General features: G+C 52.3%; 2 protein-coding genes across 3 annotated transcripts in view; one reads left to right on the forward strand and one right to left on the reverse strand.

The window, feature by feature from the left end:
* Window positions 1-6,133: 6,133 nt before the first annotated feature.
* On the reverse strand, window positions 6,134-25,858 carry CDX1 (caudal type homeobox 1). Its single transcript, XM_004384897.1, has 3 exons — window positions 25,336-25,858; window positions 7,521-7,666; window positions 6,134-6,397 (listed from the first exon to the last, which is right to left on the reverse strand). The coding sequence occupies exons 1-3, from the start codon at window positions 25,778-25,780 to the stop codon at window positions 6,191-6,193; spliced, it is 798 nt and encodes a 265-aa protein (XP_004384954.1). The 5' UTR covers window positions 25,781-25,858; the 3' UTR covers window positions 6,134-6,190.
* A 29,227-nt stretch (window positions 25,859-55,085) lies between these two features.
* Window positions 55,086-70,046, forward strand: part of PDGFRB (platelet derived growth factor receptor beta) — a 22,181-nt gene continuing 7,220 nt past the window's right edge. Inside the window, exons 1-15 of one of the 2 annotated variants that reach the window (XM_004384898.1) lie at window positions 55,086-55,125; window positions 56,356-56,679; window positions 57,129-57,395; window positions 58,064-58,191; window positions 58,309-58,483; window positions 59,069-59,261; window positions 59,908-60,023; window positions 61,519-61,642; window positions 62,277-62,488; window positions 65,431-65,525; window positions 66,382-66,514; window positions 67,087-67,191; window positions 67,531-67,641; window positions 68,733-68,892; window positions 69,975-70,046. The exon at window positions 69,975-70,046 is cut by the window's right edge and continues 89 nt beyond it. In XM_004384898.1, coding sequence (XP_004384955.1) covers window positions 55,086-55,125; window positions 56,356-56,679; window positions 57,129-57,395; window positions 58,064-58,191; window positions 58,309-58,483; window positions 59,069-59,261; window positions 59,908-60,023; window positions 61,519-61,642; window positions 62,277-62,488; window positions 65,431-65,525; window positions 66,382-66,514; window positions 67,087-67,191; window positions 67,531-67,641; window positions 68,733-68,892; window positions 69,975-70,046 — 2,255 coding nt within the window. Of the gene's footprint in view, window positions 55,126-56,355; window positions 56,680-57,128; window positions 57,436-58,063; window positions 58,192-58,308; window positions 58,484-59,068; window positions 59,262-59,907; window positions 60,024-61,518; window positions 61,643-62,276; window positions 62,489-65,430; window positions 65,526-66,381; window positions 66,515-67,086; window positions 67,192-67,530; window positions 67,642-68,732; window positions 68,893-69,974 lie in introns of those variants that run through there. The other variant, XM_012558000.1, reaches the window with a different exon arrangement.

Raw genomic sequence — 70,046 nt, forward strand, 5'->3', positions numbered from 1 at the left:
TTTCTCTCTATGTATATTTATACACTTTACTGGTTTTGCTTCTCTAGAGAACCCAGCCTAAGACAGTCCCAATCTAGAGATTAAATCATATGGTCACTGTGATGGTTAAGATTGTGTGTCAGCTTGGCTGGGTCATGATTCTCAGTGGTTTGGCAATTGTATGATGTTGTGATAATTTCCATGATGAGATTTGATATGTGATCACCTCCATGATGGGATCTGCCGTGAGTAGCCAATCAGTTGAAAGGGAGTTTCCTTGGGTGTGTGGCCTGCTTCAAATATAAGTAGACATTCAGCAAGTTCACGGGCTTTTGCTCATGCTGGATCCTACAGCTGGCTCCTGTTTGTCCAGGTTCTTGGGACTTGAGCCAGCAGCTTATCTGTGGTCTTGCTTGCTCATCTTGGGATTTGTTTTGATCTTTGCACCCTGTGAGCAAGAGCCCTGCTCTCTGACCTGCTGGTCTTGGGTTTGCCAGCCCCTGTGGCTATGTGAATCAGGAGAAGCCTCTATCCTGACCCATGTACTTGGGACGTTCCAGCCTCTACAACCGCGGGAGCCATTTCCTTGACATAAATCTCTCTATATATATATTTATACACTGTACTGGTTTTGCTTCTCTAGAGAACCCAGCCTAAGATAGCCACCATACCATCAGGGGACATGATGAGGCCTTTGGGAGGAGGTGAGGATGAGGGGCTGCTGCGTCTCAGTCCCTGGGTTCTCCTTGGAGCTTGCAAGGAGGTGGTGAGGGTTTAAATCAAAAGCTGGGGTAAAGGGCCTGGCTATGTTCCATGCTCATCTCTCCCCCCGAGGTTCCATACAGTTGCTCCTCCCTTTAAGCCTGGCCCCAGAGGGACTCCTCTGCCAAGGTTTGGGAGCTAGGAAGGGAAGGAGCTTTTACTGAGTCCTACTTTGTGCATTGTGATGGCCTTTTACATGCAATATGGAGTTTTTAGTTCTTTCCTGCAGCCCAGGAGGACAAGTATGAGCATCTCCATTTTACACATGAGGAAACTGGCTCAGGAGTGAAGTCATGTGCCCAAGGTCATATAGAGCACTGAATCTCTGTGCTGAAGCCAGGAGGGCTATGGGCCATGCCTGGGGAGACACAGAAGCTGGGGTTCCTAAATACCCATCCCACCCCTCCCCCAGGGCTGCCACAGGATCTGTCATCACATCGCTTACAGGAGGGGTGGCAGCCCTTCAAACCACTCCCCGCAACAACACTTGGGCTTTAATAAACTCTTTGGAAGGCATAGAGAACCACAGGAACGGGGGGGGGTAGGGTGAGGTAGTTGCCCCAGGAGCCAGAGCAACCTCTTTATGGTCCCGTCCCAGTAGCACCTGCTTTCTCTACCTCGAAGACCCAGTCCTGGGGGAGCCCAACCCTGGGGCTGGGGGAGCAGGGCTGGGCTTTCAGCCTTCCTTGAGTGAACACATCATGCAATGACCACTGAGCATAAGTGGCAGTCACTGGGGCTGTGAGGTGTAAATGGGTCCAGGCCTTTGTCTTTCAGATGGGGAAACCGAGGCCCAAAGGAGGAGGGTGGGACTTGCAAAATCACTCAGTGAAGAAGACCCAGGGTGATCAAAGATTCTATATAAGAATCCTGATCAAAAGGGGGAAAATGTAGAATGGATTCTCATATGCTCATGGAATCCAGACTTTCTGGAGCCATGGAGGCTGACTGAACCCCCAAAGTTACTGCCCAGAGAATCTTTAAACATTAAACCAAAAATATCCCCTGAAGTCTTCTTAAAACCAAACAATAGTTTAGCTTACCTGTTAAAGAATGTCTGCCTTGAGCATTGTGCTCCTTTAAGATCATCTATATGGGATGAAATTGACAACAGCAACTGGAAAGATTGACAGCAACCTTAGAGGACAGTAAGTTTATGTTAATAGAGGAGGAACAACTCAGAAAAAGAATGTGAGAATGGTTGTACAACTCAAAGAATGTAATTAATGTCACTGAATTGTACATGTAGAAATTGTTGAATTGGTGTGTGTTCTGCTGTGTATACTCTCAACAACAAAAAGTAAATTATTTAAAAAAAAAAAAAAAAAAAGAGGCAGGGTCTGGCCTGGAATCCAGGAGCCTGAGTCCACCCAGCTATGCTGTCTAGATCAGACCTTTCTGCGGCCCTCTCCCCCATCACCACAGCCCTCGTTGGTAAAATCTGCACTTCCATAAAACAAACGAAACTCCAAAATGTTCTAGAACCTACTCATCACAGCACATTGTCCACATAAATCAATCTACACATTGAAGCCCCAATTTTAGAATCCCACAACTGGCCATGAGTTCGGTCACCAAGCACGTTCGACAATCTCTGCCACATCGTCCCCTCTCCCCCATCCCAGAAGGAATTGGGGTACTACTTGGCAAAATAACCTCTTAGTAATCCAAACCGGTACACACTCAATCTCCCTTCCCCCCTTCTCTCTGTTTCTTCTGGTCTCACATCAGACCAGGAGTGAAATGGAGATGCATGCTAATTTAAAGGAAGTGTTAGATGAAAATGTACTTTGTTTAATTATACAGGGAGATATTTTTAAATGCATATAAATAAACATTTTTAATTTGCTTAAACGCTCAGATTTTATCACCGTGGAGCATGTGTTTTGCTACACCAGCAAGTGGTGACTGTGAAAAATGAGGTTCCAGACTGCTAGTCCCTCTGGTGTGATTCAGAAAAAGCGCTTCTGGAGCAACCTTGCTGGAATGGGATTACCCTCCAGAGCCGCCCTGTCCAAGGCCTCTCCCATCCAAGCTGTACTCCAGTTCTGCATCCCGCTCTCTGAGCAACTCAGCCACCCATGCCATGAATGCTGGTTTCCTCGAGCTCCACAGTCCTCCCATCCTCGTCCATCACAGCCCAGTCCACACCCACCTACACCCACACCCACACCCACACCCACACCCACCCACACACACACACACACACACTCTGTGAGACCGCTCCACTCTTGACCCTGAGCCCTTCCCCAGAGTTGGTATGTTGCCTGCTCTCCTTGGTCCATAGCAAACCCTTGGCACTGATGGGGTTGGATCTTCCATGGGTTCTCAAAGTGGAGTTTCAGCCATCTCTGGAACCTGAAATTATATGCAAAATATAGGGCTTACGTGCAGCTTCTGCTTTGCTAGGGCCATGGCCAGGCCAGATCTGATTTTTCTCTGCACCTCCCATCTCCAGCACCAGGGTGGGGCCTGCACCCAGCTGGTGCCCAGGGAATACTAGCTGTACTGTATTGGGACTCAAATAATGGAGGCCTCTCCTTTATCCTCACCTTTGTCTCCTATCTGGTTCTACCATGTTTATGGGCAAGAGGAGGGGAAAGAATAAAATTGCTATATGCAATGAATTGGCCATTCCTGATAGGAGGACTGGAACACCTCTTAGCACTCAGGTAGCTGCCGGGTCTGATGGGACCTGAGGGGTTCCTTTCCTGAGCCATCATAATACCCTAGCCTCTGGTACAACTCTCTGGGTGACTGGGAACTCACTGCCTCACAAGGCAGTCCATTACGCTGTTTGGAAGTTCTCTTAGGTAGTTTCCTTTTTCACAGAGCTCAAACTGCAATTGACTGGTGATCACCAAAGTAACCTGTAGCCCCACCCAGCCCCATGACCTCCCATGTGGGCAGCAGCTGCCACTCACTTCCAGGCCTGGCCACTGACCTGCCAGGTGAAGGTCTGCCTGTGGCTGGAGACAGGCTAGTCCTGCCTCAGATCTCCGCCGCCACCATCTGTCCTAGCCTTGGGGGTGGGGAGTAGTTAGAACATCAGTTGGGCCTGCCAGCATGTCACACTAAGATGCAATAGCCCCGTAAGCAGGTGGGTAAAACACAAACACTATGTGCCAGACCCTGTGCTGAACACAACTCAGATCTGAACACAACTCAGAGTATTTTATTTCCATTTTGCAAATGAGACTGAGGCTCAGAGGGGCTAAATAACTTGCCTAAAGTCTCACAGCTTGGAAGTAGAAACCCAAGCCATCTGACAACAAAACCTCCTACTAAACACTGAGTCATCCAAAGGTACAGTCCTCCAGCTCAGAGCATCTTGGAGTGGGTGGAGTTCAGTTGGATGCTAGTAGATATTAGTAGGCACTCCTGGATAGAGAAGTGTGGGGAGAGCTGGATTAAAGAAAATTCCAGGAGTTTCTTTGCAGAGAGACTTGTCAGTCTTTGATGTGTTAATGTAGCACTGTGACACTCCCAGTAGAGTTGAATCTGCAGGGCTTCCCAAACTTACTTGACCAGACCATTTCTTTTTGGCAGACAGACTCCCTAGCTTCACAGATGGGTAAATGGAGGCCCAGAGAGGGGAAGCAATTAACCCAGGGTCACACAGCAAATGTTTCTGAAGATTGAAAAACTATAGTCACTCAGTCAGACACCCTTCCACCAACCCTTCCCCCTCTGCTCTTGGCACCCCAGTCCCTTCCTCTGGTATCAACTGGTTCCCATGCCTTAGTGAAGGAGAAGCCATGGGTGCCTCATGGCCACCAGTAGGAGGAGAGAGAGAAGCACTGCGCTGGCTTGTGCCAGGACTGGATCCACCTCATGAGTTGTCATCACATATCCCAAGAGCAAAGGGCAATGGCAGGCAGGCTGCACACTTTTTATGGCCTGGCCACCTCCCAGAACAGTAAACAGAGGGGCAGGCAGCTGGCACAGGAGCCCTCTAGGGAGAGGAGGGCCCAGGGTGCAGACATCTCTGAAAAGGAGTTGAGGGCAGCAGTTTCCCCCAGGACTTTGAAAGAAATTATCGCTTAAGTTCATATTGCTCATATTTTTTAATCTTTCTTCCCCTCTTGGCCAGACCAGGGCTCATTAGTCCTCTAGGGCCTAGTTCAAGCATCACCTCCTCCAAGAAGCCTCCAGACCCCCAGGATAAGCTAGGAGCCCTCCCTGTCCTCCTCTGATGCTCTGCTTGGCCCTTATCCTATTACAGCAGAACCATCATCTATGTACAGGGCCATCTCCCAATCGGACTGGGAACTTCGGGGGGCCAAGGACTGTGTTTCCCAGGCCCAGCCATGCCTGGCACATGGGGGTGCCCAGTGGGTATTATCTGTTGAAAGAAAACCCTGAACTGAAGGTATTTGAAAAATTCAAAGGACTGATATACTGAGTTTGATGATTCCACTTACAAAATGAACTCAGAATTTTTCAGTCTCATAAACTTACTCTAACAATGTCCCGTTTTGATCTTAAAAATGCACTTTAAGACGACCTTGTTGTAGGCCTACCCAGACTGGAAGGGAATAAGCAGTTCTTAGGGAAGGGTGAGGAGGATTTATTCTTCTTTAAAATTTTTCTTTAATGCTATGTATAATGATTTTTATACATTTTTTTAAAAGAGGAAAAACAATTTATTCTTGGAGCTGCACCCGAGCGATTCCACTCTATGTACAACATTTGTCTGGCTGTGAGCTCTGCTTGGTCCAGAAAAAGTTCTCCGGGGTCCCTGAGCCTGGGCCCTGATGGCCAGCCTGGTGGGGTGGCAGACACCTGGCGGGGTGGACTCTGTCCCTTTCTCCCCCTCCAGGATCCTCCTTCCCTACCTGGAGGCCCCATTGAGAATGGGAGGGAGGGGAGATGGTTCTGCAGCCCAGAGGAGGGGCAATCAGGGCCTCCTCCTCAGGTCCATTCCTGCGGGCTTTGTGCTTAGCACCCACCTGGAAAGGGTTCAGGGCATGTCACCATGCGGGTGGGTGGAGGAAGAGGCATGTGCCAGCTGACCACACTTCTCCTCCCTCAGGTCAGGTCTGCAAGCATTTCATCTTCTCTCAGCCCCATCCCCCTTCTTCAGGGTCTGTTTGCTTCCTAGCATGGCCACCCACCCTACTCCTTGAACCAATGGAGCATGAAATGGGGTCTGGGGCCTTGAGACCAGCCCCTTGGGGCTTGAGCTGCTCCCCAGGAGACAGACTCCCTCCCTGGGCTCCCTTATCCCCCCGAGGCCTAGAACCCAGGGCCTAGAAGAGCTCCTTATCCACAGGCTCACTGCACAGATAGGCCAGGGGATGCAGAGGCTGGGTGGGTGACTGGTCCAAAATCACCCGAAAGATCAGTGGCTGGGCTGGGACTCAGACCAGACCTCTTGGGCCTGCAGCCAGAGTCACAGTTCCAGCAATGAGTGCCCAGGTCCCCAGGCCTGTGAGGCTGGGCAGGGCTATGGCAGATACTCCTCCTTGACAGGTATTGGGGACGAGGTACCCAGGAGGCTGGCAGAGCTGGAGCACAGGCCCCCTAGGGGCGGCCCGGCTGGGGTGGGGGTGACTTCGAGGGTGGGCGGTGGTGGCTGTGGGGGCTGCTGCTGCTGCTTCTTCTTGTTTACTTTGCGCTCCTTTGCCCTCCGGTTTTGGAACCAGATTTTCACCTGTGGGATCAGAGAGCAGGGAGGGGGAGATAGAGTGTCAGTGAAAGGGGAAAAGAGGGAAGATGGCTGAGACTCATATTTCTCCATGTGATATTTGAGGCCTCCCTCCAGTCACCCAGACCTCAGGGATGCTGAACACACTCTCCTCACTCTAGACTCTGCTTTCTCTGCTCCCCTACCCTCTACCCTTCTCTGTAACCTTCTTCCTCCCCATCTTCCAAGCCATGTTCTAACACCTCCTCCTCCAGGAAGCCTTCCCTGCTCTCCCTATGACTGCTACCTCCTCTAGATTTAATCAGCACTTACCTCTTATAGCACTGATTACAGCCTGCTGTAGCCTATAGCTTGAGCCCTGGTGGTGCAGTGGTTAAGAGCTCAGGCTACAAACCAAAAGGTCGGCAGTTTGAGTCCACCAGCCACTCCTTGGAAACCCCATGGGGCAGTTCTACTCTGTCCCATAGGGTCGCTATGAATCGGAATCCTCTCGACAGCAATGGGTTTGGTTTGATCTTGGTAGCCTATAGCTACTCAGATCCCCTTATTCCCCTGTTTGGGGGCAGGGGCAGATTATCCAATAAACAAGGTAAGCATGGGCTTACTTACTAATCTGTAGCGAACAATTTCACATGGGTTTCACCATGCCACATCAAAGTGAAACCCACGTGAGATTGTTCGCTACAGATTAGTAAGTAAGCACAAGTAAGCCCGTGCTTACCTTGTTTACTGAGTCATCCGTCCCTGTCAGGGATTGTAAATTTGAAAAGAGGCTTTGTTTTTGTAAGAAGGTGCTGTGGGGTTGGGAGAGAGACAGATGCCAGCCATACCTAGAAGCAGAATCTTTGATGTGGTGAAAAAAATGTGAAATTGTTCACTACAGATTAGTAAGTAAGCACAAGGAAGCCTGTGCTTACCTTGCTTACTGGATAATCTGCTCCTATTTGGGGGGCAGGGGCTGGGTTGAGTGGGGGGTGGCAGCAGCTAGGTTTCTGCTGTGCTGTATGACCATGGCCAGGAGGCTCAACCTCTCTGTCCTCCCCCTTGACTAAGCTCCCTGATCAGTCTGGCAGCCTGGAGAACAAACTCCCCCACTGCTCCTGTGGCTGCAATGGGAGGACCCACACACCTGCCGCTCAGTGAGTCCCAGATTGGCAGCTAGCTCTGATTTCCGCCGGATGGTGATGTAATGGCTGTAATGGAACTCCTTCTCCAGCTCCAGGCGCTGGTGGTCAGTGTAAACCACGCGGTACTTGTCCTTGGTCCGGGTCTTACCTGAGAAGAAGAGGGGGGCCAGGAGGGGAGATGAGCAGAAGGGGGACCCTGCAAAAGGCCCAGGCAGGACCCCCAGGAGGAAGAGCAATGCAGGCACCTCTGAAGGAGGACCCCAAGGTGGGGAGGGACGTACGCCCCAGCCCTCACAATCACTCCCCCAGGCTCAGGCTTGGAGACTCACAACCTGTGAGGTAAGTACTGCTCTCACACCCATTTATGGAAGGAGGCACTGAGGCTCAGAGGGGGAAGCAACTTGCTCAGGGTTACACAGCAATTTGCTTCACCCCACTGACCCAGAGCCCTACCCTACGCTGATAGCCAGCTCCATCAGCTTTAAACCAGCGCTTCCCAGAGGCAGCTGTGCCATGGACTTCCTCCAGGGCACCCCTGACTATTTTAAGGATACAGTCTGGAGATGGAGCCTGGAATCTGCATTTTAACAAGCTCCCCAACCAGCTGCCATCAAGTCGATTCTGACTCATGGCGCCCCATGCGTGTCAGAGCAGAACTGTGCTCCATAGGGTTTTCAATGGATGATTTTTTGGAAGCAGATCACTAGGCCTTTCCATGTTGTGGACTCGAACCTCCAACCCTTCAGTTAGCAGCTGAGCAAGTTAACTGTCTGCACCACCCAGGGACTCCAACAAGCTCCCTAGGTAGCTCTGATGCGGGAGTTCTCAGACCTGGGGATCGAATACCAGTGACATGGAGGAAACAGCAGGCAGGCAAGGGTGGAGTCAGACCAGTGAGATGACAGCTGTTCCTTCTGTGTGCATGAGAAGGAGAGCAGGGAAAAGCCACTGCAGGCACTGTCCTGGGGTGCAGCCTCCTTAGTTCCTGTGGAATGGCTGGCAGCTGCTGGCCCCAAAGCCAGACAGAAAGGACTGGGGTCGCTGGTAGGCCCCCAGGACCTGTCAGGAACTGCAAGAGGCCCTGGTCCCAAATACCAGGCCCTGAGCTGGGGCTGCACCCACTCCCTGCCATCCACACTCCCATCTGTGCCCCATGGGAACAAGGGAGGCACAGAGTGACTCAGCTCACTCCACAGATATTTACTGAGCCAGTCACTGCGGTACAGCAGGAGCAAAATAAACTCCTTGCCCTCTTGACGCTTAGGCTTTAGTGGAAGGGGACAGACAAAAACAAAGTAAATGTGGAAAACATTTGGTATGTTCACTGATGATACTGATGATAAATATTTCAGAGAAAAAGAAAGCGGGGAAGGAGCACTGGGAGTTTAGACTGGAGGGCTTGTGATTTCAAATAGTCAGTGACAGCCTTACTGGGAAGGGGACATTTGAGCAAAGATCTAAAGGGGGTGAGGGAAAGAGCCATAAAGAGACCTGGGAGGGAAAGAGAGCTCCAGGCAGCGAGAACAGCAAGTGCAAAGGTCCTGAGGACAGAGCATGTCTGCTTGTCTGAGGACCACTGAGGAGGCTGGGGGGTGTGAGCAAGGGGTAGGGAGGAGGAGACGAGGCCACAGGGCCTTGTTGGTTTTCAGTCTGACTGGGATGGGTGCTGTTGCAGAAGAAAGATGAGGTCTGACTTAGGTTTCCATATGAATGGCTGCAGCGTGGAGAACAGACTGAGGAAAGGAAGGGGAAGCAAAGGAAGACCTGCAACAACCCAGGAGAGAGGCGGAGGAACGGCTTCTAGGTGAGGCTCAGCCTGAGGCAAAAGCTGGGTTTGAGGACCATCTAGGGTTAATATCAGGGCTCTCTTTGGGGCTGGGATCAGAGGTCAGTCTGGAGAGAATATTAAGAGTCATGCTTGGCCTCGCTGGTGTGGGGGCCTGGCTAAACCCAGTTTCCTTTGTAAGATGCTGAGCATGTGGCTATAAATAGGAGGCATACGCAAGCACTTCCAGATCCACACGCATCCCAAGGCAGGGCGGGTCTCTGAATAACCACTGACCCCCCCTCCCACTCCATCAAAGTACCCTCACCACAGCCTGGCCGCCACCTCCCAGGGTCACAGCTCTGGCCCCTGTCCCTCAGCACCCCAGCACTAACTCCCCCATCCCATCTCCTGCCCCCTCTACCAAGCCCACGCAGTTTGGCAGAACCACCACTGGGCTCCCCATGAGCCAAATGGTTTTGTGGATAACAGGAGACAGCAGATGTTCCTGGGCTGCTTCTCCCTGGGTTTCCTGCCAGAGCGGCGGAACCAAACTGGACTCATCCACACCACTGACCTCAGTCCGGCTGCCCGATGCAGCACGGGACAGCTTTGGCCCTTGGCCAGGCTGAGCCCCAAGCATGAGCCAAGGGAGTGGCTGCAGAGGCCTTGACTACAGACAGGGTCCCTCCTTGGCCTAGAAAATTCAATGTCGGCTCGAAAACAGTTCTGCCTAATGCCACCATCAGTGGATCCCAGCAGAGCTCTGAATCCACAGCCCCACTGGGTTACTGGGCTGAGGCCATAAGGAATCATGGCAGTTTAGTCTCCTCCCAGTTTACAAGTGAAGAAACTGTAGTTCAGTAAGGTTATATGGTAGTCTGAGGTCCAAATAAAAGTTGGCTATTGAGTCCATTGGAGTCCCTGGGTAATGCAAACAGTTAACATATTCAGCTGCTAACTGAAAGGTTGGAGGTTCAAGTCCACCCAGAGATGACTCACAAGAAAGGCATGGCGATCTACTTCCAAAAAAATCAGCCATTGGAAACCCTATGGAGCGTAGTTCTACTCTGACACACATGGGGTTGCCATGAGTTGGAGTGACTCAGTGCTAACTGGCGGTGTGAGTCCATTTATTCCAACCTCCCTGTACAGTCTGGGTCACTGAAGCCCCAGGCAGTTCTGTCACCTGGTCTAAAGCTCTTACTCTCTCTTCCAGTGCACACGTCTTCCCCACATCAGGTATAGGGCCCACGGAGCCCACCATGGAGCCCTCACTAAGTGCTGGCGACAGAAGTTCAAATAGCAGGCCCCCCTCCCACTCCCTGCGAGACTTCTACTTCTGGGAAGGGAGGGGCCAGCCATGGGGAAGGCAGGCCCCTGAGGGCCAGGCTGGGGAAGGCAGGCCCCTGAGGGCCAGGCTGGGCGGGGGCAGGCAGGCGTCCTTTAAAATGCCCAGGAGACTCATAGCCACCCTATGGGCCTGAGGCAAGGGATGAGGCTCCCTGCCCACCAAAACCTCAGCCTGAGAGGTAATAACCAGTGATATGGGGACACCCTCTCCCTCAGGCACCCAGCTTTCACCCCATCCTTTCTGATGAGTGAGTGCAGGGCCCATTACAGCCATTTCATAGATAGGGAAGTAAGGCTCAGAAAGAGGCACTGGCTAAGGGCCATCTGCCTGATGATGGTACGAACTAGCACCCAGGTCTCCTGACCTCTGGCCTGGGTTCTTCCCACAGTGGACTGGGGGGGACTAGACGGGAGTAGGGCTTTAGCTACACAATTGTTACTCTCTGTCCTGCACGGCGGCCAGTTTAGAGGAGGCCCCATCACCCTCTCTGGGCCACTGGGAGGAGCTAGTGGTTTAGGACTTCACTGGCCAACTTCTTTCTAGGGGAGCTGCTTAAAGTACACAGTTTTATTGCTAAGAAAATGACTCTGCCAAAGAACATAATGCTTGATGTCACACTGTGTGGCCCTGGAACCAGGGAATCCCACATGCTGGCCAGGAGTGATGACTGGAGCATCCTCCATGGGGCCCACCTTGGTGCTCTCTAGCCTCATGTAAGATGCAATACCCTTTGACCCATTAATACCATTTCCAGGGCATTAAACCCACAGATAAATGCCCAAAGCTACAGCTGTTTGTAATAGCAGAAAACTAAAACCAATGTATTCTTTCACCATACTTACTCACTCTCTATGCTGAGCAAATAATCCAAGAAGCTGGACTATATGAAGGAGAACACAGCATTAGGATTGGAGGAAGACTCATTAACAACCTGTGATATGCAGATGACACACTCTTCCTTGCTGAAAGTGAAGAGGACTTGAGGCACTTATTGATGAAGATCAAAGACCACAGCCTTCAGTATGGATTACACCTCAACATAAAGAAAACAAAAATCCTCACAACTAGACCAAAAAGCAACATCATGATAAATAGAGAAAAGACTGAAGTTGTCAAGGATTTCGTTTTACTTGGATCCACAATCAACGCCCACGGAAGCAGCAGTCAAGAAATCAAACAATGCATTGCACTGGGCAAATCTGCTGCAAAAGACCTCTTTAAAGCGTTAAAAAGCAAAGATATCACTTTAAGGAATAAGGTATGCCTGACCCAAGCCATGGTGTTTTCAATCGCCTCATATGTATGTGAAAGTTCGACAATGAATAAGGAAGATAAAAGAAGAATTGGCGCCTTTGAATTATGGTGTTGGCAAAGAATATTGACTATACCATGGACTGCCAGAAGAACAAACAAATCTGTCTTGGAAGAAGTACAGCCAGAATGCTCCTCAGAAGCAAGGATGATGAGACTTCATCTCATGTACTTTGGACATGTTATCAGGCGGGATCAGTATCTGGAGAAGGATATCATCCTTGGTAAAGTAGAATGTCAGCGAAAAAGAGGAAGACTCTCAACGAGATGGACTGACACAGTGGCTGCAATAATGGGCTCAAACATAGCAACGATTGTGAGGATGGTTCTGGACGGGGCAGTGTTTCGTTCTGTACATAGCGTGGCTATGAGTTGGAACCAATGTGATGGCATCTAACAAGAACAAAAACAATTTAAGGGTCTACCAGCAGGGGAACTGGTTAAACGAGCTATGGTACATCCATGGAGAGAAGCATTATGCAGTCATTAAAAAGAAATGATAAAGTTCCATAGGTTCCATGAGGGAGCAATTTCTAAGATACATTGTTAAGTGAAGAAAAGGAAGATATCGAATGATGTTACTATTTTTTGTATAAAAATGGGGGGTGGGCTTATACCTGTACATGCACAGACACACACATTTGTGCACCCATAGAGTTCCTCTGAAAGGATACACAGGTCATTAATAGGCACTGCCCCTGGCTGAAGGGCCAGACGTAAGAGGGAAGATTTTGCAATGTTTAAATTTTTACCATGTGCAGACATGACTGTATTTTCTTTTTTTTCTCCTGTGCTTTAAGTGGAAGTTTACAGCTCAAGTTAGTCTCTCATACAAAAATTTAAACACACATTGTTATGTGACCCTAGTTGCTCTCCCTATATTGTGACAGCACACTCCTCCTTTCCACCCGACTTCCCACGTCCATTCAACCAGCTCCTGTCCCTTTCTGCCTTCTCATCTCGCCTCCGGACAGGAGCTGCCCATTTAGTCTCATGTATCTACTTGAGCTAAGAAGCACACTCTTCATGAGTATCATTTTATGTTTTATAGTCCAGCCTAATATTTGCATGACTGTATTTTCAATGACTGTCAGGTGCCCTGGGCTCCAATGCCAGCTCCAGGCCAGAACTGCACACCGACCACCCCAAGCAGTCCTCCCCTCCCCCGTCCTGTGAGGACCTGTACCTCGTTTAGAGCTAGGGAGGCAGGGGGCAGGGAGGTGTGTGAGAGCCAAGGGGCGGGGAGATGGCCTGGGATGAATGATTTACAGGCCCCTGGGACACTGAGATAAGGGGGAAGTCCAGGCTCCTGTAACAGTTGTCTGGTGAGGGGCTGGCTACTCCCAGCCACCTATTAAGTAACCCTCTGGGCCAGATGCCAGTATGATCAAGTGGGAGGGAGGGGGAGCCCCCCAGCTCTTCACAGGTGAGCACGGGTGGGGAAGCTCTGGATAACTCACCCAAATAAGAGGCTTTCTCTCTGCTCCAGCTTGGGGACATGACGGATGGCCCATCCCCCCGCGGCTCGGGCTGCATGGGAGATAGCAAAATCCCTATCCCCTAAAGGGTGCATGGTAGAGGCCCTGGAAGCCTCAGGCTGATGGCTCCATATGCCTGACCAGCAGCCTCAGAACTGCCTGGAGAACTTTTGAAAAGAACAGATTTCTGGCCCCAGAAACTCAGATTTGGTGGAGCAGGAATGGGCCTCAGGAATTTGACATTTGAATCGCTCTCCAGATAATCCTGACCTCTGGGGTTGTGCAATGCAGTTTCTCACTGGCTGGGCAACCTACAACAGCCATCTCACCTCTCTGAGCCTCATTTTCGCTATCTGTAAAATGGGGCTAATTGTTAGTATAAGAATGGCCAGTGTGTCCTGAGCACTTAGCACTCGCCAGGCACTTTGCTTACATCTCTCAACAACCCATGAGGTTGTGCAACTGTTTTCCCTATTTTACAGATGAGAGAACCGAGGCTCAGAAAGGCTCACACGTTTGGCAGACAGGATTCGAACACAGGTCTGCCCGACCTCAGAAACAGTACTAAAACCTATCACACTGTGCAAGGTCTAATTACCTCCAACCCTCAGGTGTACAGGGGATTACTTGAGATGGGGACCTGACACATAGTAGGTGTGCAGAGAAGGGCAACTGTTACTCATTCCCAATAGTAGCAGGATGGCCATCTGGCAGGAATGCGGAAAACCGATTTGTGCAATGGGCGGTGTGTTGGACGAGACCGTTTATTTATAAGGCCCCTTCCAACTTGGAAACCTAAAGCTCCCAATGTTTGTTGATCTCTGATTGTGTTTGTTATTGTTGCTGAAGAATTCTATGACTGATTTCCCCGTCTGAGCGTCTAGACTCTGCCTGCCCAGCTGGAGGATGGGGCCCAGGCCATGGTGGCCTGCAGTGGGCAGGGCTTCCCATGCAGCCAGGGCCAGGCAAGGACAGAATGTGGCCCCTGCCCCAGGGTGGGGCAGTGGCTCCAGGAAAAACAAATGGCCTCTGGGTCAGCACTTCCTTTGCCCTCTTCCTGCTGGCTTTGTGGCCCTGGGGGATGACAAGAGCCAGCTCTGGTCCTCAGTGCCTGGAACATAAATCCAGCCCCAAACTCTCCCTGACCTCTCCCTGGGTGGTCAGTCCCTACCGGCTGTGCATCAAAATCCTCTCCAACACACACAGACTCACACGTACACGCACATTCACACACAAGCAGAAGCTTGTTAAAAATACATATTCTCAGTCTGATCCCAGGGTCTACTGCATCCTAAACTCCTTCCAGGACATGCTGAACGCCCAGCTTGCACGAGCAGGTCCTAGTGCCAGCTCTGTAGCCTCGAATAGCTCCTCCCTTCTCTTGGCCTCAGTTTCCCCTTGTGCACCGGGAGAGGGTCGGGGTACCTGCTCCAAGGGCCCTCTGGACTTGATGTTCTGTGCAGTTCTGCACCCTCTCTAAGGACTACCCCTGGCAGCGCCCATGGGGAGGGTGTGCCCCAAACATCCTCCAGCCCAGTGCCCCAGAGACCTACGTCTGTGGGCTAGGAAGAGACGGGGTGCTCACCATGTCTGTGGTGCCAAAAGAAGAGCCAGCTATGGGCCTTTAGGGGCCCAGGTGGGAGGGGAATAGGATAGTCAGAAATTTCTACCTCTGAGTCCCTCTTTTCCCCGATGAAAAAACAGATGCAGAAAGGCTGTTAGTCACTTGTGGAGGGTAGCTGCAGGCTCAAAACAAGGGATGGGAAAGACAGAAGGGACTCGGGAGGCGCCAGAGGACGGGTTTCCCCTCCTGCACCCCTGAAGTCTGGGTATCTTCTGGCCAGTGCCTCTCTTTGGGGCCTGCTGAGACCGAGGGAGCGTCCCAGGGGAAAACATTGGGCTTTAGAGCCGGAAGTCTTGAATTCTTGTCCCAGCCTGCCCCCAACTCCTCGTGGGACCTTGGCCAGCCCGTTCCCTGCTGTGGGCCTCAGTGTCCCCATCTGTCCAACGGAGAGCACGACCTGTGTTCTGGCGTGCTGTGTGAGAGAGAAGAAAACACAGAAAATGGAGTGGGGAAGGGATGAGACATGTACTTAATTAAAAGGATAGCAGGCATTTTTAAAGTACATTTGATGATGAAGAAAGAATTGCAAAATATGTTAAGCATGCAAATAACTTTAATATAAAATCAGTAAGGTGTTATCCAGATGACATATGTCAGAGAGGTGCAAAGGTGGCAGGGAGTGGGGCAGCCTCGGCATGGCAATGCTCCTTGTGAGGGGCCTCATCCTAGCAGCTTTAAACTCTGCTGAGATTTGAGAAAGGCCCGGGGTACAGCGGCTGAGTTCCCAGACCTTGTCCAGAGGCAGAGGCCTGGGGTGTCCTCCAGCCTGGCCGTCCTCAGCTGGAGGATTACTGAGTGACTCAACTTCTCTGGGCTTCCCTTCCCCCTGAGGATCAGAATGGACGTAAAAGCAATTTGTAAAGGGCAAAGAGCTATAGAGATCAAAAGGAGAACTGAGCTATTTGCGGATGCAGATGTTGGAGGGATCCCATAGGACAGGAAGGAATGTAGCCTGACGGGGAGCCACAGGGAAAAGAACACACTGGCCTGGGAGTGGGGTGATTTGGTCCGGTCACCAGCTGGACATGTGATCCCAGTCTGGACACGTTCCTCAGCTAGACCACCAGGGGATGAGACCTCTGCTGTGGCAGTCCCCCCAGCTCCATGATGGGCGGATGCCGGAGCCCCTCCTGGGGCCATGAGGCTCTCTGCTGGGCCCACAACTGGGGCCTTGACCTGGCTGGTTTGGCGCTTTCCTAGGCCCTGCCCCTGGCTGCTCTATCCTGGTTCCTCACTCAAGCCCTGGAGCAGAGATGAGGCTGACAGGGGAGGGAGAGGAGTGGGGAATGGCTAGGCCAGCTACATGCAGGAGCCCTGCAGCCTTAGCCAAGCTTCTCCTCCCCACCGTCATCCTCCTTCCTAGTCACAGTCCTCAGTCAGCACTGCACCCTTCTCCTCCTGGGCCATCTTCCCTGCCCTGTCTTCTCCAACGAGGTCAACTGTCTGACCTTTGGGAATCAGCAAAGAGAATGGAGACTTGGGACAGATAGACCCGAGGGCTCCAACCCAGCCCAGCTACGGCTCATGCTAGCAGTGTGACCCCAGGCAGGTCACTGAACCTCTTTGAATCTCAGTCTATTCATCTATAAAATGAAGACATGAATGCTTCCTATGTACAGTTGTTATGAAGATTAAATAATTAAATAGATATGATAATCTATTTCACAAGGTGATTATTAATAAAAGCTAGCCGTGATACTAATGACCATGAATATCATGATGATCAAAATGACTGCAGAGACGAAGAAACCAAAAGAGCACATGGAAACTCTTCAGTGGAGAATAAGGAGCCCATCTGGAATGGGTTACAATTTTAGGAACTCTTGAGAGGGATTTTCCTGCACTGTCCAACATGACAGGCCCCAGCCACATGTAATAAAAGATGTTTACCTGTGTTTTATTGACTACGCAAAGGCATCCGACTCTGCACATCATAACAAATTATGGATAACATTGCAAAGAATAGGAATTCCAAAACACTTAATGGTGCTCATGAGGAACCTGGACATAGATCAAGAGGCAGTTGTTCAAACAGAACAAGGGGATATTTCGTGGTTTAAAGTCAGGAAGGGTATGTATCAGGGTTGTATCTTTTCACCATACTTACTCAATCTGTATGCTGAGCAAATAATCTAAGAAGCTGGGACTATATGAAGAAGAACAGAGCATCAGGATTGGAGGAAGACTCGTTATGCAGATGATACAATCTTGCTTGCTGAAAGTGAAGAGGACTTGAAGCACTTACTGATGAAGATCAAAGACTAGAGCCTTCAGTATGGATTACACCTCAACATAAAGAAAACAAAAATCCTCACAACTGGACCAATAAGCAACGTCATGATAAACAGAGAAAATATTGAAGTTGTCAAGGATTTAATTTTACCTCTCTCTATAATCAACGCCCATGGAAGCTGCAGTCAAGAAATCTAACAATGCATTGCATTGGGCAAATATGCTGCAAAAGACCTCCTTAAAATGTTAAAAAACAAAGATGCTACCTTGAAGACTAAGGTAGCAACTGACCCAGGCCACGGTGTTTTCAATTACCTCATATGCCTGTGAAAGCTGGGCAATGAACAAGGTAGACAGAAGAAGAATTGACGTCTTTGAATTATAGTGTTGGTGAAGAATACTGAACATACCATGAACTGCCAAAAGAACTAACAAATCTGTCTTGGAAGAAGTACAGCCCAGAATGCTCCTTAGAAGCAAGGATGGTGAGACTACGTCTCATATACTTTGGACATGTTATCAGGAGGATCAGTCCCTGGAGAAGGACCTCGTGCTTGGTAAAGTAGAATGTCAGTGAAAAAGAGGAAGACCCTCAACGAGATAGATTGACACAGTGGTTGCAACAATGGGCGCAAGCATAACAACAATTGTGAGGATGCCACAGGACCGGGCAGTGTTTCCTTCTGTTGTACATAAGGTCGCTATGAGTCGGAACACACTTGACGGCACCTAACCACAACAGCCGCATGTAACTATTTAAATTAATTAAAATGAAATAATATTAAAAATTCAGTTCCTCAGTCATATTAGTCATATTTCAAGTACTCAATAGCCACATGTAGATAGTGGCTTCCATAGTAGACAGCACAGATATGGAGTATTTCCACCATCACAGAAAGTTCTATTGGACAGAACTCCTACTGAGGGCCAGATGCCCACACCTGCATAGCATACCTAACCAGACTGTGCTTGCTTATCTCCAAAGCAGCCATTCTTGCATCTGCCACCCACTGATATTCCTGCTAGGTTTTCCCATAGGGGCACTCAAAATAAACCTGCTCCCTTGGCCCAGGACAATTCTTCCAAGACCTGCAGACAATGATCGCATCCCCTTCATTTTCTCCCATGCTGAACAACTTGAAGCTTCTTTGAGTTGTTTCCTGGTGGAGTGTCCAGGCCTCTGCCCCACGCTGGCCATCCTCTTCGAGTCTGGAAGTGAAGTCCCTGCTTAATCCTCTACAGGTGTGCGTCCTGAAGTCTCACATTTGTGACCTTGGCAAATACTCTCCCTCAGGCCTTGGCTCCTTAAGGGTAAGTACTGTGCCATTTTGCTCACCCATTGCCTACCACGGTGCCTGACACACAGCGAATACTTGGTGACTCTTTGCTGAATATATGACACATACCTGCTGCTTCCTCATCTTCCTCATCTTGGTAAGCAGCACCTTCCATATTCCAGCCATTCAGACCAACAGCCTAGGCAGCCCCTCTGAGGCATCTCTTTCTTATTTCCCACATCCGATCCATTGGTCTGGTCAGCTCAACTTCTAAAGGACATCCTCTGTCCTTCTCCACTGTGCCTACAGCCTTAGTCCCAGCTACCAATCAAATGGAGAAATGTGCTCTCCTGGGATCAGAAATACCTGCCTTTGAAAAAATGCAGTGCCCATGAGGAGTACTCAGTGGATGTTAGTTCATATTATTATTATTACCATGGTAGACACTCAGTACTTATTTGTTAAATAGTTCATTCCCCCTTTTACTTGGAGGGGGCAGATTAAAAATAAACCATCAAATGAGATCATTACAAATTGTCATTAGTTGTATAAAGGAAAGCAAACCAGGAGCTAGACTAAGTGGGGTAGTGGGGAGGAGAAACCATTCTTTACTTAACTTTGAAGAAGCCTCCTGGAAGAGGTGACATTTAAGCCAAGATCCAAAGGTTGAGGAGGTTTCCATATCAAGAATGGGGGAGAATATTCTGGAAGAAAGAACAGCATGTGCAAAGGCCCAAAGGCAGGGAGAACACCAGAGAGGGGCAGAGTCTCAGCTCCCTAAGGGTGGATCCCAACTGCCTTGTCCAGGCTGTATCTCCAGCATCTAGAAGAGCATTTGACACAGAAAAGACCCTCAGAGAATATTACTGCCTGAATGAATGAATGAACAAATGAGAGACGCACCAGATGAGGTGGGACAGGTCAGCAGGGCCTTGAGCGCTGGGGTGAGGGGTTTAGATTTGCCTCAAGAGCAACCAGGAAGTCATGGAGGGTGTTGAGCCAGGAGCAGCAACCTCACCTTTCACTACCGCCTGCTTCCTCTCTGTCGATGCTGGAGTGTCCCCTATAAGCTTAAGCGGTGAGCGTGGCGGGGGTGGGAAGAGTTTAGCGTGTTAACATGATAATGAACCTGACTCCAGATATAAATATGTTGTTTGCAAATCCCAGTAGTTCTAGGACATAAACTTGAGAAGCCAGCCCATTAAGATAACTTCCTACTGACAAGCCAGACTGAGCTGCTATCAAAGCCATTTTGGACCTTCAGAATTACTCCCCAAGCTCTAAGCAGCACTATCTGCCAAAGTTGGGGGGGGGGGACCCAACCAAAATAGCCTTCTACTACCTCCTAACTGGGTCATTCCTCTTCCCAGCTACATCTGAGAGACAAAGTGTCAAACATGGCTTCTGCCTGGAGAATCAGTTTTAAACAGCCCGGCCCCCACAACCCCCCACAGCCTCTCATAGCCCATCCCTGACTGGCCTCCTTTTTCACCACCTGGGCGGGAATGCTCATGAGGAGGGAGGTCTCAGGCTCCTGTTCCTGAGTGTGTTGCTGTATTTGACAGATGCCTGATCGGCTGTAGAGTTTGAACCCTGTGCTGCCACATCCTAGCTGTGTGAGCTTGGGCAAGCCACGTTACCCTCTCTGAGCCTCATTAACATTATCTGTAAAATGAGCCTAATAATAGATCCTTACACACCTCTTAGAGTTGTTATGAGGCTTAAGTGAGATCAAGCATGCAAAGCTCTTTGGCACAATGCCTGGCACATGGTAGGGACTCAGCAAACACCACAGTTGTTAGCCTTATCATGCACTCCTATTGTATGCAAGGCATAATGAGAAGGACAGAACGAAGACCCGTTCTTGAGGGAAAAACAGATGGTAGGTGGTGGCTGCAACAGTAGGTTGGGGCCAGATCTTGGGAAGGGTCCGAATGCCAGATTAATGAGGCTGGATTTTCTTTTATGGCAATTGGGAGCCATCGAATGCTCTTGAGCAGGAGATGTGCCTTGAGAAGGCAAATTTGGCAATGGTTTAGAAGACAGATGGAACAGCAGAGAGAAGCTGAAGGTGAGAGGTTGGTAGCTGTGGCAGTAGGCCAAGGGAGAGAGCTTGAAATGTGGCAGGGAGGGAAGAACTCATCCTCTTTGTAGGCCTCAGTTTACCCATCTGAAAGCTGAAGGATCTGGATGAAGATCTAAACCCTGTTGCAACAGTTTCATCACCTCAGTGAACATCTCCCTTGTGTGTGGGATCTCAGCCACCTCATAGGCCATTAACCAGTTAAGCACTGTTTATTCACAAGGAATTAGCGGCTGCCTCTGACAGAAACATGATTTATAACTCTCCTAATGAAAATGCTGATATTTATAGATGCAACGAGTGAAGATTAAAAAAAAAAAGAAATAGAACTGCTTGTAGTCATTTCTGATCCCAGCCACAGTCAAGTGATATTAATCATTGGGAATTGATTAATATTTTGTTTATAGATTGAAGCCCAACAGCCTGTTGCTCATCTTCCCCAATTTCACCACCCCCACCTTAGAATAAAGAGGGAGACTTAGTCACGGGCCTCAGCTACTCCAGCTCCCCAGGTGAGTCTGGAGTACCGTCCGAGCGGGGAGGGGGCAGGCAGGACAGTCACATGTTCCAATCCCATAGCCAGGACCTCAGAAACCTGTCAAAGCTGAGATCCCACCCCTCCCCTCTTCTCCCAGAGTTGTCTTACTGCCCCTCACACTTCCCCACTCACTCATTCAACAAAATTTTTTGAGCACTTACTAAGAGCCAGGCACGGAGCTGGGTGCTAGGGATGGTGGGTAAATAATCTCATGCGAGTTTACCTTGGTGGATGGGTGGGGAGCAGACAATGGACCAACACACATGTAAGTGAGTAAATTGAAACTGGTATTAATGCTCTGAAGGCAACAGGGCAAAGATCATGATGGGTTTCTGGGTGGCACAAACGGTTAAGCACTCCGTTACAGCTACTAACCAGAAGGTTGATGGTTCGAACCCACCCAGAGGAACCTTAGAAGAAAGGCCTGGCAATCTACTTCTGAAAAATTGGCCATTGAAAACCCTATGGAGCACAGTGTATAGAGCACAATTCTACCCTGAAACACTTGGGGTCACCATGAGTTGGTATCGACTTGATGACAACTTTTTTTTTTAAATAGAGTGAGCCTAATTAGAGAAATCATGGAGGGCCTCTCTGAGGAGATGACCGTTAAGCTAAAACCTGAAGGGAGAGAAGGAGCCAGGCTTGCAAAGAATCGGGGAGAAGAGCTTCCCAGAAAGAGGGACCAGATATGCACAACAGCTGAAGTAGGACTTGGCAAGTCTGAGGCAGTGAAAGAAGGTTGGAGCTTCATGGCCAAGGGGAGAGTGGCCCGAGGGAGGTCATGGAGGCAGGCAGGGGCCACATGCTGTACAGGAAGGAGTATGGGTTTTGTCTTGAGTATGATGGAAACTGTTGGAAAATTTTAAACCAACTCATCTGACATCTATCCTAGCTCAGCCTCCACTTGTGTGGAACTGGAACATTCCTTACAGTCTCTGGGCCTTGTTTTCCCCGTCTGTGTGATTTGTCTCTAGCTGTCCAGTTTAGAAATTCTAGAATGCTGGAGGCTCAGCAACAGGGGAAGAAGGGGCTGGCCAAGAAGGATAGCAGGCTGAAGACGTAAGACCTGGTAGTCAGTGATGGGGTGAGGGGCAGGCACTGACCTTTCCTCTGTTGTCCCAGACAACCCAGACAATAGAATTACAAGGGAAATGACTCGGAGACCTGTGCTTCATTGCCCAGGTGGGGAAACCTAGGCCAAGGAGGCGAGGGCCTTGGCCTCTTCTCCCAGGGAAGGTCTGCAACTCCATCCTAATTCTGCCCCCACCTCAGGAGCACTGGCTACAATCAGATGCCCGAAGCAGACAGGCAGAGCTACTGGCTTCAAGAAAGCCAAGGCTCCTACGTCCTCCGCAGAACTGATCTAATCCAGCTGCTCAGGCAATTCCTTTCCTGGAGCCTCCAGAGCCCCTAAACCTCCCATGACCCTTCCCTCTACTCTCTGGGAATAAAGGGGGAAATGCTTTTGCCTTTGTGTAGAGTCAGTCACAGGCCCCCTATCTGCCTGGGGACAACAGTTTACAAATGACTTTCAAGACCAGAGACTGAGCTAGCTCAGCAGCTCTTGCGCCCAGAGAGAGCAATCACACAACCTAGAAGCTTCCCTAGGGCTCATGCCAGCCCTCTAACTCCCACTGGCCCGTCCTTTCCCCCTCATGCGGTAATGGTCTCTCTCGAAGTCCTCATCCGTGGAGAACCTCCCCATCCATCTAAGAGCAGGAAGCAGCAACTGGAATCAAGGAGCAGGAAAAGCGAGCTTCCTTCTCCAGGGTCTCCCAGACACAGAACTGCAGGATCCTGAGGGTCAGTGCCGCCAGACACCTCCTCTCATGTAATCTAATGCAGTATTCTTAACCCAACGTTCATTGATACAGCTTCTGGGGGGTCTCCAAAAGCCCTGAAATTGTCCATCCGATTAAACAACATCTTTTTCCTAGGGAGATTCATATTTTCCATCAGATTTTGCAAAAGGATCATTTTGTAACCCCAAACCAAACCCACTAAACCAAACCCACTGCTGTCGAGTCGATTCTGACTCACAATAACCCTAGACAACAGAGCAGAACTGCCCCATAGGGTTTCTAAGACTGTAATCTTTACGGAGGAGCTCTGGTGGCACAGTGGTTAAGCGCTTGGCTGCTAACTAAAAGGTCACCAGTTTGAATGGGGCAGTTCTACTCTGTCCTGTATGGTTGCTATGAGTCAGAATCGACTCAATGGCAACGGGTTTGGAATCTTTAATCTTTAGGGAAGTAGAGCGACTGATGGGTTTGAACCTCTAACTTCTAACCTTTTGGTTAGCAGCCGAGTGCTAAACCACTGTGCCACCAGGGCTCCTTTCTTTATAACCCAAACAAGGGTACAAACCACGGCACAACTTCCCTTCCCTCTCATTTCACAGATGGTAAAACTGAAACCCAGAAAAGATGACTGATTTAAGAGAAGTCATTGTATACAGGATTATAGCACAGGCTCTGTGGTCTGTCTGCCTGGGTTCAAATTCCAGTCTACCATTTACCGGTTATATGGTTTTGGGCATTATCTAATATCTCCGTGCTATTGTTTCTTCATCTTAAAAATGGAGATGACAATAGTACCTACTAAGTGGGTTGTTACAAGAGCTAAACGAGTTAACACAAGCAAGATCTTAGGCCAGGGCCCGGTCCATTGGCAAGTGTTCCATAAACATTGTTACTGCTGTTGGTTGCCACCGACTTGATTCCAACTCATGGAGACCCCATGTGTGCAGAGTAGAACTACTCCCTAGGGTTTTCAAGGCTGTAGCCTTTCGGAAGCAGATCGCCAGGCCCATCTTCCAAGGTGCCTCTATGTGGGCTCAAACCGCCAACCTTTCAGCTGGTAGTCGAGTGCTTAACCCTTTGAGCCACCCAGGGACTCCTCCATAAACATTAGTTGGTATTATTTAGCCAAGGTCACAGAAGTGAATGGCAGAGCTAGAGCATAAACCCCAGTTCCCTGAGGCCTGCAGGAAATAGGAGGTTCTGTGTCCCCGTGACTTCCAAGAAGGGCAGGTAATTACAGCCAGAACTTGTAGCTACTGGTCAACCCCTCCCCAGCATCTCCCCCTGGGGTGGGCTGGGTGTGTATGGGGGAAATAGGGGGGATGAAGAGAGAGAAGAGGTGGAGCAAATCCCAGGCTCACTCCCAGTTGGGGGAAGGGGAGGAGGGGCTGGACATCAAAGGGTGGGCAGGCCAGCTTCCCACCCCTAAGGCCAGGTGGCCTTTGTCAGGACAGGCCGCACATGATTGGGACAATAGGGTATCATGTTCACTCTCCGGCCAACAGGAGTCACTAGTGAGCCAAAGCGCAGCCTGTTACATGACAAAGGGGGGGGTCCATAAAGAAGGTCAAGCCATCCCTCATTAAAGCTGGCTTTTGTCTTGCCCCCTCCTCTGCCTTTGAAGAGGGTGGATCAGAGGCCTGCCTGGGGGCAGGAGGTTCACAGGCTTAGGAGCCAAACAGTAGCCACCTTCCCAACTGCTCCTGCTTTCCCCTCCCCCAGGGTCAAGAGTTCAGGGAGGACCCTGGGGAGGTAAGGTAGGGCCCCCCAACCTAACCAGACTGCTCTTTTTGAGCCCACAGGATATGACCCATCAATCTCTTCACTGTACAGATGCGGAGACTGAGACCTGGAAAGGAAAGCGACCTGCCCATATTCACATAGTCAGTGGCTCATCCCTTCTGGGGCAGGTCTGCAGCCTTTGCTTGGGGCTGGGACAAGAAGTAGAAGAAAGGGATAAAGAAGACCAGAGCCAGTGTTGCTAAAAGAACTCTGGAATGAAAATCTGGGAGTTTGCATTCTAGTTACTGCTCTACCACGCAACCACAAAACGCATGTCTTCACTTCGCAGGCCTCAGTTTCTCTATCGATAAGAAAGAGGGTTGGATTGTGCTTACTAAGGTTCCCTCAAGCTGGGATTCTGAAAGGGGAGAGTCGGCCTGGGGAAGGAGGAAGGTGAGAGAACAGCCCCCTAGGTAAAGCGTGGTGGTGGTGGTGGTGGGGCACACTTCCCAGAACCGAAACAAGGCCAGGGCAGAGGTCAGACAACAGGAGGCCAGAGCCGCGCCCCAGCACCTGCCGGTGCCCAGAGGAACCGTCTGGAGGCGCAGGGCGAGAGAGGGGTCCTTACCGCTGCCACCGCCGCCTCCGGCCGCCACGCTGCGCCGCATCCATTCGTAGGGTGTCCGCCTTTGCGCTCCGGGCGAGGACGGTGCGCCCGGAACGCCGAGGGGCTGCGCCAGGAGGCCCGGGCCGGGCCCAGGCGGTGCGGGCACCGGGCTAAAGTCCGGAGGGGGCCCGAATGCCAGCGGGGCTGGGCTGGCGGAGGAGGCCGCTGGGCCCGGGCCATAGGCAGCGGCCCAGTCGTCCTTGGGTGCAGGGAAGGCTGCGCTCCAGGCCGTAGGGGGCCCGGGGCCCGGCTCCACGTGAGAGTAGCCAGTGAAGTCGGGGTACTGCGGGGGCGCAGAGGGCGGCGGCGGGGGCCCATAAGCTTGTGGGCCCAGGCCAAGAGTCGCGGGCCTGGCGGGGCCAGGGTACACGGGAGAATCCTTGTCCAGCACATAGCCCACGTACATGGTGGCTGCGGGGCCCCCCGCGCATGCTGGGCCTCAGAGCCGCCGCCGCCGGCCGCCCCGACGAGCAACCGCTCACCTGAACTCGCCGGCCCTGCCGCCGTGCCCGCCCCACCCAGACCTTTTATAGCTCCGGGCGGGCTGCGGCCCCAGCCGAGGCCGGTTTGCATTTCAAAGCGGGGTGAAGCCTCCAGGCCGCGAATCAAAGGGGGAAACCCGTCGGGGGCGTGGGGTTCAAAAGGAGACAAATTGCCGCCCTAAGCGGGAGGTGGATGCGCCGGGGCCTGGAGAGGGTGCGGGGCGCGAGGGTGCGTCCTGGGCCAGGGTCGAGGCTCTGCTAAGTGTGGGGATCTCCTGCGAGATGGGCGGCCTTGCGGCCCGAACGCCTCGTCCTTCCCGCGGCCGCGTGGATCGCCCCTCGACCCCATTTTACAGGTGGAGAAACGGTCTCCGAGAGGCTGGGGGACCCCGGGCCAGCGTCACATAGCCACACCGGGCCTGTGGGCTACTCCACAGTGACCAGCTTGAGGTGAGGGGGCAACGCAGACTTCAAACAGGGCCCTGTCATAAGGTAGCAGGGCCCTTAGTCTTTTTTTTTTTTTTTGGAAAGGAGGGCGGGTTAAGACCCAACCGAGTCTCTGATGAAAGCTGTAGATGCTTTTCCCCGGGAAAAATGCACATATGCACATACAGTAGTCGGCATACAATTGGAGGGCCCAGGGATTGCCTGAGGTGGCGCTAGAGGAAAAGTTCTGCAAGGGGCGGGGAAGGAGCATCTTCTGGGAATGTTCTGGGGGAACTTTTCACGAATTCTCATAATGACTCCCTTACCCCCTTTTTTTAAATGAGAAGTTTCAAACATACACAAAAGTAGAATTGAATAATAAATTTCCATATACTCATCATCCAGCTTCAACAATTACCAGGATTTTGTCACACTTGTTTCATCTACTCCCCCTTTTTTTGCTAAAGTATTTTTAAATATATTTCAGACATCATGCCATTTTATCTCTACATACTGCAGTATGCATCTCTAAATCACATGGACATTTTCTTACATAATATGCCATTATCACATCTAACTAACACAAATTCCTTAGTGTTATCTAATACACAGTTTGCATTAAAAGTACTCCAATTGACTGAAAAACGTCTTTTTAACAATTGGCTTGTTTGAATCAAAATCCATCCAAAAATCCTGATCCATTTGTTATAGCTGAGGCCCCCTTGATAGCTTAAATACACCATGTGCTTCCCCTCCTCCCCCCAGTTAGAGACTGACAAACATTTCACAGCTACGCAAGTGGGAGGGTAACCCAATAAGAGGGGAAATCAGTCACCTAGTTAGGGGGAGTAAGGTTGAGGGATTTGGGGGACACCTTCATGGAGGACAGGGCTCTTAGTTAAGAAGCCTGGGGGGATGATTCCCCTCCCCTCAGCGGGCTCAGTCTCAAAGAACTGTGCAGAAATCCCTGTGGAGTTTGATCTGCTTACATCACTAGGGACCCCCCTCAATATGCAAGGACACGTGATCTTTTCAGTTCCAGCCTCTCTCCCTCAGGTCATATTAGCAGGGGCAGGTCAGCTCCATCTCTGGTCTGGGGGCAGCTCTGTAGATGTATCAGGATCGGGACCAGCTATGTAATTTTCAGGTCCAGTCTAAAATGAAAATGCGAGGTGCTTTGTTCAAAAATTATTAAGAATTTCAAGACAGTAATAGCAGAGCAATGAACCAAGTATGGGGCTCTTCCCAGCACTGGACCCCGTGTGGCTGCACAGGTGACACATCTGTGAAGGTAGCCCTGATCAGAATCTTGCCCTTCTGGGGCTCTGATGAAGTCTTAACAGAGCAGGGAACTCAGTAAGCCCAGGGCTTCCCTACCAGCTCAAAGGAACCTTTTCCATTGTACAGGTGGAAGCACTGAGGGCCATAAAGGGAAGGGGCGGCACCCAAGTTTATACAGCAAAATGAAGGTCCTCCCTTATGGGAGAGCAGAAACAGGGCTGCCTGAGTCATCACTGACCCAGATGAGCACATGGCTGCCTTGAATGAACACACGGCTGCCTCAGCAGACAAGGCTGTTTCCTAGGTCAGGAAGTGGATGCGTTGGTGGAATTTTGCTAGAAGTCATCTGGAGCTCTGGGATCCACTCAGGACCCAACCTTTCAAGGGTCAGTGATAAAGTGGAAGTGTTACAGAGGAAGGAGAAGAGGCCCCAGACTGGACACACTCTCTGAGCTGAAGTAATTGGAACTACTTGGCCTGGAGGGAGAGAAGACCTGTGGTGGGGTCTGAAGGCCTGAGTTTGGGGAGTTAGGGACAAGGCAAACCTGGGACCTGCATGAGGAATCTGCAGACACAGACACAAAGTTCAACTCACCCATTTTAAAGTGCTCTCCATCCATCATAAAATAGACTGTCATGAGAGAAAGTGAGCTCCCCATCACAGATGTATGCAAGTGACTGCTGACAGTCCCTGGGCAGAGGACTCTAGGTCTGTCCTGGGAGTGGGAAGGTTGGTGCCTTCTAGCTCCTCTCTAATTCTGAGAATATATTAAATCAGACCTAGATGGTAGGCTTACAGGTTGGGAATAGGTATAGGAATTCATTTGTTCATTTATTCATTCATTTAACAAATATATATTAGCACATCTCTTTTGTGCTGAGACTGACTGTGTTAGGTGCTGGGTGAGCCCCTGCCCTCAGGGTGCTTTCAACCTGGGTGGGGGTGGGGGTGGGGAAAGTAGGCATGAATCAAATATTCACGAAAATAAAAGTAAGATTATATCTTGGTGAGAGCCAGGAATAAGATTTGACCCAGAGGGAGGAGTCAGGGAAGACTTGCAGGAAGAAGTGAGTCAGGAGCAGGCAGGAGAGGGGAGGGGCATTCTGGACAGAGGGACAGTGTGAACACAGGCCATGATGCCTTGGGGACACACACTGCTCCTGGAACTGAAAGATCAGTCTGGAGCTCAGTGATGTGGGTATAGTACAAGATGCGTCTGGTGATGGGACAGAGCAAAGCCTCATGGAACCGCTGGCCTGATGAGGGGTTTGGGAAGTTAGCAAGCGTTTAGAAAGATGGAAGGTGGAAAGATGACAGTGGCTGGTATGTGGAGAATGATCCAGGGAGGTGAGGAGCCCGAGGGCAGTGAGGAAGCTGGGCAGGGGTCCAGGAGTGGTGAAGACACTGGCCAGGACTTAGGTGGTGGCCTTGATATGGGGCCCAAGGTGGCAGGGGACTTTCTGGGCAAAACAGGGATGGTTTCCTTGATCAGAGAGAAGGTAGAACCAGGGAACCCTGAGGCCTAGGGGGAGCTATCCAGCTGCTAGGTGGTCCCAAGACTCCCATCCCCTGGCCCAGTGCCTCAGCACTGTGCTCTCCAGGGTAGAGGCTTGATATGCCTCGAGACACATCCCAGGAAGGCCCTCAACCATTCTTCTTACAGGATCCCCCCTTTGGACCCTTTCTTCTCTCAGCCCTGGGCATTGGGAAAGATCGGGCAGACTGGCCCTATTTGCTGGATGAAGAAAGGCAGCACAGAGAAGTCAAGGTTCCTGGCCAAGGTCACATAGGCACAGGGCTGAGCACAAAAGTTAGGTCTCTTGACTACGCTGGCCGTGCTCACTGCCCATAGAGAATGCTCAAGGGACTTTCAGCCCAGCCCCACTGACCCCCCAACAAACACCCTGGTCCACTGTCTTAGTTATCTAGGGCTGCTATAACAGAAATACCACAAGTGGATGGCTTTAACAAAGAGAAATTTATTTTCTCACAATCTAGTAGGCTAGAAATCCAAATTCAGGGCATCAGCTCCGGGGGAAGGGTTTCTCTCTCTGTCAGCTCTGGAGGAAGGTCCATGTCATCAATCTTCCCCTGGTGGAGAAGCTTCTCCGTGCAGGAACCCTGGGTCCAAAGGATGTGCTCTGCTCCTGGTACTGCTTTCTTGGTGGTATGATGTCCCTATGTCTCTCTGCTGGCTTCTTTCTCTCTTTTATATCTCAAAAGAGATTGGCTTCAGACACAATCCAATTGTGTAGATCTCATCAACATAACTGCCACTAATCCATCTCATTAACATCATAGTAATAAGATTTATGACACATAGGAAAATCAGACTAGATGACAAAATGGTGGACAATCACACAGTACTGGGAATCATGGCCTAGCCAAGCTGACAGACATTTTGGGGGGAAACAATTCAATCCATAACACCCACCCAGAGTAGGAGGGCAAGGGCGTCATAGATTTCATAGCATTCTGACCATGGAAGATCCTTAGAGAGCCAGTCCACTGATTTTACATATAGGGAAACTGAGGCCCAGAGGCTCAAGGAAAGAAAGGATTTTCCCAAGTTCCCACAGCATGTCAGTGGCAGCACTGGAAATAGACCAAGGTCTACCGACTCCCTTTCACTGCATCTCTCTGAGGTTGCAAGTTTTGGTCCTTTACTTTATTCTGGAGTAATAATAACAATAATTAGTTTAGTTAGTTGCTGTCAAGTCAGCTCCAGCTCATGGCAACCCCATGTGCAACAGAACGAAACGTTGCCTGGTCCTGGCTATCTCCACGATCACAGGTATGCTCAAATTCATTGTTGCGGCCACTGTGTATTTTGAATGCCTTCCAACGTAGGGGGCTCATCTTCCAGCACCATATCAGACAATATTCTATTGTGATTCATAGGGTTTTCATTGCTAATGATCAGAAGTAGATCACCAGGCCTTTCTTCCTAGTCTGTCTTAGTCCAGAAGCTCTGCTGAAACTTGTCTACCATGGGTGACCCTGCTGGTATTTGAAATACCGGTGGCATAGTTTCCAGCATCGTAGCAACACGTAAGCCACCACAGTATGTACAATAAACTGACTGACGGGTGGTAGAATAACCATAGCAACACTGATGTTTACTGAGCGTTTACTAAGTGCCAACCAAGCACATTGCATCAGGATTGGAAGAAGACTCGTTAACAACCTGTGTTATGCAAATGGCACAACCTTGCTTGCTGAAAGTGAAGAGGACTTGCACACTTACTGGTGAAGAGCAAAGAACACAGCCTCCAGTATGGATTACACCTTGACATAAAGAAAACAAAAATCCTCACAACTGGACCAGTAAGCAACATCATGCTAAACAGAGAAAATATTAAAGTTGTAAAGGATTTAATTTTACTTGAACCCACAATCAACATCCATGGAAGCAGCAGTCAAGAAATCAAAAGACACATTGCATTGGACAAATCTACTGCAAAAGACCTCTTTAGGGTGTTAAAAAGCAAAGATGTCACCTTGAAGACTAAGGTGCACCTGACCTAAGCCATGGTGTTTTCAATCACCTCATATGCATGCAAAAGATGGACAATGAATAAGAAAGACCGAAGAAGAATTGACGCTTTTGAATTGTGTTGGCGAAGAGAACAAACAAATCTGTCTCGGAAAAAGTACGACCAGAACGCTCCTCAGAAGCAAAGATGGCAAAACTATGTCTCACATACTTTGGACATGTTATCAGGAGGGATCAATCCCTGGAGAAGGACATCATGCTTGGTAAAGCAGAGGGTCAGCGAAAAAGAGGAAGACCTTCGACGAGATGGATTGACACAGTGGCTACAACAATGGGCTCAAGCATAACAATGGTTGTGAGGATGGCACACGACTGGGCAGTGTTTCATTCTGTTGTACATAGGGTCACTATGTACACAGCACCTAACAACAAGAAGAACATTGCATGTATTCTCAGTTCTTTCTCACAACAGCCCGGTGAGGTAGGGTCTATTGTGATCCCCACGTTGCAGAAGAGGCAGCTGGAGCTCTGAGAAGTGAAGTCACTGCCTGAGACCACAGAGCAAGTCAGTGGCCCATCTGGAAGGTTTTCTTTCCTCCACAGCTGAGCCTGCCTGCAGGGAAAGTGAGTCTGTGTGTGCTTCCCCCATTAGCTGGGGTTTTGCTTAAACAAATAGCTGGGTCCTCTTCCTCTTCTGACTTCTTCCTGCAAAACAGCCTCAGCTCTCCTCTCTGCCCTTACCCCTAGGTGGATCCCTAATCTGAGTCCTCAGTCAGTCATGATGTGACATCCGTAGCTTCCCCCTTCTGAGGAGGACACTGTGAAAACACACACACACACACACACACACACACACAAAACCCAGTTGCTGTCTAGTCAAATCTGACTCATGGTGACTCCATGTGTGTCAGAGTAGAACTGTGCTAAGATTTTCTTTTGGAAGTGGATCACCAGGTCTTTCTTCCAAGATGCCTCTGGGTCGACTCAACCTTTTGGTTAGCAGCCAAGTGCTTTACTGTTTGCACTACCCAGGGACACTGTAACCTCTTTTAAAAGTCCCAATCTGAAATTGCACGTCCTCCCCCACCTTGGCCTCTGACTTGCCATGTCACTTTCCTCCCTGAGCCTCAGTCTCCCCATCTGCCCATGGGGGACTGGTTGCCTCTGACAGTGGCCCAGCGTGGCATGTGACCATGTGTGCACAGAGAAGCACGGTCCACCACGTAGGCAGCCTCTTCCTCTCTCGAAAGCCCCTTTATCTCTGGGAGCGGTTGTTTATTGGACCTCTCCTTCTCCCTGGAAGCTCTCCCTCCCGGCTGCTCTCACACATCTGACCAGGGCCTCCTGGGGTGGGGTGCAGGGACACTGGCCTCATAAAGATCTTGATGATAACTTGGTTTTTAAATTGAGTTTATGGCCCTGGAAGAGAAAGAGTTCTGAGCTCAGCTTTCTGTTGGAAAGGGTTTGCTTAAGCAAAGCTAGTGGGCACCAGGGCCAGCACTAGGCCTACGATGTCACTACCTCCAGCCTCTTGAAATACTCCCTAAACTGCATTCCCTAGACAAGTACCCAGACTCTGACCTTGAGCAAGTAACTCCCCCTTTCTGAGCCCTCGCTCCCACTTCAGAAGCTGGGATGGTAATTCCAGGGGGCAGACTGAGGCCCGTGAGTGGGTGCTGGGGCGCCTGTGAGGCATCTGTGCCTTCCAGACTGCTCTTCCCTCCTCTCTTCCTGGTTTCCTGCCTCTTCTCCTGCAGTCCCCTTCAGAGGCTGGGGTCGCCACCTGCTGGCACTCAAGGGTACTGGAAGACTCCCTGACCTCCGGTGTTGCCTAAAAAGCAAAAAACCAAACCTGTTGCTGGCAAGTCATTTCTGACTCATGGGGATCCCATGTGTGTCAGAGCAGAACAGAGAGTAGAGTCTGTGGTAAAGCATGGACAAGGACCTGGACATTCCAACTCCAGGTGGGGATGCCGACCTTGCAGCCTCTTAGGTGGATAGGGAGTCTGGGGCATAGTCGACTCCAGCAACCTCCACACTAGCCCTCTGCCTCACCTCCCACCTCTTTACCCCACGCTCCACACAGCAACACAGTGACCTGATCTCGTTAGCCCCCTGCTTAAAATTCTACAGTGGTACTCCTTTTCGGGGCCTACAAACCAAGGGTTTTCTTGGTTATAATCTTTATGGAAGCTGATCACCAGGCCTTTCTTCCATGGTGGGTTCAAACCACCAACCTTTAGGTTAGAAGTTGAAAGCAACCACTATTTGCACCACCCAGGGACCTTTCGATGTTGCCTAGTCTCTGTAATGATGGAATGCCATTCATTCCCCTCCCCGTGGGGGAACAGAGGCCTAGGGGAGGGAAGCAGTCTTCAGGTACACAGCCCACTTAGGAAGCAAAGGGGACAATGTGTCCTCATCAGAAGGAGGACTGCATGTGACTCATTGTGCCCAGGAGACACAGAGGCCGGGGAAAGAAAGAATAAAGGCCACACCGTGAGTCTGTGGTAAAGCATGGACGAGGCCCTGGAAGTTCCAACTCCAGGTGGGGATGCCGATCCTGCAGCCTCTTAGGTGGGCAGGAAGTCTGGGGCATAGTCGACTCCAACAACCTTCACACTAGCCCCCTGCCTTGCCTCACACCCCCTTAGCCCATCCTCCACACAGCGCCACAGTGACCTGATCTCATTAGCCACCTGCTGAAAATTCTACAGTGGTCCCTCCATCCCTCAGGTTAAAAGCCGGACTCCACTCCGGGGACTACAAGGCCTTAACGCCTAGCCTGACTTCTCACCAGCCTTATACTCAGCCATAACCCCTCTCTGTGCTCCAGCCATTCTTTTGTTTCTGTTCAAACACACCAACCTCCTTCCAGCCTCCCAGCTTTGGCACATTCTGTTCCCTCTGCCTCGAACACTGTTCCCACCACCACCACCACCACCACCACATTGTATGTGGCCTCTCAGGCCTCAGTTGAAATGTGTCTTCCCCAGAGAAGCCTGACTCTATCTAAACAAGGACCCCCATCCACTTAGCCTGTTATTCCCTATATTTCTTTGGTTGCAATTCTCACAATTTGATATTATGATTTTGTTTGTGGTTTACTTAGTGTTTGCTACTGAGCTCTGAGGGCAGGGTTTATAGTAGGTGCTCAACTAATTTCTGTTGTATGGATAAACAGTTGGAGGAACAGGACTGTCTGGGAGTCAGAGGTCTCATCCCAAACTTGCTGTGTGTCCTCAAGCAAGTTCTGGTCCTCTCTGGGCCTTAGGACCCAGTGTGTCCAGTGGGTTCTGTTCTTATAATCCTTGAGCCATCTGTGTGCACCAAAAGGACACACTGTAGTTCCCTATGGTCCTGGGGCACTGAGAGAAGACCAGAGGTGGGCGAGAGGCAGGAAAGCATTGCCTTCCCTGTGCCTCTTCTGGCTCCCTGACTGTAGGCACAAGCATCTACCTGGACGGGGAGTGAATTGGTGGAAAGATAGTGAGCTGGGGGTCAGAAGTCCTGCATTCCAGGCCTCTGTGTCTCCACTAACCTCAGACAAGTCCCCTCCACTCTTGGGGCCTCAGTTTCTATGCCTGTACAGTGGATACATTCTTAGGGCCCCTCTGGCCCTGACATCCAAGATGATTGTGCCAATTGCCTGGGACATGTGTGCTGCTTCCTCACCTCCTGACAGGGGAGCCTGGGGAGGGGCCAGAAGCTGAGAGCGTGGGAGAGCCAGATGTGGTGGCCGCTGGCCCTGCCTGAGTGAGTGCTGAGCCAGCCTACTGGGAATTCTCCCACTCAGGCTCCCTTTCCGGACCCCCTCTCCTCCTCCCTCCACCCCACTGTGCACTGTGGCTTCTGGTTCCAACAAGCGTGGGTGAGGGTCTTAGGAGGGGGGTCAGTTGAGCCTGGTTCCCTCCTTCAGGGAAGAGCACGGGGCTGAGAGTTTAGACAAAAGCCTTGGTTCCAGTCCCAGTTCTGTCATGGACACACCGAAAGGCCTTGCACAAGTAGCTTTCCATCCTTGGGCCTCAGTCGTCTTGGCTGTAAAATGAGCAGGTTGGAGAGCTTCCTCCAGCCCTGACGGTGGACTTGTGTGACAGCAGCCTCTGGTGTCCCCTGGCAAACAGTCATCTCGTATGGAGTTTTCTCACTCTGCTCTAGTTCCTGCACAAAACACCTTATGTGAACTGTTTTCTTCAGGCCTGTCACCCACCCTGTGAAGTGGTCACATTTGTCCCTGTTTTACAGTTGAAGAAACTGAGGCTCAGACAGCTCAGATAATATACTTTCTCCAGGTTCCCACAGCTAGGCAGCAGCAGAGCTGGGGTTGAAACTGCCAACCCCAGAGCCCACGCTCTTAATCCCTGAGCAGCAATACCACTGTTCTGTGGGAAGGGAGGTACTGAACCCCAAGGCCCAGAGCTTCTCTCTCCCTCTGCACCCCCTGCTAGTCCACCTCAGGCAGGGCTCCCCCCACTCCATACTCTGCCCACCCACTCTCAGCTCAACTTTCCCCGAGACAGGATTGTCTGAGGCCAAGAGCAGGGGGGGACTGGGCACCCAGCATTTGGGCAGGTGAGAGAACACTCATGACATGCCCTGTTCACAGTGGACACCCCAGCGTGTCAGTGCTGCATTGCCCATGTGGCATCCAGCCGGCCCCTCAGAGTGCACAAGGAGAAACTGAGGCCCAGAGGAGGAAGGGCTCTGCCCGGGGCACACAGTGACGGGACGCAGCTTGAGGGATAGTCACTATTTCAGTAGCATTCTATGCACTGTACCAAGCCCTTTACCTACGTTACAGATTCACAACACTTCTATGAGTCAGCCCTCTTATTATCCCCATTCTCCAAAGGAGGAAAGTAATGTTCAGGAGTTAAGTGACTTGTCCAAGGTCATGCAACTTGGAAGTGGAGAAGCTGGGATTTGAACTCAGCTCTGCCTCTGGCTCCAGAACTTCCCCTTTTGAGCCCCACTCTTCTGCCTCAACTGTCCAGCCCTCGGCAAGTGCCCTGTGGGGCTCAGTGAGGCTCAGCACCCACCCCATGTCAGCTGAGAGGAGCCATGACAGCCTGGTGCCCACCAAGGGTTAATGGTGGTAGGGGCTAAGTGATTCCAGATGGGCCAGCTGGATGGCTGGGCTGGCCGGAAACTGGCGGCCGCCAGCTTCCCTGGGGAGCCACCACCAGCCGCCCCCCTCCCCTCTGCACTGCATCTCTGGACCCCAGCTGTCCCCCTGTCCTGGGGCCCCCCAGCCTCCTCTCCTTAGCCAGGGTCCAGCTGTAAGGGAAATTACAGACAGAGCATCCCAAGGGCCTTCCAGCACAGTGAGTCCGCCCCTGTTATGTACAGATGGGGAAACTGAGGCTCAGGGAGGCCAAGGGACCTACCCAAGGTCACTCAATAAGTCCGTGACTAGATATCCTGATTCCAGACCCACTTTTTTGGGAACAAGGGGATTGAAAAGCTCCCTTGCTCTCTCCAAGCTCTCCTGGCACTAGCAGTTGGGCCAAGGTTTCAGAAACGAATGGCCAGCAAATGCTAGGAGGGGAGCTGCAAATTCCTGATGAAGTCTTTGGGCACAAGAAGTCCCTGTGAGGCCTGACTCTGTGGTCCCTGGGGTTCTCTCACGTTCTGTGAACCTGCTGCCACCAAGCCCTGGACCAGGCCTCCTCTCTTGGGACATTCTCACAGCCCTCGCCCTGTGCCTGGGCAAGTCTGTGGATGCTTCTTCCTCTCTGCAGCCCAGCCCAGATGCCCAACTAGGCAATCCCTTTTGCAACAAGACCAAGAAATTGTTTCAAGATAGATGACTGTAGTTTGCCTGGAATCCCAGCTCAAGCAACCTCCCTGCCCATGATCTGGGGTGGGGTGGGGAGGAGAAGGGGGTAGACAGAAGTGCAGAGGGCACAGAGGAAGGAGCCCTAGGCAGAGTCAGGCTCTACCTGTGGACCGGGAACGCGTTTCTTCCTCTCTGTGGTCCTCAGTTCCCCCATGTGTATAGTAGTGGAGGCAAAGGTTGGCTTAGCTCAACTCTAAGCCCTTTTAAAATAATGCCCTTTGGCATCGAAGAGCTAGGAGTCTGCCTTCTTCTGAGCTGAGGAGGTAAGTATGGAAGATTAGTGTGCGGGACAAAAAGCCCAACCTGGAGACCAGGAGCAGACCCTGGTGAGGAAGGAGGGCGGGAGAATGGAACAGATCAGGTACTCAAAAATAGCTGTTGAGTGACTGAATGAAGAGACACAAGGAAAGGGGTGTAACCTAGGAAGAAGGCAGGGCAGGAGGGCTGGTCTATGCAGGAATATGGGTGTTGGGTCAGGGTCAGATGACCTGTGAAACTTTGATCACGTAACTCATGAGACCCAGTTCTGCTCCAGCTCTGCCATTGCTGTGTGAGCTTGGGCAGCTAATTTCCCTCCTCTGGGCCTCGGTTTCCTCATCTTCAAAACAGGGCAAATAATCCTTCCCTGGTACCCCAGGGGGTCTGAGATGATAGAAAGAAACATATCTGGAAATCTGAAGTGTGCTGGATGACCTTGGGCAAATTGCCTTCTCTCTCTGTGCCAAGTCACTCCTGGGCCTTAGTTTCTCCTTCTGAAAAGTGACAGATAATCTTAGAGAGTCTTTCCATCTCTTCTCCAATTTCCTTAAGCCTCAGTTAGGTGCCCTCTAAAATGCACTCCTAGCTCCCTGTCCTCCTATATGGTACCAGTTTGCACATTGCCTATCTCTCCCACTAGTCTGAGCTTCCCTGATGTCAGGGACTGTGTCTACCACCACGCCCCTGGAGCCTAGCACATTACCTGGCACGTAGTTGGTGCTTAGTAATGCTTGTTCAATGAAGGAATGTTGACTGAATCAATCATAGGGATTATCAAGCTCCCTTTACAGACGGGGAAACTGAGGCACAGAGGAGCCCCCCCCCCAGGTGCCATGGCAAGGGGAGGCTGCCACCAGTGACAGGCATCAAGTGGGGACTGGCCCCTCTTTAACAAAAGTGACTCAGCGGCTGGCTGGCGTGGGCTGCGGAATTTCTAAACATCCCCTCACATCCTGAGAGAGCGGGAGACGGGAGGGAGCAAAAAGAAGGAAACGAGGAAGAAAAACAAGAAATTTGAGGGAAAAGAAAGAGGGGGAAAAAAAGAGAAATTGAAAACAGACGCACGCTTCCACCCTCCCAGCTCTGCTGCCCCCCTTCTCCCAGCTGGGCCAATCAGAGGCCGTCCTGCGGCCTTTCCCCCAAAGTTGCAGGGAGGGGGCGCAGGGAAGCCCAGAGTGGTGTGAGCTCCTGGGGCTGCCAGACGCCCAGCAGTCCCTGCCCTCCCTGTCTGGGACCCAGGATCGCTCCATGAGAAACTCGGAGAGGAGGAGAACACCAAGGAAAAGGGAGCCTGGCCCCTCAGAGGAGCCGCCGAACAGAAGCCTGTGCCCTGCGACCCAGCCAGCCAGACCCAGGGCGGCCCCTCCTGGCAGCTCGGCTCCTCCCGAAGGATGCTTTGGGAGTGAGAGCGAAGCTGGGCTGCAGTACCCCCACTCCCTCATTCCCTGAGGCTCTGGTCTTCTGTGACGACCCTTCCTGCCCTCCTGCCCAGCCGCTGGCAGTCTCCAGTCCAGCAAAGTCTCCAGAGAACGAGGACAGGGCAGTGAGGAGGACTTCCTGGAGCGGGCGGCAGCCCAGAGGCTGGGACTGTGCTTACATCAGAAGGCATCGCAGCAAGGTAAGTGCTGGGAGAGGGAGGACCCTAGCCCTTTGACCTGTCCCCTTGTCCCAGCCTGCGCCTCAAAAAAATGGAAAATATTTTTAACGAAACCAGATGGGAGGAGGCCCGGAGGCGGAAGACGTTGTCAGGGCTGGAGGAGCTGTTTCTCTCCCCTCCTCTGCTCAGGCCACTTCTGGGGGGAGTGGTCCCTGCCTCCCCACTGGGCTGCCCCTCCCTCATTAAACAAACCCCAGAGGTTTCTTGGTGCCAGTTGGGGGCCTTCAAAGCATAGCACTGTCTACAAGAGGTAGGGAGAGCTGGAAGGTGGGGGGAGAGTGGAATTGGGGGATGGCATGTCGGGTACATGGAAAGGAGACCTAGCAGGGGACTAGGGACCTCAGGGCCACAGCCCCTGCCCCCAGGCAAAGCCTTGGCTCTAGGCCAGTCAGCCACCAGGCAACCTCTGGGGATTTAAATGGATTTGCAAATTTTCCAGATTCCTAACATGTCCTTCCAAACCCCCAGCGACTGGGAAAGTTCGAGAGTGAAGGGGGCCTGCGGCAGGCCTAGCCTAGCACTCTAGCACCTGGGGCTGGGGGTCTGGGACCAGGCTGTCAGATCTGGGAGCCTCTTGTAAAGAGGGGGCCAGCCAGCCGGGCCCTTTCCTTGGGTCCCAAGGAACTGCTCAGGCCTCCTCGCTGTCTCCACGCTTCCGGGCTTGGCTTCTTTTCCATTCCATTCTAAAATATAAATCTGGTGACGCCACCTCCCTGCTCAAAATCCTTCTGTGGCTCCCCAGTGCCTGTAGAAAACCCCAGCTTCTAACAATGGCTGCCACTGATTTACACTTACTGCAGCCCCAGAGGCAGACACTGCTTTTCCCTCCCGTTTACCCACCAGGAAACTGAGGCTCATGGTAGCCACCTAACTATAGCTACACAGCTAGTAAGTGGCAGAGCTTGGAAAGTTACTAGCCCCTCACCCCCATTGCTGCAAACTTGGGCCTTTTGTTCCTCCAGTTCGATCCCAGGATTCCCAGGAGTTTGCAAGATCCTGCCTGTGGGCCTTTGCCTTCTCCATTATCCTGCCTGGAATGTCTTTCCTCATCACCTTCACTTTTCCTTCAAGGATCCTCCCTACTCCTACCTCCTCCAGACAGCCTTCCTGGGCTCTTCCAGTCCTCAGAGCTTGCTCTCTCCTCTGAGCTCCCAGGCCACAGCCCTGCACTACACGCTGGGGCCTTGTTGCTTGGCCTTCTCTTCCTGTTTGTGTTGTGTCTGTCCACACGACAGAGACCGTTCAGGCCCCAGGCCTTCTCATCTGTTTTCTGCCCCCACTTCCCGGTCCTTCGCGGGCAGTAGGGCAGAGAAAATGTGCTGGTGAAAAGGAGGAGAGACTGGCCAGAACCCAAGCCTCCTGCCTTCCCTCATGTGCACTTCCAGGACATCAAGGGCTCCTCCAGACCACATTTCCCCCATTTCAAATGGGAGGGGGTCCCTACCTGCCTCTGTGATCCCTGAGCACATAGAGGCCTCCAGTGAGAACTGCGGCGGTCAGGCAGGCCTCCTCTGCCTTTAAGCAGGAGCGCCCTGAATCCACAGCACTCATGGACATGACTGCTGGTCACTGTCACAGAGCCCTTGGCCCATGCCAGGCACAGAGCCTGGTACCTCACACACTTTGTAATACTCACAGCAGCTCTCTGACATTGGTGTTGGGACTACTCCTATTTTACAAATGAGGAAACTGAGGCTCTGAGGGGCTAAAGTGACTTGCCCAGGGTCATACAGCTAGTAGAGTTGATATTTGAGCCACTTTCTGCCTGAATACAAAGTCTTAACCCCTCGTTACCAGGGAGCCCCTGGTCAGAGGGGAGAGAGTCCCCATCCTCCTGTCCCAGGGCTGGCCCCTGGCTTCAGCGTCATCTCCCACGGAGACTTTAGCCTCAGGTCTGACCGCTTCAAGGTCCGCCCAGGCCCTGGCTTGGTCCTGAATGGGGGAGGGAACCATCTGGTTGGCATCCTTCTTTCAGAACAGTGGTTCCTGCTTGAACATGGTTATCAGGCGGCCTCCCTCCTCTGGAGGTGGCAGCCGTTTGTGTGGGAAGAAGAACTGGAACTTGTAATTGCCCACAGATGTGGGGCAGCGGAAAGCACCGTGGATTCAGCATCACGAGATCCGGCACTGGCCCTGGCTCCACTCACATCTCCTGTGTGGCGAACCTCAGCCCCTGTGCCCTCTCTGGGCTGCTCCCTCATCTGAGAGGCAGGGGACACTGTGAATAAACAACACCAGGCTTGGGCATTAGACCGACCAAGCTTTAGCCCTGATTCTGTCACTTTGCCTCTCTGGGCCTCAGTCTCCTCATCTGTGAGCAGCAGAGCCAGTATGCAGGCTCCATGAGGTAAGCTTAGCCCAGTTCTGTACCTAATGCCATTTGCTAAAAGAGGGCTGCTGCTCTCTCCATCTCCCGCACAAGACCACTTGGCTGCAAAACTGGTCTGTACCCTGTAAAGCGTTGTGCCCAGGAAAGGGAACTTGACTACTATGTGCATTATAAGGGTCCACTTCTGTCCTCCATGCACAGTCCATAGTCTGGGTCTGAGGCCAGCTGCCTTCTGGGCTGAAGGAGGGAACTCTGGGAGTTTTGCTCAGGACAGGTTGTGGTGGGGAGGGAAGAAGGAATGAGCAGGTCCCTGGACACCCCGAAACACCAAGCACCTCCCCACCTCATTTCTTTCACATGGTTCAGAACCTGTGGGCAGTGGGCCCTTGGAATAGGAAGAGATCTTCTCCTATTCTTTTCCACAGCACCCCTGTCCCAGGAGGGAGAAGGGATAGAAGAAGTATCAGGTGCCTCCCCAGGGTCAGCGCGAGGCAACAGCATGGACAGGATAACAGTGCCAGTAACTAACAATTTCTGAGCACTTTCTATGTATTTTCAGTGTACTTCACATATGTTACTCTGAAGTTCACTGCTGTATTCCTCAGTACTTAGAACCTGTCTGGCATTCAGTAACTGCTTAATAAATACTTGCTGAATAAATCTAATCATCGTAACAGCCTCAGAGAGTAGGTATAAATTCTCCCCATTTTACAGATGAAGAAATGCTCAGAGAGATTAAGTCAGTTGCCTAAAGTCCCACAGCTAGGAAGTGGTGGGGCTGGGATTTGAACCCAGCATTTCTGACTCCAGAGCACTGAGAAGAGGCTGGATAGGACCTGGACCACCCCCAGGTTAAACTCCATATAAACCTCTCAGCTGTGGGGGCCTCTCAGAGTTATAGAGTTGGTCACCAGATCCTGGGACACATCCTGTGTGACTGTGGGCAAGTCAGTCCCTCTCCTAGCCTCAGTTTTCCCAAAAAGGAGGTTGAACCAGATGATCTCTAAGTCCCTTCCAGCTCTAGAAGAATTCCAGGATTCCAAGCCACACCAGGCCGGATTGGCAGTTGCACAAGCCCAGCTGTGTACTCGGGATCACGCATATTTAACTGCACAATGAAAGGGTTTTCTCCTACCCTTGCCCTACACATTACATAAAAGAGGCCAGGATCGATGAACACTAATGGAAAACTTTAACCTGCAATAATGAGAAGGAACTTTCAAACAATAAGTACAGCCTGCTAATGGATCGGCTTCTAGGGAAGCTTGAGGGTCCGGTACCTGTGCAGTTTCCACAGAGCCCATGTGCCCATTTTTTTGGGAGACAGAGGAAGGAGGGCCAGAGAGCTGCGCCTATGGGAAGTGTTTTTTTTGGGGGGTGACCTTCTGAGTCCCCTCCAATGTTAAGTTTTTGAACCACATGTGTCTGATTTCAAGATGAATGAGACTAAGGGTGTAGGTGGAAATTGGTATAAGGGGAAGCAAGGTTAATGAATGGTAGACAAATGAGAGGGTCCAGAGACAGGGAGGAGTGGACACACTCTGGGGGGATGGGGTGTGGAATCCACACACTTGGAGTGTCCAGCATAGGAGCCCACCTCACGCCCCCTCAAGCCTCAGGGTCATAGTCCTCAGGCAAAAGAGCTTCCTGAACCCCCAGTCCCTGGCCCCAAGCCCTCCCTTCCCAGATGTATTTTGGGGCACCTTACCCCTCAGAGAGTGCAGGAGATTAAAATCAAAGTCTATTGCTTTAGCTGCATTAGTACGCTCTCTTCTCCTCACTTCAGTTAAGAACTATTTGATGTCTCAGGTGCCCAAAACCTTTCATCTGCCAGAGATACCGGCTTCTCCGCCCTGTGATAGAAAGGGCTGTCCCTTGGGAGCAGGGCCAAGGGTTCAGAAATTTCTAGAAGGTCAGAGATTTAAAGGTCTTCTGGGATCACCTGGTTAGACCCCCTTATTGTATGGATGGGAAGCTGAGGTCCAGAGAGGTCCAGCTCGTTCAGATCCTCCCCAAAAGCACCAGACTGGGACCTGGCCTGCAAGCCTGGGCTCTTGTGTGTGCCACCACATGTGCTATGGCTTCATCATCTTGTTACAGGACTGGGAGGCCCACCTCTACCTCTGCCCTCCAGGGCTCAGCCTCCAGGTCTCTGGGGAAGTTGTGGGTGCTGGGGTGAGGCCAGAGGAAAGAGTCGAGCTGAAGTGCAGTGGGTGCCATCCTGACAAAAGTGAGAACCCTTTGGGTAATTCTTGTACCATGGAGCCTTTGATCAAGTCACTTCTCTTCTCTGGCCACAGTATCCTCTTATGTAAAAGTGACCCAGAGGTTCCATCCAGCCGCACCCTTAGGCCCTGAAAGCCCCCTGCCAGGCTGCTCGTGGCTGTTCTACACATCTTTGTTGCTGCTCTGGAAGTGAGATCCCAAGGGCTATGACCCCCACCAACTTCTCCACACCTGAGGCTGAGGTTAAGGAAGGGCAGGTGATTTCCAGGGTCAGCCACAGTGGGGCAGAGCTCAGCTTTATAAACATGTCACAGAAGCCCTGGCCCCTCCTAACCCAGAGCCACTGGGCTTGAGGGTAAAGGCCCAGGTGTGACCCAGTGGATTGTGGGAGACTCCCGTCTTACCTGTGTTTGGTCCTTATCAGCTCCCAGGCACAGTCTGCTGAATGGCTAGTTAAATAGCGAATAGATAAATAAGTGGATGGATAAATGGATTGGTGGATGGATACATAAACAGATGGTCTCCCCTTTAGTCACAGAGGACCCCATGACTAGGGGCCTTGGGCTTGGTTTAACGCTCTGCAGTCACCATCTTGAAATTCTTAATAATTTTTTGAACAAGGGGCCTTGCATTTTCATTTTGCATTGGGCCCCGCAAATTATGTGCCTGGTCCAGTCGGGCAGTTCAGGCTGGATTTGGAAGGGTTTCAACCCTGAAACTGGCCTCACTGCCTCTCTGTCCCTATCCTAATCCACATCCTCTCACAAAATGCAAACATGCTCATTCACGTCACTCTCCTATGGGAGGTCCCCCTCCTGCCATAGCACTTGAAGATACACCATTATCGCCACCCACCTAGCAGGTGGCCACCCAATATCACTGTCAATGCCTTGAAGAGTTGGCTTCCCAGGGCCTCCGGGGCAAAGCCCAAATCCTCATCCAGCACCCCAAGCCTTTCTCAGAGTGACCTCTGCCCTCCTTCCCTGCCCACCACCTACCTCTTTGCTGAAGAGCCCCAATTTCTAGGCAAACAGATCTCCCTGCCATTTCTCCAAAATGCAATTGCCCATGTCTCTAACTTGGCTCATACAGAGCCTCTCCCGAATACCCTTCTCCAGCATCACCCACCACGGAAACCAACTAGACCCTGGAGGCCTAACTCAAGGCCACCTCCCTCAAAAAGCCTGATTCCCTCTCCCCACTGGAATAATCATAAAATCCTAATAGTGTTTGCTGAGCATCTATTATGTGTCAGGTGCTTTTCATTACCATCTCTAATACTCAGAGCAATGGAAAAGAACGTCTCTTATGTCTTTTCCAGGAAACTGGGGCTCAGAGAAGTTAAGCTCAGAGAGGTCACACAGTTCTACAACTGGGACTTGGACTCTGGGGTTAAGTTGCTTTGAGCCGGAAATGATGCTCCTGGCCTGGCTAGGTTCCCATGCTCTTTCCCTGTCCTGGGTGGGTCAGGCGCAGTCTGTTGACATCAGAGTCCCATATGTCTGTTCTGCCCCCTCAGCAGCCCATCTTCATCACCTCCCTGGAAGGAAAGGCTCACCATCACCTGTCATCCCAATCCCCCAGCCTAGTGAATCGTGTGTTAGGGGTCAGCCAAGGCCCCAGGCCTGAGGACCAGAAGAGCTGACCTTACCCAGCCATTTGATCTCATGCTGCATAAGCATCAGTTGAACACCTACTGTGGAAATCCCAGATAATTGTTAGATGGGTTTCCCGATCCTGTGGGAAATCAAATTGCGGGACTAAGATGAGCATACAGGAAAGAATTAGAGGACTGGGAGTCATTAGGCTTGTACTCTGGTCCTACTGTGACCACTAAATCCGAGTATTCTAGGACGAGACCGTGCCCCTGTCTGATTCTCACCGCTCTCCTCTGGCAAATGACTAGGAAGGGCTGCTGCTGACAGTACAATAAAAGCAGCGACTCCCTCCTTCCCAGGGAGCCCTTCTGGGGAGAGGCTTTTCTGCACTGTCTTGTTTATCATATTCAGCTCTTTGCTGACGCAGGGCCTAGCCTAGCATGGGCTCCAGAGGTGCATTCAGGGCTAAGGGAGTGAGCAAGTGAGTGACTTGTTGTCTTGTGAGTGACTTTGCAGAAGGCAGTGTGCCAGGCCCTGTTGTGAGTGTTTTACTTGTATTAAGTCATATGATAGCCTTGGCAACTCGACGACCAGCCCCAGTTTCCAGATGAGGAAAGTGAGGCACAGAAAGCCAAGTGACAGTAAATGGAAGAATATGAGGGTGAAAGACAAAAGAAAGGGTGAGAGGACAGAGGCTGAGAGAGTGAGAGGGTCAGTGAGACATGGGAGTTTTCCTCCCTCCTGCTCTGCTGCCCAGGAGGGCTCTGAGGGGAATCTCAATGCTCCATAATTGGCACCAATTAATGGCGGGTTTTCTCGTAAGCTAACTGCGCCTGCCCGGCCTGCCGGCTCTGGCCTGGCAGGGGAAGGCCGCATGCTGGTGGGTCACTGAAAACGGGCCCTCAGGCCTGCCTGCCCCCTGCCCACTTGGCTGTGAGGCCCCATTCTATTGCGGCCCCCACCCTGGCCCAGGGCTGATCCTGGGCGGCAGCAGCCAGGGGAACAGAAGGTTTGCTTGTCTGCGCCTGCTGCACTCCCCTCCCCTGCCTCAGCCTGGGACCCCTCTCAGGGGCTCCTTTGGCTGCCAGGGCCTGGCGCTCTCCGTTGCCATGGCACCGGCCTGAGATGAGGCCTTAGGGGTTGGGGGACAGGGAGGGCAGCCTCAGGATGGTGGAGGCCTGGAACCCTGTACTGCAGAAACCCTGGGCCTCTCTGAATGGCGGCAGACCTGCACCCTGGACTCAGCAGGCCTAGGGCAGAACTGGCCATGCACCTAGCCTGACTGCTGGACACCTCACCTCAGAGGCCCTTGGGAAAGGCCTGATCTGTGGGTAATCAAATTAAGGGACTAAGACAAAGGTACAGGAAAGAACTAACTGACTGGAGAGTAGACTGAGTGTCATTAGACTTGCTTTCTGGTCCTAGGTTGGCCACTAAATCCCTGAGCCCCACTGCAGTCCTGAGCCCCTGCTCAAGCACTGTGCCTGCCAGATCCAGGGTTTCCTCAGAAGGACCCTCTCCCCGACCTTGAGCTGACCTTCAGCCTCTGCAGTGAAGTTGCAGAAGGGTTCTGAGTTCTACCTTGAGCTTCACTTTCAAATTACTGGGAGACCTGGGGCAGGCCCCTTGCACACTAAGCCCCTCAGCAAGGGGAAGGGGAGGACTCTTTGACCTCTGAGGATCCTCCTTCCTGAGAGTCGAGATTCTGTACGGACAGCATTAGGGTGTGCCCCATGTAGGAGAGTTTCTCAGTGGACAGACCTGTTTCTGGGCAGGAGACAGGCAGCCTGGTGTGGCGGTTAAGAGCACAGGCTTTGGATTCAGACAGGCCTGAGTTTGTATCCCAATCCTTTTGCTTATTAGCTGTGTGACCTTGAGCAAGTTACCAAACCTCTCTGAGGCTCAGTCTCTTCACCTGTGAAATGGGAATAATGACCGTATCCCCTTTACCTGGTTGCTGTGAGGATGAAACGAAATCCCCATGTCATCTCATTTTTAAGAGTCCCTGGCTTATAGCAAGTGTTTCAAATCACTAGGGGCTTTTGTTTGTTTTCAGGTTAGGGGGCATCAGAACAAGGAGTGGGAAGAAGGATGTTGTTCTGGGTTGCGGGGGTGTGGTGGGTAGAAGCAGTACCAGTGGGTAGAGGACACAATGAGACAGATTATGCTCAGTGTAGTAAAATTTGTTTCTGTGGTCTGACCTCTGAGGAACCTGAGCTGTCCGAGAATGGAATGGCCTGCCAGGTGAGGTGATGAGATCCCTGTCAAGGGAGGTGTGCAAAATTGTAGGCTGGGCAGCCCCTTTGTTTAGAGAAAGGGTGAGAGAGATGTGGATAGTGGGTATTTATGATCCTTCCCAGCCCTAACATTGCCAGGCTCTGTGAAAGATGATGTGACTCTCTGAGTCCTCAAGCTGTCAGCTTCAGGTTCACCCAGTTGGGAGGAAAAAAAAAAAAAAAAAAAACGCACACACACAGTAATGAAGAAAGACAAAAAGGGAAAAAGAGGGAAAAGAAAACAAAACAAATTAAGGGAAAAAAAAAAAAAAAAAAAAGCACGCACACACACAAAAAATTACAATAATAAATAAAAGGATAAAAAAACCCCACAAAGTTGAAGAAAAAAAACCCAAAGTTAAAAAAAAAAAAAATCATGAAATAATGAAAGAAGAAGTCAGGAAGCAGAGGGCAAAAGAAACCCCTGGTGACTGGTTAGCGTATGTGAGCTGGCATTGTGCCAGGCACTGGGCTATCCTCGTGCAGGCCATCATTGTCTCCTGCCTTAGAGAAGACATTGCATGGGTGTTGAGCCTACGTGCTCCGGGGCCAGTCTTCCCAGGATTGAACCCTGGCTTCACCACTGAAAAGCTTTGTGACCTTGGGCAAATGATCTAACTTTTCTGTGCCTCAGTTTCCTTATCTGTAAAATGGGGAAATGGCACTGACAGCATGTAGTTTTTCTGAGACTTCAGTGAGATCATTCACATAAAAGTCATAGCCAGAAGGTGGGTAACCAAACCTATTGCCGTCGAGTTGATTCCGACTCATAATGACCCTATAGGACAGAGTAGAACTGGCCCATAGGGTTTCCAAGGAGTGGCTAGTGGATTCGAACTAAGAGTAAATCACAGGTAGCTATTATTTTTTATGTTGTTGTTCTCAAGGCCTTCAGAGCCCTCCTCCTTGCTAAAGGGACTGTTGGGGGCCCAGATGGGATCCAGAGAATCTAGGGATCCACTGGGCCCGGGCAGAGCTAGGCCATATGGCCAGGAGGTGGCTGTGGGGGCTGAGAGGGGAGGCCAGGGGGGCGCCGCAGGAGGCAGGAAGTGCTTGTTCGGCAGGCAGGCTGGCTGCAGGGGATGCAGTGGCCCCCCTCCCTTCTCAGGCCAGTTCCCAGCCTGTGTGGGGACCCAGGCCACCTCCCCTGGGCCCCCAGCAGCCGTGAGGCACACACTGAGTGCTTTCCCACGAACTGTTCCAAGTAGCTGGGCCCACCCCCACCCCCAAGCACACATGCTCTGACAGTTGAGGGGGTGTGTGCTGCAAGAGGGGGGCTCAGGCTGGGGGGTTCAGACCGTTCTTTATCTGCCTGGCTCCAATCCAGACAACTGTTTCGCTTTAATATGAACTTGCAGAAAATAGGTCATTTCTTTCCATTGTGTCCCTGGGGAGGCTGCCTGGGGAGGAGAGCACACAGTGAGTGACGAGTGTGGGGGCCTGACTCAGGCCCTCGGCAGCTGGGAGGACAGCAGCCTTCCTACCTCAGTCATGATGAAGCTGCCGGCAGGGCTAGGGTGTGAGGGTTCCTAAAGGCTGGGCTAAGAAACCAGCCTTTACCTAAGGGCAATGGGGAGCCATGGAGGGGTGGATGGAGTGGTCAGATATTTCAGAAAGGTTCCTCTGGTTAGGATATGAGAACAGGTTGGAGGGGGCAGACTGGAGGCAAGCAGACTGGGGAGGAAGTGTGAGTACAGGGGAGTGAGCCAGGGGCAACGAGCTTGTGTGGAGGGCAGGGGTAGGGGGATCGGAATGACAGTACATGTTCTTCCATCCACTTGGACTTCCAAAGCAACCAGAGCCCATGCCATTTCTGCTGCTTTTGTCGGGAGTATTGTGTAAGGTACCTGCAAACATGAAGGTCCTCTGGGTGAAGAGGCAGCATGGCATAGAGAGTTGGGCCTGGGTGATCAGGTTCCATCACTGTGTGACTTGGGCTAGGTTACTTGCCTCTCTGGTCCTCAATGTGATCCTCAGGCTTGTGGGGAGAACTGTTGTGAAAGGGTGGAGGGCTGAGCCTTCACCAACAGATGGAAGTGGGACATAGGATTGAGGGTGCAGGTGAAAGCCCCACAGCCTCAGTTCCCTCCCAGGCCTCCCCACTACAACTTCTGTCTTCCCACCCTATGGATGGGCTTCCACCATTCATACTACAAGATCACACTCAGCTCTTGTCCCCTCAGCCCACTTGGGGTAAGGCCACATCAGCCAGACTCTGGGCCAGGTCACTCTCATACTCTAGCTGCTGGCCGGAGGACTCCGTCCCTGGCTCCAGATGCCTCTTGCCCCCACGCACTCCCAGGCCTGGAGCTGGCTGCCATCTCTGAGCTGAGTCATGACATCCCGGCTGGGCCCCTCCCCTGCACCCCCACTCCAGCATTCCAACTCAGTATAGCTGCCTTCACAGCAGGGTCACAAGTCAGCCCTGTAAGTGTACCCATGACAGCCTTGCCCACCTCATTGTGCAGATGGGGAAACTGAGGCCCAGAGAGGGGCAGGATCATACTACAAGAAGGTAGCAGAGCTGGGACTAGAACCCAGGTCCCCTGAGGTTTGTCCCAGGGGCCGTGAAGAGCCCATGGTGTGGAGGCAAGAACACTAGACTGTAAGTCAGGAGGCTGGAGTCTGGGTCCCAGCTCGGCCAGCAACTTAGCAAGTCACCGCTCCTGAGTCTCAGTTGCCAGTCCTTGTCTGGCCGTGTGCAGGGAAAGTGAGTTTAATATAAAAGTCTGTATGTGGCAGAGAAGGGGGTGTCCTGTAGGGAGCAACGGGGTAGCAGCTGTAGTCTGAAGCCCTAGAGCCTTGAGCCACCAGCCTCATGACCCCTACCACCAGGCCCTTGCCCAGGAGCCGGGCCTGGAGGCAGAGGGCTGTCTAATCAGGTGAGCTTCAGCTCACAGTTCCCCACTGGTCACCTAAGCCCCTCTTGCCTAGGCTGAAACAGTGGGACCTATCCCTTTCCTTCTCTGGGCCTTAGTTTCCTCATCCATGCAATGGGACACAGGAAGGGGGGGGTGGATTAGATAGAAAGTCCCTGAGGGCCATGGAGCTCTGACATTCCAAGACTGACCCATGACCCCATGGCCCAACCTCCCTCCTCCTCCCTGGGGCATCTTGTTTATTCAGAGCATCCCTGGCCTGAGATTGCCTGCCCCACCGCACCCCTCCTCCCTGCAGCACGCCTTCCTCCATCTCCATCTGGCTGCTATTTCTGCTCAGCCTCTTCCCCACTTCCAGACTGAGCATCCCACTGTCCTCTCAGGGGTCCACAGATCTCTCCACATCCTAACCCAGCTCCGTGGCTGCTGCCAGTCCTGCTCCTCTGCCTCATAGTCATCTCAGAAAATGGCATTCCCCCAACACACACACTCCTGTCCCCAGCACCCCAAACCAGAGACAGGAGTGGGGGATCATCTATGATACTTCCCTCTCCAGCCCCCAACATCTAATCACCATGTTCTGCTGATGCTCAGCAAAGTAAAGCTCAAATCCATCTGTCTCTGTCAGCCCCCACTGCCCTCTTCTGTCCCATCCAAGTATGCACGTAGCTCAGAAATGTGGTGAAACGGGGTGGGAAAGAACACAGGTGCTGAAGTCATGCTACTTCTGTTCAAATTTCTGCTCTGCCCATACTAGCTCTGCACTCCGTAGCGAGTTTGTTTAGCACTCTCTGCCTCAGTTTTCCCACCTATAAAATGGGCATGATCATTGTATCTACCTTATGGAGTTGACTGAGGATCAATGCGTTAATACACTGACACGCACATAGGAGTGCCTGGCGTACAGTGAATGCACAGTCCATGTTGGCTTTGTGGCTTGCCTGTGTACATGCATATGCATGTGTGTTCAAGGAGTCTGAGGTCTTGTGTGTACATGCTCTGTGTATGTTGCATGTGCACACCCATGATTGGGGCTGGGTGCAATTTGTTCACACGTGTACCTCTCGAATGGGCATGTGGGCAGGCACATGGGCAGCAGTTTGTGCTGTGTGTGTGCTGGGCATTGATGCATGCTTTGTGTGGGTGTGCACATGTTTCGTGCCTGCAAGAGGGTTGGGTACACACGTGGGCTGTGGCACACACATGTTTCAGAGGAGCGTGTGAGCGAGAGCGTAGGCAGGACTCGGTGCTGTGTGCACGTGCATGCCGTGTGCGGGCCACACTACTGGCAGCAGTGCAGACCCCCCTCCCAGGGCTGCCTGTGTCGTGGGAGCCTCAGGACCCCGAGGGAGGGAAGCTGCTGCTGGCGGATGTGGCCAAGATGGAATGGATTTATTTAGATTAAGACGGTGGGAAAGGAGTGGGGATGTGTATGTGCTGGAAGGAGGGGAGGTTGGGCTCTGAGAATGACGTCCCTGCATGCCTGCCCCCCTGGACTTGAGGTCCTCACTCTGCCCCTCTGGACTTGGGATTCTTGCTCTGCCCTCCAGACTTGGGGTCCTTGCTCTACTCACTGGACTTGGGGTCCTCATTCTGCCCCCTGGACTTAGGGTCCTCGCTCTGCTCCTTGGACTTGGAGTCCTCACTTTTCCCCCTGGACTTGGGGTCCTTGCTCTGCTTCCTGGACTTGGGGTCCTCACTCTTCCCCCCGGACTTGGGGTCCTCACTCTATCTCCTAGACTTGGGGTCCTCACCCTGCCCCTGGACTTGGGGTCCTCACTCTGCCCCCCTGGACGTGGGGTCTTCACTCTGCCCTTCTGGACTTGGGGTCTTCACTCTGTCCCCCTGGACTTGAGACCCTCATTCTTCCCCCCTGAACTTGGGGTCCTCACCCTGCTCCCCAGGGGGTCCCTCTGATTCACTGAGAGAGCCGGGCAATTCCTCAGTCTTTGGACTTCTGTCCCACCCAACCTGGCCAAAATGAAAGACTGATCTTGAGGGCTTCCTGGCTCATAGCACTCTCCTTACGGACAAAGGAGGGGCCCTGAGGCTCCCCTCCCTCTCTCTGCTCCCAGGCTTCCCAGGGCAGGAGAGTGTGTGTGTGTGTGTGTGTGTGTGTGTGTGTGTGTGTGTGTGTGTGTGTTGGGGTGGGGGGTGCCTGATCTCTGACTGTGACATGCACCTTGCCCCAGGTTGCTCCTTCCCAGAGCTCAGCCCTCCCTCTGAAGAAGGTAAAGTGTCCCAGGCAAGCCTACCACTCCCAAGTCAGCCCCTGCCTAGGCTTCTCTGGAGTTGGCTGGAAACACAGCAGGCTCTAGAAGGCACAAAGAGGGCCATTAGGCACTGAGGGGACACCTGTGGGTGTCAGGAGTCATCAGAGATGGCCTGGTTCTTCTTGACGCCTGTTGCCTATGCCACCCTTCTTCCTGCCACATCCTGGGGCTCCATGTCACCAGTTCATTTGACTGGAAGTCACCTGAAGGACTGTTTGTCTAACTCCTAATTGCACCAATGGGGAAACAGAGGCCCAAAGAGAAAAACAACTTGTCAAAGTCTGGACAGCAAGTATGTGACCAAGATGAGGGAAATTCCATCCACGGAATGAGATGGGTTTATGGATTCACATGTGACTCCAGACTCAGGAATGTACCCACCCCCCACCCCTTTCCAGCCCCCATCTCCTGTAACCAACCCAGAGAGAATATGACTAGAACCTTTTTTCTAGCCAGTCAAAAAGGCAAGAGTTTTAGAACAGGGATGCTCCTTGAGATAACCCATCCAAACCTCTCCGCGTATGGATGGGGAAACAGAGTCCCAGAGAGGGCTGGGGACTTGCTGGGCTCACAGTGAGTCAGAGGTGTCTGGGTAGGGGAGCCAAAATGCTCATTTCATAAAGAGGGAAGCCAGTCTATACCCTCCCTAAGGTCTACACTCTCCTAGAGCTCCTTTACCCAGTCTATCTCTCCCCCCCATCCTGAACCTGTCTTTCACTGTGTGCCTGGGGCATGATTCTGTCTGCCTCTGGGTCCCTGCTGCCCATTCAAGAAGGGTCCCTCTCAGCTCAAAGTCTCAAGGACTCTAAGATGCCTCTTGCCCCAGGACTAGCAGAAGAGGGCCTGAAGGAGGGACCAGAGCCACACTGGAGCCAGGGTCGGGGGCTGTGCACCCTGAGGGCTCAGCCCACACAGCCCAGCCTTCCAGAGCCAGGCCCAGCCCAAGCTGCAGTGACCTCCCATCTCCAGGCCAGCCAAATTCCTCCTTTAGAATAATAAACAGTGTGGCCAGCCAGGAAGGCTGGGAGGGGAGGGGCTGGAGGCTGAAATCGCCCCCTCCCCCAGCCTCGGCTGCTAATGATTTTCCTTGGCTGAGATCTCTGGCAGGAAGGTGGGGCGGAGCAAGAGGGGGCACCCACCAGGGGCAGATGGGCCTCTCTGGGGGTGCTGGCTCTGCCTCGGCACTGCTCCCTCCTGCCCATGGAGGCCTGGCATCCAGCTGCAGGGGCTGGGCAGGAGGGACGGGAGTGGCGGACGCTGCAGAGGGGGCATCAGAAGGGCCAAGTGCTAAGTCCGGAGCAATTAGGAGAAGGGAGAGGGGAGGAATGAGGGGGACCCTTAGGCAGACAGGTCTGAAGGGAGGGGGAGAAAGAGGTGGAGAGGAGCAGATTTGCTCAGAAAGCTTCTCGGGTGATGGGCAGAGCTGGAGCTGGCATCCACAGGCCCCACCACTATGGGTAAATACGACCCTGATAGGTGGTACACTCATCATCATCCCATTTTGAGAGCTGGAAACTGAGGCCACAGAGATAAGTATGGCCCAGGAAGTAACAGGAACCAAGGTAGGGCTCACTCCAGCTCTCCAGCCCTGAATTGGACACTAGAAAGGGGTGTCAGTGGGCCAGGCTGGACAACGCTTGGGAGGCAGCAGCCCACAGCATCAGAGGCTCCTTGTTGCTTTGTCATGTGGTCACTTCCCACATTTATTGCCCTGTGACCCCATCCACTCTGGCCTCCTTCCCATTGGAGCAGGCAGGCCCCTGGCACACCTGGCTATGGATGGTTATGTGGGACCCACAGTGCAGCTGCCAAGGGCAGGGATAGAGCGAAGACCAGTGCAATCTGTCTCTCTCTCTGTGTTCTTGCTTCTGTCTCTTTCTGTCTCCATCACTGTGTGTTTCTGTGCATCCTCTCTCTCTGTCTCCCTGTGGCTTTGTCTCTCTCTGCCTCTCTCATTCCAGTCTCTTTGTCTCCCTCTCAGACAGGCTCTGCTGTGTAACCTCAGGAAAACTTCTTCCCCTCTTAGAGCCTCAGTTTCCCCGTCTGGACACTGGGAGTGGGGATTCGATGGTCCCCAAGGACCTTCGCAGCCTTGCTGCTCTATGGGGCCGGCCCCTCTCCCCCTGGGCCTCCTTGTGCTGCTCTGGGCTGAGTAAAGGGGGCCAGGCATGGGGGGATGGCCCCCCCCACATTCCACAGCCCTGACTCCCCCGCTTCCCTTCCCACTGCCGCCTTCATTTCCTGTTGTGCTTGCGGAGCTGCAGGAGTTCACTGGGTTCTGGGTTGCCCCCTCCTTCTCCCCCAGGCCTTTCATCACACTTTCCCAAATATTTGTCCTGGCAGATAAGAGCCTGGTATTGGAGCTGTCACCCGGAGGACGGAGGATGGGCTGTCAGAGCTGGCAGGCCCCTGGATATCATCCAGCCCAACCTCCACCACCCCCACTGTATATTCAGGGAAACTAAGGCCCAGAGAGGGAGCCAAAGCAGGGTCCAGGCTGAGGTCTGTGGGGAGGTAACAGGGCCTGTGGTCATGAGTGCCGTTTCAGCCTTAAGATGTGTGTGACTTTTGACTCCAGTCCCATGGACACAGAGGCTGGGTGGCTCTGCAGGACCCAGGTACTAAGATGGGCCCTGGCGCTGCCTCTGCCAGCCCTGGGCCCTGACCGCTGTTTAACTCTGCAGGACATCATGAAGCCTCCAGGTGTGGTGCCAGCAACAGTCCTCAAAGGTGGGTAGGCTGGGGGCAGGGGAAGGGGCCCCGGGGGAGCCGCTCAGCAGCACCCTGGAGCTGGCAGGGCTAGTGCACACTAGCCCAGGGCATGGGAGCGCAGGAGCATCACTCTGCTTGTGAGCCTCCATTTCCTCTATTTTGAGTGGGTCTCTGTGGAGGCCTCCTTCCATGCCCATCCCTCAGCTCAGATACCTTCAGTGAGCTCCTACTTGTCTGGAGCCATCAGCTCAAATCCTTTGCTTGGCCCTCCATACCCCATAGCACCCACCAACTGTCACCACCTCAGCCCCCAATTGTCACCCCCATCTCTCCTCAGCACTCACAAGTATCAGTGCCTTGTCCTGGTCTGAATGCCGAGCACCCCCTGACGGCCTTCCTGAGTCCCCACCCCCCAGCCCGGACCCCTTGCTAGGCTGGGAGCTCCCAAGCGCTGGCCTGGGCTTCTGATCTCATCCATACCCTTCTCCTCACCCCTGCCCACTACATGCAGTCAGCTCCCAATGACTGGCTGGCTGACCAAGCAATCAAGGACCAGTCAAAGGTCTGCTGGACAGACTGTCAGATTATTTGGCAGGATGTGTGACCAGTGGACTGACCACCCACCCACTTGGACTCTGCCTTATATTCATCACCCTGGAACCCTCCCTGCCGAGGCTGGGGGCTTGACTTCTAAGATCATTCCGCAGGGGATTCCAAGATCATTCAGCAGAGCAAGGGCACCAATCACTTAACAACCCCCCACCCCAGTCCCCAGGGGCCTCAGCATCTCTCCTGCAACAGTCTGTCCCCCATGCTGTGTTATCTGAGGCCCCTGAACAGGGCCACCTCTGGGCTCTGGGCTCTGGGAAGAACCTGTGCAGCTGCAGGGAAAAGGTTCAGAAAGTGACCTGGGAAGTAATTCAGGAACTAGAGGCCTGGGAATTGCTTCCTGAGGATTTCCTGATGCCTTCTCATGCCCACGGTCTGCACACAGCACTTCTAAAGGATTCAGAGGCTAAGGGGTCTAAGGAGACTGAGATCGGGAGTCCAGGGAGGCCAGACGAGTCTCTGGGGGCTGACACTGGGCGATCAGGCTTCAGGGCTATGAGGGGAGCGTTGCAGTCTGTTTTGGATAAGAGGGCTCTGCAAGGCTTGGGTCTGGACATATATGACCTCTCCCCAGGCTCAGCTCTGGAGAGAGGTCCTGAGGCCCCGGTGCCCTGACCTGTGATGCCTCCTCTCCCAAAGGCCAGTTGCTGTTGCTGCCCCTGCTGCTGCTCTTGGGACCACAGGCCTCCCATGGTCTGTTCATCATGCCCCCGGGCCCAGAACTTGTCCTCAATATCTCCAGCACCCTCACTCTGACCTGCTTGGGCTCAGCTCCAGTGGTATGGGAACGGTTGTCCGAGAAGCCCCTGCAGGAAGTGGTCAAGACCCAGGATGGAAACTTCTCCAGCATGCTGATGCTGACCAATGTCACTGGGCTAGACACAGGAGAATACTTTTGCACCTACAATGACTCCCACGGGCTGGAGTCCAGTGAGCGAAAGCGGCTCTACATCTTTGTGCCAGGTAAGGGCCCTTGGCTTGTGTGTCGGCACCCTCATGCCCCTTCTCAACTGCAGGCACCTGGGGGAGGGGTGGGGAGCTCAGAGTGCTTTAGTGACCTCGTGAAGTGCGGTGATCCTAGAAACACAGACGAATCATGGAACCCAGTCAGTCCTGGAGTGTGCTCATTCTATCCCTTGATCTGATATCTGTCCACTCCCCATCAGTCCACCCCATTCCTGGCTCCAGTCTGCTCCTGCTCGGTCCCCATGTCCATTCTCCACACTTCACATACCAGCTGCCCTCAACTTGTAGCTTGTCTTCTTCGAAGGGACTTCTGACAGCATCCTTATTTTGTAGTGGGGAGACTGAGGACCAGAGAGGACAGTACTGGCACAAGATCACACAGTGATTCAGGGGATAGCCAGGTGCCCAGCTTCTCTGACCCTCAGTCTTGGCCCCGCTCCTGGCAGATCCCACCATGGGCTTCCTTCCTATCAACCCTGATGACTCGTTCATCTTTGTCATGGAAGTATCTGAAAAGACAATCCCATGCCGGGTGACAGACCCACAGCTGGTGGTGACACTGCATGAGAAGAAAGTGGACATCCCACTGCCCTTCCCCTATGACCACCAACGTGGCTTCTCTGGTATCTTTGAGGACAAGACCTATGTCTGCAAAACCACCATCGGGGACAGAGAAGTGGATTCTGACACCTATTATGTCTACAGCCTCCAGGGTAAGCCCTCCTTCTCTTTCTGGCCTAGTGCTCAGCAGAGGCAAGAATACCCCTTCATAGTGGTATAGCTCTTTACAGTTTATAAACTGTGCAACTCCATTTTTGCAATGGACTCTCACTATAGCCTTGGAAAGGAGGTAGTGTTTTCCCCATTTTACAGATGAGGAAACTGAGGCTCAGAGAGAGGATGGAGTTTTTCCAAGGTTGCACCATGCTGAGCGACAGAGCTGGGCTGTATAACATGGTGGGCAAAGGTACAGCTTTTGCAGCCAGTTGGGTTTGAATGCTAGCTGTCTTGCCATCTGAGTGATTTTGCAGAAGGCACATCATGTCTCTGGGCCTTCTTCTTCCTCTGTAAATGGGAGTAATAATGGCGGCCTACCTCAAAGGATTATTGTGGAGATTAATTAAAACAAAAGATGGTATGTACTCAATAAATGTCAGTTGCATAAGGGCAGGGATTTTGTCTGTTGTGCTCACTGCTGTAGCTCCTGTGCTTAGAATAGTACTTGACTTATAGTAAGTAGGTGACCAGTAAATATTTATTGAATGAATGTATCTTCCACACCAGCCATTCCTTCCCTCTTTTGACCCCACCCCATCCCCAAGCTGAAGTGCTGGTGGCTGGTGGCAAACTCCCCAGGCCTAAGCCAATCTCTTTCCACCAGTGTCATCCATCAATGTCTCGGTGAATGCAGTGCAGACTGTGGTCCGCCAGGGCGAGAACATCACCGTCATGTGCATTGTGACCGGAAGCGAGGTTGTCAGCTTTGGGTGGACATACCCTCGCATGGAGGTAATGTCGGGCCAGAGGTTGGAGGAGTGGCTAGGCAGGGATGGACATCTGGGCTTGCAGCCTGACTTCCTGGAGAGCCCTCCTGATTTGGGGGGCCTATCCCACCTGTCCCTCCAGAGTGGGCGGCTGGTGGAGCCAGTGACGGACTTCCTCTTTGATGTGCCCTCCCACATCCGCTCCATCTTGCACATCTCCAACGCCGAGCTGGGCGACTCAGGGACTTACCTCTGCAATGTGTTGGAGAGTGTGAACGAGCGTCAGGATGAAAAGGCCATCAATATCACTGTGGTCGGTGTGTACCTTGGGCTCAGCCCCAGCCCCCAATCTAAGGTGGACCCAGACCAGACCCTGTCACAGTCCCAGGGTAATGTCAGTTGCATCCCAGGCCAGTGCCAACCAACGCCCAGTGTCAGCCCCAAATCCAACCCTAATTCCAGTCTAGATTCCCCGCCTATTCCCAACTCCAGCTCCTATCCGATTTCAAATTCCAACCACCGTCCCGCTTCCAGGCAGCCCCATTTCCAAATTCAACCTCAGTGCTAGTCCCAGGCTGCAACTCACCTCAGCCACAATCCCCAGCCAGAACACGCCCATTGTTGTAGATGAAAACTGCAACGGCAGTCCCAACCCCAAATGTAGCCGCAGCACCAATATCAGCTCCACATTCACCCATGCTCCAGACCAAGTCCCAACTTCAACCCCAGCTCTGAAGACTCCATCGCGGGTTCGGGTCCTACAGCCTGAAGCCCCGCCCCCATAAGACTGGATTCCTTTGGAGTTCGATTGATGCCCGCCTCCCCCTCCAGAAGGCACCGTCCCATTGGTGGCAGGACATAGTCCCGCCCCGGGCCCCGCCCCTGACAGCCGCCTCTTGCAGAGAGCGGCTATCTGCGGCTGCTGGAAGAGCTGGACCCTGTACAATTCGCGGATCTGCACCGGAGCCGCACACTGCGGGTGGTGTTCGAGGCCTACCCACCGCCCACGGTCATGTGGTTCAAGGACAACCGCACCCTGGGTGACACCAGCACTGGCGAGATCTCCCTGTCCATGCGCAATGTGTCCGAGACCCGGTGAGCAGCCGCCTGCCCACTTGATTCTTGAAGTTATTGCTCTCTGCAGCCGCCAGGCATCCCACGGCCTTCAACAAACCTGACCCCGCCTTTCCTGAGAGCCTATTACAAGCCACGTGTTGGGCAAGGCGCTGGGCATGCCACAGAGACCAGAGCAGATGCAGTCCATCCCTCCCTGGCTTTCTGGTCTAGTAGGGAAAACAAACAGAGTCAGATGATCGCCCAGATGTTTAATTACCCTTGTGATGGGTGGAGCCAGCAAGGGGGCAGCCAAGGAGAAGGAGGCTGGATGATTGGTGAGGAGGGTGCCAGGCAGGCCACGGCCACATCTAGATGATAGCCCTGAGGCTAGAGAGAAGCAGCCAGACATAGGGTACAGTATGGTAGGATAAAGCGGTGTTAGGACTTTCTGAGGGGATGAGATGTGGACAGGGCAGTCCTCCCTCTTGGCTCATGGAGTTGCCCTTGGGTATGGACTCAGGAGACTATGGGTTTGAGATCTGGTGCTGCTACTGACACCCATGTGACCTTGGCACCCTTCCCCTCCCTGGGCCTTGCTTTCCTGTCTGTACAATGAGGGCGGGGAGGACTGTTAGGGCACTTCCAATTCTGACAGCCGGGTCTCCTGGCCTGTCCTACTTCCCAGGTACATATCAGAACTGACACTGGTGCGGGTGAAGGTGGCCGAGGCTGGCCGCTACACCATGCAGGCCTTCCATGAGGACGCTGAGGCCCAGCTCTCCTTCCAGCTGCAGGTCAACGGTGAGGAGCCCACCCACTCACTTCTCTGCCCCTGCCCCTCCCTGCCCCCATTCCTCTTCTCATCCTGCGCTGTCCAACCCCCTCACAGGAGGAGCAAGAGAGGGAGCCCAGACTCAGGACACTGGGTTCTAGGCCCAGCTCTGACACTGACACACTGCTGTGGGACCCTGGCATGCCCTCCTCTGGGCTCCAGTTTCCCCATCTGAACATGGAGGCTGTCGGGCAAGACTGGTGTTTCCAAAACCTCGGGCTTGCATGTAGCACTACCACAGTTTTTCCATCTCACATACTATTTACTCTATACTATTAATTCGATAGATGTTTACTGAGAGACTACAATATGCCAGTCCTGTTCAAGATTTTTGAGGCCCTGCCTTTGTGCAGCTTGAGTCTAGTGGGGGGAGACAAGCATGAAACAATAGGGATGGGGACCAACAAATTCCATGGAAAATAATGAGTGCTGTAGAAGAAATAAAAAGTAGGGCAGGAAGGATAGAGAGTGCTAGGGCAGGCAGGTGTTGAGTGTTGCAATTTTAAATAGGGTGGTCAGGGTTGGCCTCACTGAGATGGCATTTGGGTGACAACTTGAGGAAGTGAGGGCATTAGCCAAGTGGGTATTTGAGAGAAGGGCATCCCAGGCAGTGCAAAATCAAAACCAAACCCATTGCCGTTCAGTTGATTCGGACTCTAGCAACCCTATATGACAGACTAGAACTGCCCCATATGGTTTCCAAGGAGCGGCTGGTGGATTCAAACTGCCGACCTTTTGGTTAGCTGCCGAGTTCTTAACCACTGTGCTACCAAGGCTTTTGACCGTGCAAAGGCAGGAGTAAATGTTGGAAGAATGGCAGAAAGGCCAGTGTGGCTGGAACGGACTGAGGCGGAGAGTAGTGGGAGATGAGATCAGGTAGTTAGGGGTGTTGGGGGCAGTAGAAGTTTGACTTTTACCGAATGAAAAGAACAGCCATTGCAGGGTTTTGAGCGGGAGGAGTGACATGATAATGGCTTAATGTTTTGTCAATTGACTTTCTAAAAATAAGTTTATTTTGAAAGAAAAAATTTAATCTCACAATTGTAAATAGAAAATCAGCATCACATGTCATAAATATAAAGTAACCACTAAAATAAACTCAGAGAAAACAAAGTAATGTTACTAAATTCTAGCTCCATGCTCTTGCTTGCCCAGGGCTCTGGGCTTGAGGCCGGCTTTCTCTTTGGTAAAAGGGAAGATTAGCAAGTCTCAGAGAGGTGTTAAAGACTGGACTAGCATCCTACTGAGGCTTTCCCTTTGAAGTAAGCAGAAGGGGAATCCGTCCGTTTTCACACCGTGATTCCTGGTATTTAATGTTCACCTGCGGTCTACAGCACGCCCCCTCTCCCCCAAGAGACTCTGGGCCAGGTCTTTCAGGAGGACCTTTCCCGTCTTTCCCACTGACTGTCTATTCCGACAACCCACCCCTACTCCTCTGCCTGATCCTGTCCCTTCTCCACACAGTCCCTGTCCGTGTGCTAGAGCTGAGCGAGAGCCACCCAGCCAGCGGGGAGCAGACAGTCCGCTGTCGTGGTCGGGGCATGCCCCAGCCACACCTCACCTGGTCTACCTGCAGTGACCTCAAGAGGTGAGTGGACCTCAGGCTTCAGTTTCCCAGGGCACCCATAGCTGGCTAGGAGGACCCAGTGAATGTCCCCTAGTCCATCCCCTTCCTCTGGGCACATTGTTCCAGGCTAAAGCCACATCTAGAAGGCAGCCTACCACCTCCATGAAGCTCTGCATGACCTAAAGTGTCCCTTTTCCTTACCTTGACCTCTGAGCTACCCTCAACCCAGCACAGTGAGTGTATGTGTCCCCGAGACCTCACCCACCCAGTAGATCTGCTCTGGACTCCTGGTTAGGGCAGATTCTAACGTAGTGGGCAGAGGCAGAGTTGAGTTCAGGGTCTACCTCTACCCGCCTTCACTGTGTGACTCCGAGCAAGTAATTTAACATCTCTGTGCCCCAGTCTGCAAGTCTAGCAAATGAGAGGAATGGATTTTGCAATTCAGTCTTCAGTTCTGGAGTGGGAGCATCACCTGCTGGTCAATTGAGGGACTGCAGGAGGAAACAGCTCAGGACCAGGCAGTGGGTAGTAGCAGTAACTGGCCACGCCCTAGCCCTTCCTACCACCATCCTGTGGCAAGGCCTGCTTTTGACCTCAGTTTCCCCGTCTGCAAAAGAGAAGGGGCTGGAAGGTGCCGGGCTGGCTTTTCTGGCAGGTGTCCACGCGAGCTGCCACCCACACCCCTGGGGAACAGTTCCGAGGAGGAGAGCCAGCTGGAGACTAACGTGACATATTGGGCAGAAGAGCAGGAGTTCGAGGTGGTGAGCACGCTGCGCCTGCAACGCGTGGATCAGCCGCTGTCCGTGCGCTGCACGCTGCGCAACCTGCTGGGCTACGATGCACAGGAGGTCACCGTGGTGCCACACTGTGAGTCCGCCAGCCTTGGCGGCCCCTGACAACCCCTCAGCCCCACCCTGTCCCCTCATATTTGGGACTATTCCCATACACCCACAGCGGGTGAAGAGAGTCAGTATGCCCATGGGTGCCCAGGAGCATGTGAAATACACCAGAACATCTCTAAGCATGTACAAGCATGTGCAATATCAGTACATGTGTACATCCACTGTACATGCACAGGTATATGCTTATAAACCCTGTATGTGACTAGCACTGTCTGCTTAAGTGTTGGGTAAACTTTGTATATGTTGTAAGTCATGTACGTGAGGATGCTTGATCCATGGATACGGGTGCAAACCCTCCACGTGTAGATTTGTAAACCATGTACGGAGAATGCCCAATTCCCAGATACATGTGTAAAGCTAGAGTCTACGTCTGTAAGCATGTACTCAAACATGCACCATCCCTGTCCATGTGTGTAAATTCATCCAGTGTATGTCTGTAAACTGCATACACGAGCATGCCCAATCCCCAGACATGTATATAAACCCCCAGAGTGTACGTCTGGATGCATATGCACACGGGTGCACGGTCCCTATACACATGTGCAAACAAAGCTATGCCCTCTGTGTGCATATATGTGTGCATGTAAAATTCCTGTGCATGTGTGCAAACTGGTATAGTACATGTCTGTAAGTATATAATTGTAAGCACACCTGTCTGTAAAAGTGTGCAAACGCAAGTCCCGTACACTTACACATGTCTGTTAGTAGATACATGTACGTGCATACTTCTGGTACATATAAACAGTGCCTCCCAGTGCCCAGGTGCTTTTGCATATTTCCCTGCCCATCCCTGTGCATTCAGGTAACCTCTATGCAGGTCCTTCATTTATTCATCCGTTTCTTCATTTAATATATAGTTAAAGGGACCCAACTTCTCAGTGGAGGTATAGAGACGAAAAGGCCCAGTCCTGCCTGCACTCCTAGGATTCACAGTCCAGTAGTCCCGAGAGAGGAGGCAGAGAAGGAACTAGGCATCCCACTCTGGGGATCAGCAATTTGTGGGGAAAGTCTGGAGGATGGACGGGCCTCACACCTGGCTGTGGGATTCAGGAAGGTGTCCTGGAAAAAGGAAACTTCAGGTTATAATCTGAAAGATAACTAGGAGTCAGCCTGGTGAGGAATAGTGGTCCAGTCAGAGGGAACAGCCTGTGCAAAGGCCCAGAGGCCAGGTGGTCTCAGAGAAATGAAAGGAATTCAGTCTGGCTGGAGCTTAGAATATGTGTGTGTTTTGGGAGTGGGGTAGAAGAGATAAAGGGGAGGGGAGTGGTAAGGGATGGTGCTAGAGAGGTAGGCAGAAAGCAGATCAAGCAGGGCCTCGAAGACCATGTAAAGCATAATGGACACACTGGTGTGTACACGCAGGCAGGCCCACGGGCTTGTGCATGCATATGTCTGTCTGCATGTGTGCAAACACGTGTAAGCACACATTACACTGCATCTAGATCTCTTTGTACCCACCCCTGCCCCCCTGCCCTGCCCTCTGGTAGGATGGGGTGGGATTTTTTAATACCTTTATCTCACCTATAAGGAGCCCTGGTGACACAGTGGTTAAAGTGCTCGGCTGCTAACCAAAAGGTCAGTGGTTCAAACCCCCTAGCTGCACCATGGAAGAAAAATGTAGTGGTCTGCTTCCATAAAGATTACAACCTGAGAAACACTATAGGGCAGTTCTACTCTGTCCTATAGGGTCACTGTGAGTCAGAATCGACTGGATGCAACGGGTTCGGGGTTTTTTGTTGTTGTTTGGTTTGATTTCACCCATCCTCCCACATATGCACACATATGCCTGAGCAAGTGGGCCTCTGGCAACAGGGGTGGGACAGCCTGAGCAACAGACCAGCTCTGACCAAAGGCAGAAGTAAAGCTTTCAGGTGCTGCCTGAGGGGGAGGCCATGCACCAGCCCACCTGGCACTGGGACGCTGGATTGAGAGCCCCTCTTTTAGCCAGAGATGGCTCCCTACAGCCAGGAAGATGTGGGCTTCCTTCCCACGACCAGGGAGAGGAGTGAGGTTGGTCTGGAGCCCTGAGGAGGAGGGGTAGGGAAGAGACCCCACGGAGAAGGAGGAACAGGGCTCCCTTGGGCGCAGAAAAGGGCAGATGGGGGACAGAGGAGGAGGGGAGTAAGTCCTCTGGGGAATGTGTCGGTGGCCAGTGGGGCAGAGCAGAGGAGGCAGATGAGGGTCTGGCCTGGGTGGGTGTGGGGGTCTAGCAGGCAGCTCAGGAAGTGGGAGGAAATGGGATGCTGGGCAGCAGAGAGGCTGAGGCCTTGGAGATGGAGGAGACTGAAGACTTGGGCCCAATGTTAGCTCCACTTGGTTACCACCGTTCCCTGGGGGATGCACTTTAGAGCCACTGTCACTACTTCTTTGACCTCACCTGGGGAATCAGAGTGAGACTGGGTGGGGGGGTGGTGGCGGGGGGAAACAGGCTCTCTTCTGCAGTCTGGATTTCTCAGCCTATTGGGGGCTAATCTTACTGCTCCCTCAGTGCCCAGTCACTCCGTCCCTTGGTCAGTCACTCAGGCATGGAACATAGAGCCCTGTTCTAGCTATGATGGTCCCAGCGAGGGCATGGTTCAGAGGAGAGGTGAGCCACAGCCCAGCTCTCGGGGGGCTGATGGTCTAACAGGGGCTCTAGAGAATGGAGCTAGGGCAGACAGGCCTGACTGACCCAGCGAGGGCAGAAGGGTTATGGGGGCTGATAGAGATCTGAGCTGGGGGCAGTTCATGAGGGGTATTTGCAGGAGACGATGCAGAGAGGAGAGTCTGACATCATGGCCGTTTGGGGTGGGGCTTCTGTTCCACGCAGGATGGGCAGAGAGGGATTTGTGGTGCCAGAGGTGGCAGGGGGAGGGCAGCTGCCAAGGACCCTGTTTGCTTAGGGCCTGTTCTCTTCTCTGCCTCCAGCACTGCCCTTCAAGGTGGTGGTGATCTCGGCCATCCTGGCCCTAGTGGTCCTCACTGTCATCTCCCTCATCATCCTCATCATGCTCTGGCAGAAGGTAAGCCTCTCCTTGCCTATGGGGTGCAGGTTGGCATACTATTTGCATGGACTTCCAGCCCTCTGTGAATGCTGCATGACCTGGCCATGTCTGGGGCCCACACAGAGCCCTGCTGTAGAGTGACTCTGGGTGTCTGAGCTACCTCCCTCCAGCAGCCTGGGCGACTCTGGCCTGGTCCAGGCCACCCTGCCTATCCCAGGGCACGGGACCTTTGGAGTGTACTACATGGGCTTCAGGATTCTTCCAGTTCTCACCCACAGACACTCCCATGATTCCACTGAAATGCATTCTGAGCCTATTAATCTATCATTTCAATGTTCTGTTCTGGGATTTCACCATCCTGTGATTCCTGAATGATGAGTGCAACACTTCATGATTCCTTCATTCTAAGACTTACAGTTCTGGGATTCCAACCTCCTATGATATCAACACTCTTAGGTTACATCTTTCTCAGATTTCTGCTGTGACTCAAACCCAACACCAGGAGGGGCCCACCTCCAGCAGAGTGTCCCTGCCTCATGTCACTGTCCTTTGCTCTGAGGAGCAGCTGAGGCTCTGGCAGTAGCTGGTGAGGAGGTTCTGATGAACCAGGCTCTCAACTGTCAGATGCTTCTCAGCCTGTCAAGTCTTGAAGGCTCCTCTGCCACCTCCCAGCCAGGGCCCCTTAGTGCCTGTTCCCTCTGAGCTCACGAAGGCCTTGGCTCTGTTACTAACTTGCTGTGTGACTTTAGACATGCTTCTGCCCCTCTCTGGGCCTCAGGGACACCTGCCCATCTGTTCTGTAAGGAATTGGATCTAGTGGGTCTCAAGGTCCAGACTTCCCCCTAATGATCCATCTCCAATCTCGGGCCTGCAGAAGCCACGTTATGAGATCCGCTGGAAGGTGATCGAGTCAGTGAGCTCCGATGGACATGAGTACATCTACGTGGACCCCATGCAGCTGCCCTACGACTCCACATGGGAGCTGCCGCGGGACCAGCTCGTGCTTGGTCAGTCCAGGGAGGCCCCACGTGGCAGTCTGGGGACTCGAGGCAGGAGGGAAGACACTCGGGTCTAGTCCCAGCCTTGTCATGATTAGCTTCGAGAACTAAGGCTGATGTCTGCCTTCTCTAGGCCTCAATCTCCCCATCTGTACAATGGGATGGATGAGGTCCTCCAGGGACCACCCAGCATTAAGGTCCTATGACCCTGCACCTCTGTGAGATGGAACCCTCACCTTCAAATGGGGCGAGAGAGGACGTATTAATTGAGGACAGGAGGAGTGCTTGGTTAGCTGGGGTGGCTGAGGGGCAGCAGAGGAGCTGTGCTTGTCTGGGGAGGGAGGCTGGCTTCCAGGGACTAAAGATGGGGCAGAAAGTAGGCAGGACTTAGATGGCACACCAGAAAGACTAGAAAGCATTGTGATTTCAGGAGCCTCCTTGTAGGGGAATGTTTTAAGTCCAGGGTGGTTTGAGGGATGCCTGGGTTGACCTCAGAAGGTGGTTTTCCCACCCTTGGGTGGGAAGAGTAGGGGATGCAGCTTCCTGGTGGGCTGGGAGCTGAGAGACTGCCTCCACCCCAGGACGCACCCTCGGCTCTGGGGCCTTTGGGCAGGTGGTGGAGGCCACGGCACATGGCCTGAGCCATTCTCAGGCCACGATGAAGGTGGCTGTCAAGATGCTGAAATGTGAGTGCTGAGACCCTGCTCCCTCCCCTCACCTGTGGGTCCCCACCTCTCCCCTGCCCTCCCCAAATGAACAGACACTCCCAAAGCAGGCCTGATTTCAGATATTCTTGGCGCCAGAAAGACAGTGCCTCACCCTGGCGTCTTTTTCCCTCCTTCTTCCTCCTCCCTTCCCCCACCTCCCTCCCACCCTCACTCCCTTCTCCCACATGTGGATCCTCACAATCCTAGGCTGGCTGGGTCTTACAGCACAGGGTAGGGTAGAAGAGCCAGAGTAGACTCCAGTGGGGCCTCCATGGGGCCTCAGTGAGAGGCCCTGCCTGAGGCTCCCCCTCCCCTCAGCCACAGCCCGTAGCAGTGAGAAGCAGGCCCTCATGTCGGAGCTGAAGATCATGAGTCATCTGGGGCCCCACCTGAACGTGGTCAACCTGCTGGGGGCCTGCACCAAAGGAGGTACAAAACCCACTGCCCCAGAGGACTCTGGCAAAATGCCTGGTGGGCATGGCCTGGCCCCTCCCTGCCCTCTCCTCAGTCCCAAGGCCAACAGGACGCTCCAGCTGGAGGTACATCCATCCTGTCCTTCCCAGTGCCCTCAGGTCACAGACCCAGATGGGCATGGAATTTAGAAACTAGTGAAACTAAAAAAAACAAAAAAACCAAACTCACTGCCCTCGAGTCAATTCCGACTCATAGCGACCTTATAGGACAGAGTAGAACTCCCCCATAGGATTTCCATGGAGCGGCTGGTGGGTTCGAACTGCCCACCTTTTGGTTAGCAGCCGAACGCTTAGCCATGCCAGTGTGCGCACACTGAGGATCACCTGTATGCTAACCTAGGAACGCTTTTCTTCAAACCATGCAATCAAGTTGCTCCTGCCAGCTGTGTTTACTGGAAGAGTAATCTGACTTCAGGTTAGGCTGCAGAACATGTTATTGCGGTTTTGCAGCTGGTTATTGTGTGATTTGGGGATTTTCTTCCGTATTGTGCAGCCAACACAAAATACAGAAGTACATTTGCATGCATAGGACAATTTGTGTCTGCAATGACCACCAATTTCAAAATTTTTGTTTTCATTGATAGTTTCAAGCTCCAGCTGGTTGGCTTTCAGAAAATATATTTGGATTTAAAAAGTACACTGATAATAATAAGTCATTGCTTTTATCTGCTTTATATAGTGGGCTCCAAGACAAGCTTTAGTTTAAAAAAAATATCAATAAAAGCTAAATATTAATAACAGTGTGTGCTTGCAAGGTGCCAGGCACTGAGCTGAGCTGACAAAGGTGTTATCTTGTTAGTCCTCACAACAGCCCCAGGAGATGGGTATTATTAGCCCCACTTAACAGATGGGAAAGTTAAGGCTCAGGGAGACTAAGTACTTTGCTCATGGTTGCAGAGGCAGGGAAAAAACAGTCTGGCTGGTGCCAAGACCTCTTACCATCATACCAAACTGCCTCTCCCACATCCAGGCTGTGATTAGCCTTGTTGGGTAGTCCGAGACCCACCCCCACCTCCGGGGACCATCCCTGAGCTTGTCCCTCCGCAGGACCCATCTACATCATCACTGAGTACTGCCGCTATGGCGACCTGGTGGACTACCTGCACCGCAACAAGCACACCTTCCTGCAACACTGCTCCGACAAGCGCCACCCACCCAGCGCTGAGCTCTACAGCAATGCCCTGCCCATCGGGCTCCCTCTGCCCAGGTACCAGAAGGGAGGTCAGACACCTGAATCTTTGGGGGAACTTGAAGAGCACCGGCTCACTCCTCATAGTCCAGGAGAGGAAACTGAGGCTGGGGAGGAGCAGCACTGCTCCTGGAGCCAGGACTGTTGCACAAGTCAGTCCTAGACCTGGGGGCTTGGCCACCCCAGGCTAGAGGATAACAATAAGGGCAATGATAATAGTGGTGGGATCAGCTGCTACTACTGGCCGCCCACAGTATGCCTGGCCCCAGCACTTGGCAGACATGGCCTCCTCGAGTCCTCACGCCTTCCCTGTGTTGTGGATGTCTTCCTCCCCTGAGCCACTTCTGTCCCAGGGCACATGGGAGTCAGAGGCAGTGGAGGGAAGAAGGCCAGGCTCCCACTCACACCCCTACCTGCACTCCACGCCAGCCTCCCTCTTCAGTGCCCCCACCCCATGCCCCTCAGGCAACTCAATTCCCCTCTTCTTTCCAAAAATAACATTTCTTGTTTCTTCTGCTGATTACAAAAGCAATATGTGTGTATTGCAGAGACAAGAGAAAGTTCAGAAACGCATACAGAAGACAGTAAAGCTCATCCCCGTCCTCCCCAACATTCTGGTCTATTTCCTTCCAGTCTTTTTTCTACCCACAGAGACACATGTGCATGTAGTGGTGCAGCTCTTTCGGGAGCTGATGCAGCAGGCAGGGGTATTAAGGCAGCCTGGTGCTGCCCACAGTGGGTTGTGGTCAGGCACTCACGGGGCATCATGGCCAGGTGGTGCGGAGAAGCCACAGAAAGGAGCCTGTGTTCACACCCATCTCGTGCCTTTGTCCTCAGGTGCTATAATCGCCTCTGAGTGTGAGCTTTCTGGCTTTTATGTCTTCTTGGCAGCCCAGGACCCAGCTCAGGGCCTGACGGGGTTGAAAGGGCTCAACGCATGATCATAACATTGTGACATACTAAAGGAGGGTGGGTGAGTGAGTGAGAGGAAATACATGAGTGACAGGGCCTCACAGGCCCAGGGGTGAGCAGAGGGCCAGGAGGGGAAGGGAAGGGAGAGCCTGTGGCCGCTCCCTTTATGGTGCTTCTCTCACTCCCAGCCATGTGTCCGTGACTGGGGAGAGTGACGGTGGCTACATGGACATGAGCAAGGATGAGTCGGTGGACTACGT

This window comes from Trichechus manatus, unplaced genomic scaffold (genome assembly GCF_000243295.1).
Source record: "Trichechus manatus latirostris isolate Lorelei unplaced genomic scaffold, TriManLat1.0 scaffold00130, whole genome shotgun sequence".
Classification (NCBI taxonomy): Eukaryota; Metazoa; Chordata; class Mammalia; order Sirenia; family Trichechidae; genus Trichechus; species Trichechus manatus.

Coding starts and splice junctions, on each gene's coding strand:
- CDX1 (XM_004384897.1), bottom strand. CDS start 25,780: ATGTACGTGGGCTATGTGCTGGACAAGGATTCTCCCGTGTACCCTGGC. Junction 7,667..25,335: donor CGGAGGCGGCGGTGGCAGCG/GTAAGGACCCCT, acceptor TCTTCTTCTCAG/GTAAGACCCGGACCAAGGAC. Junction 6,398..7,520: donor TGGGACTCACTGAGCGGCAG/GTGTGTGGGTCC, acceptor CTGATCCCACAG/GTGAAAATCTGGTTCCAAAA.